We start from the raw sequence: 72,089 nt of genomic DNA, 5'->3' as shown, positions 1-72,089 counted from the left end.
TAACCAGGTGATGAAATGTACAACCTGTACTCTCCTTCATGCCACCAATCAGGTGATAAAATGTACAACCTGTACTCTAATATCATTTGGCAACTTGCCACTCATGCCACCAACCAAGTGAAGAAGGAACTCATCTTCGTGCCACCAACCAAGTGATGAAATGTGATGAAAGGTGATAAAAGAACTCACATTCGTACCACTAACCAAGTGATGAAAGCAACTCACCATTCATTACACCAACCAGAAGACGAGTGGTACAACTTGTACATGTGAACTCCTAGTATTCACAAATAATAAAAAACCCTCAAACTTTACAGCTCAACTAGGGGAGCACTTATGCCTAACAAGAGTTATAGTCACCAACAAAGTCTTATTGCAAGCCAACAACGGCTTTAATGCATGGTATACGAAGATCAAGCTCTTCAGCCCTCTTACATCTGCTTCAAACATTTCTCCTCTGTAACAATGCAAACACTACAACTCGTAGAAAGCTTCATACACTCTTGATCAAGACTGTTCGAAGCAAATTCAATTTATATGGTTCATCCAAACCTTCGACTACTACAAGGTGTGGCTTGCATCACAATCTCTTGCTCAACAGTGTGGAAGCAAAATTGGTATATGTTGTCTCTCTCACATTTTCAAATTTCTACTTTTCCCCAACAAAAAAAAAAAAAAAGAGAGAAAAGAAATTGGGAAATTCAACAACTTCAACAAATGTCAAAAGCCTCACACACTCTTGATCAAGATAGTATGAAGCAAAATCAATTTATGGTGCCAACAAAAGCTTCAACAAGTGAAGGGCAACAACAATTCTCAAAAAGCTTCACACACTCTTGATCAAGATAGTCTCTTGATCAAGATAGTGTGAAGCAAAATCAATTTATGGTGCCAACAAAAGCTTCAACAAGTAAAGGGCAACAACAATTGTCAAAAAGCTTCACACACTCTTGATCAAGATAGTGTGAAGCAAAATCAATTTATGGTGCCAACAAAAGCTTCAACAAGTGAAGGGCAACTACAATTCTCAAAAGCTTCACACACTCTTGATCAAGATAGTGTGAAGCAAAATCAATTTATGGTGCCCAACAAAGCTTCATCTACAAAGTTTCAACATCAAACAAAGCTTCATCAATGGAGAGCAACTACAATTCTCAAAAGCTTCACACACTCTTGATCAAGATAGTGTGAAGCAAAATCAATTTATGGTGCCCAACAAAGCTTCAACACAAAAGCTTCACACACTATTGATCAAGATAGTGTGAAGCAAAATCAATTTATGGTGCCCAACAAAGCTTCAACACAAAAGCTTCAATACCAAAGTTTCACCTACAAAGGTTCAACTCTCAACTACAAAGCTTCAACACCAAAGTTTCACTACAAAGGTTCAACTCTCAACTACAAAGCTTCAACACAAAGCTTCAACACAAAAGCTTCAACATAAAAGCTTCAACACCAAAACTTCACCTACAAAGCTTCAACACAAAAGCTTCATCTACAAAGCTTCAACACAAAAGCTTCAACACCAAAACTTCACCTACAAAACTTCTTCACCCATTAAAAAATAATAAATAAATAAAAATTTCGAAAATTCAAAAAAAAAAAAAAAAAAAAAAAAAAAAAAAAAAGAGCCTAGGCCTCCCCTTCTTTGGACCTAACAACTTTCATACCAAATATGTATGAATGAGGAGTTTTAGGCAACCAATTAGAAAGGAAAATGGTGAAGTTTTGTTTGGAAATTTGCCTACTAGCAAGACACCTCCCTCGTCAACTCCCTCGACCGGAGACTTGGGAGACTCCTACCATATACCACTACACCTTGGTACTCAGAAATTTCACGACTACTCAGTGCCTTGGATTTTTCAAGTCCCCAACCGAGAAGTTTTCCTCACTCAAGAAATTAAGGGAGCACTACTTCAACCTACATGGTCCACCCATGAAGTTTCAACAGGTAAACTTCAACAAAATAAAAAATTCAAAGAACTTAGTGAAGGATACCTTAGTGTATTTAACACAACACGTTGAATGAAGTAAAGCTTATTTATTGATATCTTCGATAAATTACAAATACATGCATACACTTGAATCAAAACAAACAAACAGGAGGGCACCTTCACAAAGGCTACTCAGGAGAAGTCTCAACACTCGGCAAAGTCCCAGAAATAGGAGGCATCGGAGGGTGATTATTTGGAGCCTCAGTACTGGGTGATAGGAGCATATTTAGGCGACTTACTTAGCTTGTTTTCGTGCATTTATATTGTTAATTCCTAGTTGTTTTAGTAGTTTAAGCCATTTTCGTGTGTTTTTAGGTTCATATGGCTAAGGAAGCAAAAAGATGCATTTTGGAGCATTTTGGAGCAAAATTGGACTAAGGATGGATAGCTTATGCTTGGAGCCAAAGTGTTGGACGAAATTGAAGGCCTTGTATGCACTTTAGGACATAAAACAAAGGGCCTAGCCCAATCAAACAAAGCCTTAGCCGTGCAAAACCTTTCAATTCCAGCAATTTCCCTTGTTTGCCGTGGCTCCCCCTTTGCATTTCCAGCTTCCCACTTCATCATTTCAGCGCATTATCTTCCATATTCCCTCTTTAATCCACATGCATTCATCATCATTCACCATAATCATTCCCTCACATGCTTTCCCAACAAATAATTCAGCCAACACATGCACCCATCACCTAACACAAATCCTTTGCCGTGCAAAACAGCAAGCATTTTCCAGCTTTTCTCCTTCATTGCAGCCACACTTCCACATGCATTCCCTCTTTAATCATTCCCTCCTAGCTGTCATATTCCCTCTTTTAATCATTCATCCACCTATAAATAAACATCCATTGCAGCCGCAAAGGGGGGGGGATTCATTCATACACAAATACACACCGAAAACCATCCTTGAGCCGTGCAAAACCATCCATTCCAGCAGAATTCCTTTGTGCCGTGCCTTCCTCCACCATTCCAGAAATTCATACATATTTCACACCATCACACAACCATTCCTCCATACAAATACCACCCCAAAACCTATCCTTAGACCTTGTGCCGCAACAAAGAGGAAGAGAAGAGGGCCTAAACGTTCATACAATTCAAGTTTGAGTTGTTGGAATGTTTAGGTGTTTCTTTTCCTTTGATTTCAATGTTTAATTTCAATTCTCTTTGTCTTGTACGTATGAGGAACTAAACCCCCCCTTGGCTAGGGGGGATTCGAAATACATGTTTATGCTTGCGATATGATTTGATTACTTCTAATTGCGTTTCATAAGTTGTGAATTCAATTTACTTATCTATGTGAATTACACTTATTTATGTATGTTTATTGAGAGTGCACGCTTAATTTTCATGCATGAATATGACGCTAGAATATAAGTGAGTTTCACCTAATAGTTATGAACTTATATTCACAAGTAGTAAAGGTTGATGATCTCAATCGCGTTAAGTAAATTCTTGGCATAAGTTTCATGCAATCATAGTAACAAGTGCTTCGTCAATGCTTATGGTTTTCATAGAACTTAATGATTCTTGCTTGTATCTCTATTATGCAATCATGTAGGGGACTTGTGGGGAATGTTTTGGGTTGTCATATGCAATCATCCAATTCAATAACGTTAGGAAAATCTGAGGGTTAATTAGTGCAATTCACGGTTAATCTGGGGCGTTGAGAATTCATGGTTTATTGAAAAGCAATTGGAAATCGTTTTATATGCAAGTATAACATGTATGGAGATGAACCCCTTAGCTAGCTTCCCATCCATTCATTAAATCCAAATTCATTTTAAAATCTGTTCGTTTTACAAAGTTTTAAGTTTTGTTTTCAAATTCGTCAAAATCAAAATCCCCCTTTACTTGGAGTGTCAATTTAGTTAGAAATCAATTTAGTTTGTGTTTTTAAAGTATCTTGAGTTAAGTTATAACTATTTTCGTCCAAATTCTTCTCTTTTGCTCAAAACTGCCCAGAAAGTAGTTTTAAGGTAGTTTTGAGTGTTTTCTTGCTGTTTTAAGTCTTTTGGTTTGTCTTAGTGTTTTAAAGTTTAGTTTTGCATTCTTTGAGTCTAGTATAGTGTTTTAAACTTGTTTTTACGTATTTGAGTCAGTTTTCAAATTAGATTAGCACCCCTAGTTAATCCCCGGTTAGAACGATCCCTACTTACTTCATTACTACAATTGTCACAAATAGGGTTTAATTTGTGTGCGTATAATTCTCGCGTCAAATTTTGGCGCCGTTGCCGGGGATTAGCAAAGTCGCTAATCCCTTGTCTTGAGTCTTGTTTAAATTGTTTAGTTTCTGTTTTGTTTTAATTTTTGCACCGTGTGTATGTGTTTTGTTTTTGTGCCGTGTGTGGCAACTTATTTTTTTTACTTGTGCCGAGTCTATTAAGTTGGTTACTTATCTTGTTTACTCTTGTGTGCAGGTACTAGTTTATGACCCGTAGCTCACAACCTGTTCGTGAGCATATCTCCGACTTTGATGGCGATTTCGAGAGGACTTTGAGAAGGAACAAGAAATTGCAAGCGTCTAATCTTCCTAGTCCCGAACCTGAATTAAAGGAGCAAGAAGTTGAAATTGAGGTTGAAGAGGAAGTACCAACCATGGCAGTGGACAATTGAACCATCAAAGAGCTTTCTGCCTCGGGTTTGGCCAATGCAGCCCCTCTTTGCATCCAATACCCTAGGGCAGCCCCTGAGAAGACCGATGAATTTGAGTTGAAGTCCAGCTTGCTACATCATATACCCAAGTTCCATGGGTTATCAATGGAGGACCCCAATAAGCATTTAAAGGAGTTCGAAGTCGTATGCTTAAGTATGACACCGATGAACGTGGACAACAACATATTGAAGATGAAGGCTTTTCCTTTTTCTTTGTTGGAGAAGGCCAAGGATTGGTTGTATGAGTTGGCTCCCGGAACTGTCACATCATGGGAGAGTATGAAGCGAACCTTCTTAGAGAAGTTCTTTCCGACATCACGAGTCATTCTTCTTCGCAAGAAGATTAGTGGAATTCAGCAAAGCCAAGGTGAATCTTTTCCAACTTATTATGAATGTTTTAAAACTCTTGTTGCTTCAGGTCCACAGCACCAAATGAAGGAGGAGCTACTTCTTCAATATTTTTACGAAGGTCTTTTACCACTTGAACGGCAAATGTTGGATGCATCCGCGGGAGGAGCTCTAGTGGACAAGACACCCAGGGATGACAAAACTCTCATTGCTAATCGAGCACTCAATGCACAACAATATGAAGGTGTTGGGCAGAGAGACACCCCATGGCCACATCATGTAAATGAGGTAAGTTCTATTTCTGAGTTACAATCCCAAATGGCTAACCTTACGTCTATGTTGTCGCAGTTTGTTGAAGGCCCCAAAGCGCAAGGAGCTACAATTTGTGGTGTATGCTCCATTCAAGGACATCAATCCGATCAATGTCCTCAATTGATTGAGAATGGAGGGTGGGAATCTGCCAATGCCGTGGGTTATGGGAATCAAAACCAACCAAGGGGTGATCCTTTCTCCAATACTTACAATCAGGGATGGCGTGACCACCCCAATTTCAGATGGAGAGATGCACCACAATATGCCCAACAAAATGGATTCCGACAACCCCCGGGTTTCTTTCCAAGGCCAATGGCACCACAACCACCTCCTCAAGCACAATCATCCCAAACCAACTCAGGTACGTCTATGAATGACGATAAAACATATCAGTTACTAACCACAATGGCGCAGGGAATGCAGAACCAAGCAAAGGAGGTTAATGAGCTAAAGAAGCAAATGGGACAAATGGCCGAATTTTTGGGACAATTCCGTGAAAATGGTAAGTTACCAAGCACTATGGTGGTCAATCCCAAGGGTGGTTTCGAAACCGCCAATGCAATCACCTTAAGAAGTGGCAAGGAAGTTGGAACCACCTCACAACCACCAAAATCAAGCCAAGAAGAGGATGAAAGGTTGCTGAAAGAGGAAGAGAAAAAGGGCAAAGCCACGGCAAGGGTGGAGCAACCTTTGCCGCAACCACTTCAAGCTCCTAGGCCGTCCAACAAATGTAAGGTAGGTCCAAACTCAATTGTTTCTAATGTGATTCCACCAAACGTGCCCTTTCCTAGCAGGTTTATGCAAGCCAAGATAGAGGAGGATGAAAAAGACATCCTAGAGACGTTTAGGAAGGTGCATGTCAATATCCCACTCCTTGATGCAATAAAGCAAATTCCAAAGTACGCTAAGTTTCTGAAGAAGATTTGTACAACAAGGAAACGGATTCGGGAGAAAGAGGTGGTACATGTAAGTGAGAATGTCTCTGCCATATTGCAAAGAAAGTTACCACCTAAATGCAAAGATCCAGGTAGTTTCACTATCCCTTGTGTAATTGGTAATAAAAGGTTCGAACATGCTATGCTAGATTTAGGTGCATCAATTAATGTCATGCCATACTCTGTTTATGCATCTATGAATCTAGGAGAGCTTAAAAATGATGGTGTCATTATTCAATTAGCTGATCGATCTAATGCATACCCGAGAGGAGTTTTGGAAGATGTTTTGGTGCAGGTGGATCATTTGATTTTTCCTGTAGATTTCTATGTGCTTGACATGGAGGATTCAACCCACTCTCCACCATCGCCACTCTTACTTGGACGACCTTTCATGAAAACAGCCCACACCAAGATTGACGTGGCCAAGGGAGCCTTAACTATGGAGTTTGGTGGTGATACGATTAACTTTAAAGTTTCTGAATCCATTGAGAATCCTAATGATGTTCGTTCTTGTTTTGCCATTGGTACAATTAAAAATATAGGGCAGGAACGTTCAACACCTATCAAGAAGGATGCGTCTAGAACCACCATCGAGGAAGGATTTGGAGGGAAGCACAAGAAGCACGCCATTGCCCTACAAACACCCAATCTGGCCGTACCTAAGGATAAAATTGGCAAGATGGTGGCTGCCCTAGGGGCATTGCCACAACATCCTAGTAAGTCTCCAATCCCAATTCTGATCCCCATTTCAACTAATAGGTTGTTACCTTCTTTGGTGCAGGTACCCAATCAATTTCAAGGTGGTGGGAGCATGTACATGGACGTTCGGAACCAAAACACCACCATCAGGGAGGATCGTTATCCCCGCCCATTCAGTGAGCCATATTATGAAAGTGTTCAAGGAGCATACCGTGGAGGACATACCCCTCCATGCCGTGGGTTCTAAGTAAGAAATGAAGGTTTCGTCCTGCTGCAAGACGATAAAGAAAGCGCTACTTGGGAGGCAACCCAATACACTGAATAAAATAAAGCATTGATCTCCGAGAAGTTACAAGTGCAAAAAAATAAAATAAAATAAAATAAAATAAAAGAATGTAACTTTCACAAAGGTTGTTTACGTGAAGCCCCACTACGTGGCAAAACTCTAGGAGCGGGAGGCATTGGAGCGGGAGGCATCGGAGCGGGAGGCATCGAAGATAGATCATTCGAGGCCTCAATACTTGGTGGAACGCTAGATGACGCAGGAAAAAGGTGCCTCTGGAGGTAAGCCGCAAGCCTTTGACGGTCACTTTGAATTCGACCTTCAGATTCTTGCAGCTCATCAAGCTTCCTCTTCATGCCCGTCGAATAATTATTGGCAAGCACGTGCAAACTTCTATTCTCATGCTTAAGCTGTTTGATCTCTTGCTTAAGATTTTCCACCTCTGCCATCAATGATTCAACTTGACGGGATCGAGCGAGTAGGCGTTGGCCCATGTTGGACACAGAGGCCGCACACTGAACACTGAGAGCTAGGGACTCTTGAACGGCCAACTCATCGGACCGTCCTGAAAGCAGCCTACTATCTTCAGGAGTGAGGAGGTTCCTAGCTACTATCGTAGCTGTTGTTGCATCCTTCATCACGGAGTCTTCACCTGTAAGAGGGCCATAAGAAGATAAGAAAGACGGGCACCATACATTACCTTGACGCGGCGAACCCGGATCACTGCTGAGACTCAAATCTAAGCAAATGTTAGATGGGTTAGCCATTTTCAAAGGTGTTAAAAGAGAAGGGTGTATGGAGTTAAATCTCAAAGGGCTGGAGACGATTTTCAAAAATGGGCAATCTTCAAAGTGTGCATGTTGGAGGTGATCGATACCTCTATAAAAAGGAAAGGCGACACGACCACCGATTCAAAAAGCCGGATTTTCCTGCGTAAAGTTCGGCAACACTCTTCAGACACAATCTCGGCTTTTCAGATAACGCGTGCAACTTTGTCAAAAGATCTCTGACAAAGTTGAAAACGCGTGGAAGTCATTATCCCAACTACACACTTTAGCCGACAAGCGTGGGTGACAGAGCCGCATCCGCACTACTACTTGCCATTCAGAAATCAAAGAGGCGTTTGTTCAGAAATCGAAGAGGCGCTTGCTCAGAAATCAAAGAGGCGTTTGTTCAGAAATCGAAGAGACGTTTGCTCAAAAATCGAAGAAGCGTTTGTTCAGAAATCAAAGAGGAACAGTACCACCACTTGCTATTGGGAAATCCCTATATATGTCGACCTTCATCTTTTATGGCAAGGCAGACCTACAAAAAAAAAAAATGCCCAACTCTTCCTCACCTCTAAGGGCGCACTCCCAGCAAAGCCTCTCAACATGCTCAGTTTTCTTCTTCCCTTGAGAACACCTATTCAACCATTGATGTACCCCCAAAGAAGATACCAAATGCCTGGAGAACAGATGAGGCAGGAGGAACTTCTTCAAAAGCAAAAGTATCTCATATCATCAAGGGCGAAAGCAAAGGTATCTCATATCATGCTCTTTCCCTGTCTTTAAGGTATCTCATATCATGCTCTTTCCTTGTCTTTTCCTTTGTCCTTGTTCTTACTCGCATAGCAAAGTGAAAGAAAGCAATCAGCCGGCACTTAGAGTCAGTCTTCCGATCTGGAACCGACTACCTGGAATCTATTCCCTGGTTGCTTACCTAGCGTTGCTCTCGAGTAGTCATCTTCAACGGTTGATACACTTCCAGAGAAGGGACCACTTCTGCAAGGGGAGCAAGTAAGGCAAGTGAAAATGATAAATTGAAGCATGTGGAGACAAGCAACAACTGCATATGCTGAGTTATCCTCTAACCCTCTTCAATACGAATTGGAGAGATTGAACAAAGAAACAGATAAAAGGAGTAAGCTCAGACCTTCGGGGAAGACCAAAAGAATCCTCCAGCCCAGTTCAAGATTAAGCCTGTGGAATCACCAATATCAAGCCTCAATGCAATCACCAAGGAGAAGATGGAATTTACACTCCATAACCAGATTTGCGTCCCTAAACTCTTCTCTTTGTTAGTTACATTCTACCATGTTTAGTATGTTTAGTTGCTGTTTATGTGTTTACTTATGTTTTGTGTGAATCTATGCTTAAAACATTGAGGACAATGTTTGATTTAAGTGTGGGGGGGGGGGGGGGGGTAACTAAGTATATTTGATGCAATTTCGTGGGATTTTATCACCCATAACTTCAAGTGTTGTTCCTTGCTGTTTTAAGGTGTTTTTAAGCTGTTTTAGAGTGTTTTAGTATGTTTTGTTTTATAACTCCAAAAATCACATAAAAATTTGAAAAACATGTTTTGAAAAGCCTAAAAAGAGTGTTTTGAGTCGTTTTTGTGTGTTTGTGTCTTAGGGTACCTTCCAACACAATGATGAGGATTTGGTTTTTAATTGCATGACTGTTAAGAAGAGTTATAAACATGGAGAAAAGTTTGATATACTCTTGGTATATGCTTGGTTATGGTTATAATGTATGACTTCACATGCAATCCTAAAAGAAAAATTAGTTTTTGTAACATGCTTGAAGGAAGGAACTCAAACAAACGCTACAACCTTGTGAGACTTGAGCCTAATCATTTTTTTTTTTGGAGAGTTAAAATCTGTGCATTATTGTTTCTAAAGTCGTTGCATGATCTCATTATTCTTTGCTTGGTTACTACTTAGAAGGCGTTTCATCATATAGTTCCAAATGCTAGAACTCATGCCCATTTCATTCAAAGCATGTTATTGATTTGCATAACACATATTCAAGAAGAAGTTGTGTAGTGACCACCACCAAAGCCAAATTGCCGTGTATCCTACTTCATTATTTGTTTAAGTTAACCCCGTTGAGCCTTGTTAAGCCTTTATTCCTTGTTAACCCACATTATCCTCACCTAGCCTAGTTTAGGACAGTCCACACCCTTGTTCTTAAAAGATAGTGAGCATGACTTAAATGAATTCCTTTTGAGTTACATTATGCAAGAAAATGAGTGTGGGGGAAGGAATGTTTGTTCTTAAGTTTATATGTATGTTTTGAGATTTGAAAGAAGGATAAAAAATTAAAAAAAATTAAAAAAAAAAGGCTTGAAAAGATGTAAGAATGAGTGATTAAGTGTTGAATGTTGAAGAAGGGGTCCAAAACACCAAATCTAACCCTAAATTGTCTAAATTTTCCCTTTTTGTTCAAAAAGTTGAGTTTTCATTCAAAAGTGAATTCTAAGTTGATTCGAATGCTTTGCTCACTATTTCTTTAAGAACCTTTGTTTTCCATATCCCCTCTTTGTTAGCCAAATACCCCAAGCCCCATTACAACCCTTGACTTCTATCTTGAGTGTTGTGCATTTCAATTTGTAGAGTTTGAATTTGGTATGAGCATATGGTGTCACTGGTTCTCGCGTCTAAGTAGTAGCATTCCATTCATGAGATCATATCTAAACATGCTTATTAACTCCAGAAATTGCTTTCTTTGTGATACATATATGTGAGTGTTCGTTTTCATGTTTACATCAATCTTCTCACATATGACTAGATTAGGGTGTGTAGTTAGAAAATCTGAGTGAAAATTGAGTGCATATCTTGTAAGGAATTAAGTGATTTCTCTAAGGCATGTTACTACATTCAAAACATGGTTTTAAATGCTTAATTGTGAACTAGTATGTGGTGACTATGATTAAGAATGTACTTAAGTGTGAAAATGACTAAAATCTGTGGGAATGATGATTTTTAACATGTCATGTGCATTGGAAATCTCTAAGGCAACGTTGGAAGGTTTAAGATTGTCTTTGGTTTGTTTTGTTTCGTTTCGTTTTGTTAGGTTATTTGTTTTGCTCGAGGACTAGCATAAGCTATGTGTGGGGAAATTTGATAGGAGCATATTTAGGCGACTTACTTAGCTTGTTTTCGTGCATTTATATTGTTAATTCCTAGTTGTTTTAGTAGTTTAAGCCATTTTCGTGTGTTTTTAGGTTCATATGGCTAAGGAAGCAAAAAGATGCATTTTGGAGCATTTTGGAGCAAAATTGGACTAAGGATGGATAGCTTATGCTTGGAGCCAAAGTGTTGGACGAAATTGAAGGCCTTGTATGCACTTTAGGACATAAAACAAAGGGCCTAGCCCAATCAAACAAAGCCTTAGCCATGCAAAACCTTTCAATTCCAGCAACTTCCCTTGTTTGCCATGGCTCCCCCTTTGCATTTCCAGCTTCCCACTTCATCATTTCAGCACATTATCTTCCATATTCCCTCTTTAATCCACATGCATTCATCATCATTCACCATAATCATTCCCTCACATGCTTTCCCAACAAATAATTCAGCCAACACATGCACCCATCACCTAACACAAATCCTTTGCCGTGCAAAACAGCAAGCATTTTCCAGCTTTTCTCCTTCATTGCAGCCACACTTCCACATGCATTCCCTCTTTAATCATTCCCTCCTAGCTGTCATATTCCCTCGTTTAATCATTCATCCACCTATAAATAAACATCGATTGCATCCACAAAGGGGGGGGGGATTCATTCATACACAAATACACACCGAAAACCATCCTTGAGCCATGCAAAACCATCCATTCCAGCAGAATTCCTTTGTGCCGTGCCTTCCTCCACCATTCCAGAAATTCATACATATTTCACACCATCACACAACCATTCCTCCATACAAATACCACCCCAAAACCTATCCTTAGACCTTGTGCCGCAACAAAGAGGAAGAGAAGAGGGCCTAAACGTTCATACAATTCAAGTTTGAGTTGTTGGAATGTTTAGGTGTTTCCTTTCCTTTGATTTCAATGTTTAATTTCAATTCTCTTTGTCTTGTACGTATGAGGAACTAAACCCCCCCTTGGCTAGGGGGGGATTCAAAATACATGTTTATGCTTGCGATATGATTTGATTACTTCTAATTGCGTTTTATAAGTTGTGAATTCAATTTACTTATCTATGTGAATTACACTTATTTATGTATGTTTATTGAGAGTGCACGCTTAATTTTCATGCATGAATATGACGCTAGAATATAAGTGAGTTTCACCTAATAGTTATGAACTTATATTCACAAGTAGTAAAGGTTGATGATCTCAATCGCGTTAAGTAAATTCTTGGCATAAGTTTCATGCAATCATAGTAACAAGTGCTTCGTCAATGCTTATGGTTTTCATAGAACTTAATGATTCTTGCTTGTATCTCTATTATGCAATCATGTAGGGGACTTGTGGGGAATGTTTTGGGTTGTCATATGCAATCATCCAATTCAATAACGTTAGGAAAATCTGAGGGTTAATTAGTGCAATTCACGGTTAATCTGAGGCGTTGGGAATTCATGGTTTATTGAAAAGCAATTGGAAATCGTTTTATATGCAAGTATAACATGTATGGAGATGAACCCCTTAGCTAGCTTCCCATCCATTCATTAAATCCAAATTCGTTTTAAAATCTGTTCGTTTTACAAAGTTTTAAGTTTTGTTTTCAAATTCGTCAAAATCAAAATCCCCCTTTACTTGGAGTGTCAATTTAGTTAGAAATCAATTTAGTTTGTGTTTTTAAAGTATCTTGAGTTAAGTTATAACTATTTTCGTCCAAATTCTTCTCTTTTGCTCAAAACTGCCCAGAAAGTAGTTTTAAGGTAGTTTTGAGTGTTTTCTTGCTGTTTTAAGTCTTTTGGTTTATCTTAGTGTTTTAAAGTTTAGTTTTGCATTCTTTGAGTCTAGTATAGTGTTTTAAACTTGTTTTTACGTATTTGAGTCAGTTTTCAAATTAGATTAGCACCCCTAGTTAATCCCCAGTTAGAACGATCCCTACTTACTTCATTACTACAATTGTCACAAATAGGGTTTAATTTGTGTGCGTATAATTCTCGCATCACTGGGCAGAACCACAGAAAGAGGAGGCACCAAAGCTTGATCATTTGGAGCTTTAGTATGTGGTACAGCCCCAGAGGACGAAGGCAACAAATGCCTTTCGAACAAACTCACAAACCTCTGATGATCATTTAAAATCTAACCATCTGATTTCTGTAACTGGTTAAGCTTTCTCTTCATGGTTGTAGCATAGCTATGTGTGAGCATGTGCAACTGTTTATTCTCGTGCTTAAGCCCTCTGATCTCTTGTTTGAGATTTATCACTTCAGCCGCCAACGATTCAACTTGGTGGGTTCGAGCAGATAGGCGTTGAACCATATTAGACACAGAACCTGCACATTGAACACTGAAAGCCAGAAAATCCTTAACAGCCAACTCATCGGACCGTTTGGAAAGTAGTCTGTTGTCTTTGGGAGTAAGAAGATTCTTGGCCACCACCGCAGCGGTCATATCATTCTTCATCATAAAGTCCCCAGGGGACCAGTAGGAGATAAGAAGGATGGGCGCCATATGTTATCTTGAGGAGACATGGCTACCTCTTCTACAGCATTCAAGTCCAAACGACGGTCGGAGGGGCCAGACATTCTCAGAAAAGATGAAGAAAAAAATGAAGTACAATAAGTCTCAGAAGTACGAAGATAAGGGAAAAATTCCTACAAGCAATAACTTTCAGAATGGACTCCTTGAACTTAATTGGTGCTCCTATAAAAGAAAGAGCCAGATCTTCAATAGGGCTGCTTGTTCAAAAATCGAAGAGGCACCACTCTCCAAATTTCGTGAAGCGGATTTCCTGGGTTAAAATTTATTAGCAATCTCCACACGGGACATCAGTTCCTCGGATACCAAGGACAACTTTGCCAAAGAACTCTGACAAAGTTAAGACAGGTAAATGTTGAAGGCCCAATTACCATACTATTATCCACAAGGATAAGGGAATAGCACCACTGCTTGATTATTGGAAAATCCTTATGTGTGTCAACCTCTGTGCTCCGTGGCAAAGTAGACTTGCAAAAATGCCCAACCTTTCTTCACATCTGAGAAAACACTCCCAACAAGATTGCTTGCCCAGAAATCGAAGAGGCACCGTTCTCTGAATCTTGAGAACCATATCCCCAACAAGATTGCCTGCTCAGAAATCGAAGAGGCACCGCTCCCCGAACTTCGAGAAGTCGGATTTCATTGGATAAAATTTGTCCACAATTCTCACACGCAACATCAGCTTTCTAGATACCACAGACCACTTTTTCAAAGTGCTCTGACAAAGTTAAAACACGTGAACCTTGCAGTGACCACTACATTGCTTTGACCGAGAAGGGTAAAGGAACAGCATTACCACTCGCTGTCGGGACAATTCCTATATATGTCGACCTTCATCCTCCACAGCCAGGCAGACCTGCCACACAAAAAAAAAATTGCTCAACCCTTCCTCACATCCGAAATGGCACTCCCAATCTAGCCTCTCGAAATACTCTGTTTTCCTCTCCTTCGATAATACCCATGCCAACCAACCACATCAGAGCAAGAATATCTCATATCATCAGGGTTGAAAGCAAGAGTATCCCATATCATGCTTTTTCCCTGTCTTTTCCTTTGCCCTTGCTCTTACCTGCAGGACAAGGAGAAAGAATGCAATCAGTCGGAACCTGAAATCAAACTTCCGATCTAGAACTGATTGCCCGAAACCTTTGCTTGGTCGCGTGCCTAGCATTGCTCTCGAGTACTCATCCTCAACTGTTGTCAAGGTCATGAATTCCTTCGGCAAATACCTCAGAACAGTTGGTATGATATTGGCTCTTTACACTGAAGCTCCCAAGCATGGATGAGTCACTAAGAAGTAGTGCTCTGAGGGACCATTTAAATGCAAAGGTTGCGCACTATTTCTGCTATACAAAAGATTGAAGCAGAAGTTTCAACGGCGAGCTAGAACAGATCACTACAGCACGACGCCCTTTCTTGTGGAACCGCACAATCCAGACGGAAGAGTCTAAGTCAAATCCAAGCTCGGCATCATTGCTCTAATTGAAGAGATCGAAAAGTCTCAACAGCCTTTTGCTAGCACTGTCGTCGAAGAACAAAGCTTCGCCATACCACATCTACTACTTTATCAAACAGCAAAAGTATCCCATATCATCAGGATCGAACATACTCCAGGTCTGACGGACTTGTTTTGACCATCAAATTCTAAAGTCGGCTCACTCCTTTGAAGGAAACCAGAAAACCCTCCAGCCCAGTTCAAGAATACACCTGTGGAAAGTCAAGTACAATAAAGCATGTGCCGATTCGTCCGTTTTCTCCAAAAACAAGAGTACCTCATATCATCTATTCTCCCTGTTTCTTCTCTTTGTCTTTATTGCTGAATGAGAGAAAGGGAGAATGATTACAATCAGCCGAAACCCAAGATCAGCCTACCGATCTGAGACTGATTGTTTGGAACCTTGATTGCTTACCTTGTCTGTCACCTACTTCGGCAGATCTCCTCGCTTAGAGACTTAGGGGACTCCTACTATATGGTTTGTATCGTACTTGACCAAACCCGAAACTATAAGTAAGCTTCAAATGAAAATGATACATTACCTTGCGCGTCAACGCCAACCAAAGATACCACTCCTGGATGAAGGAAAAGTACTTCCAATAGAAGATGCCACATCTATTTACAGGACAGAGAAGGCAAGTGAAGGCGACACCACACTTCGGTACTTGGAAATTTCGTGATTACTCAATGGCTTGGATCTTGCAAGTCCCCAACCGAGGAGCTTCCCTCACTCGGGAACTTAGGGGAACACTGTTTGTACCATACTTGACCAATCTCGAAACTACTAAGCACCGGTCAACAGCATACCATCAAGGACCCACAAGACTTTTCCTCCAACTAGGAGGCCAATCACAACGCAACACGTGTCGATATCAGAGGCCAATCACAACACAACACGTGTCAATGTCACAACAAAACTAGAAACTCTCTTCTATAAAAGGGGATCATTCTCCCACAATAATCCCTAATGTCATTTGTACTAAACTATTCACTAGAACTCACAAAAAGAAAGCTTGAACCTATGTATTTGTGTAAACCCTTCACAACTAATGAGAACTCCTCTACTCCGTGAACGTAGCCAATCTGGGTGAACCACGTACATCTTGTGTTATTTGCTTCCCTATCTCTATTCATTTACATACTTATCCACACTAATGACCAGAGCAACCTAGCGAAGGTCACAAACTTGACACTTTCTGTTGTACCAAAGTCCTCGCCGATTTTGTGCATCAACAGAGCTCTTCCTCTACCAGTATCGCCTTGTCTCTGGCCTCTAGGACCCCCAGAAACACTACCATCTCTTCCCTGACCAATGGCACTAAAACCTCCGTTGGAAGAACTGGAACTGGCTCCACTCCGCTTAAAACTCTGGGTTTTGCGAGGTCCTTGAGATGCTTGACCTTTGCCTTTATCGTCTTTCCTCTGATTGCCATCTTTTTCTTCTTCCTTACTCTCACTAGGCATATTCTCAGGATCCTTAATCCTTAACAAAATCTTATAGAACTCCTGATAAGAGTCACAAGGAGTAGTGGTCACTATAGAACGCCACTTCTTCTTAGTACCTAATCGAAAACGACAAAGCATCTCTACCAAATTAGTAGCAACCTCCGGATAATAATGAGATAAATCAGTGAACCTCCTATAATATTCATTCGCCGTCAACTTCCCTTGCCTCAATTTGGTAAATTCTTGCTTTTTATGATCAATGTACTCAGGAGGCAGAAACCTTTTCTAAACAACTGCTTAAACACTTCCCAGTCAGCCCTTTCCTCTGGGGTCAAATGACGAACCTCATGTCCCCACCAGGATGACAATTCCTTACCCAAGAACCATGAAGTTATCTCTACCCACCTTTCAACAGAAAGATTTCCCTGATTATGCAACACTCGAAAAGTCTTTTCAATATGCTCAAGCCACCGCTCAGCTCCCTCAAAACCCTTGTGGCCCTCAAACTTATCCAGTTTTAAATTATACATGGTCTCCAGAGGAGTCCTCTGGGGAGGGCGGAGCACAGACTGAATAGCGGTAGCAATAACTTCCCCCAATTGAGCTACATCCGGGAAACTAGGCTTAGCAGAGCGACGTGGTTCCCTATGAGGCGGCATAGTTCTGACAGAAGACACCAAAACAATTAGAACACTCACAAAATATGTAGGACTGCCAAACCTATGCTCTGATACCAAACTGACACACCCCGACCGAAATCAAGGCGTGCTGGCCATCATGTGAGGGTGACGTAGCCATGTGCACAGTGCGAAAGCAAAAGATAATAATAAAAGTACGAATAAATAAAAACCAAACTACTAAATAAACTAGTTAAAGTAACACACTAGTGCGAGACTAAGTGTGATAAACATAATCAGAGCACAGAAAGCTTAAGTGCAGTCCAGAAGAACGAATACTAATTACACAACACCCAAAGGTGATCCTACATTTGTGATGTATTGTCAGAACCACCGTCAAGTCCTCGTGAACCACCAAAGCTGCTTCTAACTAGAACCTGGAAGAGCACAAAACAGAAAGTGTGAGTGGGCAAAAACAAAGCTTTTCAAAATCATTTCATTATCAAAAGTTCTAACCCATTGCCGTAAAACCTGTATAGTTTCCCATAAAATAGAATATACACATATATTGAAAACATGTTCAGAAGTATGCCATGTCGAATGCCTCCACATAAACTGTAAGTAACCCAGGTAATGTCAAACAATGCAAGTAACATGTCAGCCGGAGTCACCTAACATGACCTGTATAGCTGAATCTAGAGCTCAATCCCCAACTCACTAACTATACCTGCACATGAGTTGGAACCACCTAAAGTGGTCTGTACGACAAGACCGGGTGTAAATAAATACTCTCAAGTGCTATGATCACATGAAGACTGGGTGAATAATCGCGGGTCACCTACGAGTCGGAACCACCTATAGTGGTCTGTACAACAAGACTGTGCACCTAACTTGGATCCAAGATGAGCGTGTGGTGCGGGAAGTGAACATCACGTGAAGGACTGTGCCCTACTCTGGGCGGGAGCACTAACACCGGGGGTGCAGGTTATGAGCTCTCTATGCATCTCACATAGCCACTAATTCACAATCATAAAACCATAAACTTACTTGGCACTTACCTGTGCGTCCGCAGCACTAAACATACATATATGCAACTACTAATGCATAAATAAATAGGCAAATGCTATGCATGGCATTTAAAACATATAAACATTACATTTCATTTTCTGGTAAAAACCACAAGTATATAGGTATATACGGAAAATCAAAAGCCTACTCATTGCTATGTGGTAAGGTCGTAACCCCCTTGTCTCGAGTGACTACACTCGTCCTCAGGATGGGTCTCACCTATATGCGAAACAACTATAAAAACGTCAATTTAAAGCACATAACCAAAACTAGGTAATAACTTCTCATACAATGCTCAAATAGGGTGTTTAGATATACCAACGTGATCTACTCAACCTCGCGAACATCCCCATATTTTAAAAATAATTTTCTAACCTCCCACACGCCGGCCATGCGGGGGCACATGCCTGGCACACGTGCGGTAACCTTAACGGCGTTAGGTAATATTACGTAAAAATGGAATATACCATTATATATACATGACGCCGTTAGTAACGCCATTAGTATATTCCGTCAAAATTGACGGAATATTCCTTGTCTTCTCTGGTGAGTCTCACCGGTCGTCGCCGTCAGCCCCGCCATCAGCAACTTGAATTCTCCTCGGAAACTGGAAAATTTTTAAAACTTCATATCTTCTTCATTTCTCAACCAAATTCCATGAAATTCGTACCAAAATGAAGCTTACAACAAGTAGAACAAAACCTTACCACTTCCAAGCCCTGAAATTCACGAAATCTCGCCGGAGAAACCTCACAAAATCCGGCCAACCTTAGAACTTGCTATCTCGACGTCCAAAATCCTTCAAACTTGTTCCCCGAGCTTTGTGAGAGTATTCTAAACCTCCCTAAGACCTTAAAATCCACTGAAACCTTCACAATGATTAGTGCATGAACAGTGCATGAAAATTGGGTTATCGGGTTCTAGGGTTTTCGAGGGTTTCAAGTTCTAAAAATGGTATGGATGAACTTAGGAGCTTGCAAGGAGTTCGAATCTTACCTTCTAGACGTCGATCCGTGCGTGAAAGGTTGGTTTTGAAGTTCGTCCGTACACTTGCAAAGGAAATGGAAGAAAATCCGAGAGAAAGAAGAGAGAGGGAGTCATGGGAGTGTATAGTATAGGTGTATGTGTGTGTTCTGTAGAGTCACCCACCAAAAACAACAAAACAACACACCAAAATGGCAAATATCCACCAAGGGCATTATCGCCATTTCACACCTATGGTACAAATAATTCGGGATGGGCTGTCACAACCACTCTTTTTATGAACTCTCCAATGTTTGGCTAGTGCTACAAAACAATGTTTAAGCTTCATTCTTCCATGATATCATTTGATAATACAAATTTTTGATGTACTAAAAAAGTTTATTTTGGTTAGAGAAACACCGTAGGAACTATGCTAATCTACACTGAGGGGATGAAGGAAAGTTTAAACCTGGGACATAGTGGATACCCTATCCACGGCTTTGCCGTCAAGCCATATTGTTTACGCTTCCAATATCGGGTTAAAGCTGCTCATTTCTAGCTCTATGCCCCAAAGATTTCAATCCGGGGAAATTTGTAACTAAAATATAGTGGTTAATCAGAAGAAACTTGTAATATATATTATTCAAATCACGTGTAAATTCATAACCTCTCTTATATCATGTTATTCGGCCGACCACACAGCAAAGTTTTATTCAAACACCAAGAGTTTATGTATGTATGTGAGGTCGACCCAAAATAAAGGGAGGGGAGGAAACAACAAACAGAGACGTTAGAACTATTTGTGATCCTAGAATGCGTTTGATGAGAGATTGTTTATGAGGCTACATTGGTTATGCACCTGCAGATCTTCAGATTTCTACACCAGGAGCTGCCTTGTACTTGAGGCCGAAGTTTCGCATCAAGAACAGCCGCTTGGAGTGAAAAGAACTTACATTATCTCAACCACTGCCCGACCAACAATGCTTCCCTTATTGAGTTCCTGGAATGCTTCGTTACTCTCCTCAAATTTGTACCTTCTAGAAACAGCATTAGCTAGATCAAATACGCCTGATTCTGCCAATCTGACCAACTTTGGCAGATCCTGCCTTGCCCTCCCTCCGTAAGATCCAATGATTTGTATCTGTTCCACAAGATTATTGCCAAAGAAGTAAAGATGTTTGCTGAAATGAAACACAGAATCCTGGACAACTTGATATTTAGTCTGCTCGTCTCAACAGATGACAAAAAATTACAAAGTCAAAACATACAACTAAATAAACATGAGATGAATCTATGAAATGGTACCTCGAGACTTGAGCTAATGTTGTGGTCATTTAGATGCAAGAGGAAGTAATTGCTCAAAACAAAAGGAAAATTTAATCATAATACCATTTGGATAATACCATTTAGCAGCCACATGATCTAGCTCTCAAATCCCCCCATGACCAACTAGCTGAAGGAAGTTGACTTTCAACCCGAAACCAATTGGTAAGGGCTGAAGTAGCCCATCTCTTTACAAGCTTATGCAACGTTCTTTAATTCCCAACAAGGGACTCGGACTCTCAATACTAGCCATCTCCTAGACACTGGTAATCATTGGCAGAGCCAGTGTTTAGCAGGAGCGGAAGTCCCAAGTTTGACAATTGATCTTACCTACCAGTCTTATAGCAATTCAAAAGATCATATTTATGCCTGTTTGTTCAGCATCAATCTGTAGCACTGATTCAGAACAGAATCAGCGTACTCAAGTGCAAGACTATAAATGGATGGAATCTGAAAGATCATTCACGCTGCTAACTAAATAACTTCTTGTACGAGAATACGAGCTTCCCCTAGACTTCTCAATTCTGTTATAATTCCAAGAATCTTATCACAACTCTACCTAATTACATTCATCTAATAAACATTGATGTGGTTCCATAAACATCATACCATATTCCAGAAATTGAAAATCAATTGTCACTTTGATACAGCATTTATCATACTCACCTTTCTACGGACAAGACGGTTTATATCTACTTCCCCAACTGCACCAGCTTGTGAAAGCCCAACCATTACAGCTTTTCCTCCATCTTTCACACTTTGCACACATTGCAAAAATGTCTGCGGCCTTCCCAGGGCTTCCACAGCGATGTCCACACCCTTTCCACCAGTTATTTCCTGTCCAGAACAAGTGAACAGCAAGTCAACAGTACAGGGATAGAACACGGAAAAGGTTTTGCTTCATCTCAATATCAATTTCAAAGGTACAGATTCAACTTAATTCTAATATTAGTTTATGCTCTTTTGCTAGCACACCCACAGGTTATTCATCATGGTACTTGAGTATTATTTGTGTCATCACTTTTACACCACACAATAGGGGCAATGGTAGTGGGGAGGACACAAACAATCACACAGATTTCCAAGAATCTTGCTTTATGTAATATGCTGTGTGTATGTGCTTATAATAATTCTCAAATGAGGTCATTCAATATGGTCTTAAAATGAGGAAATGTTTCTCTGTTGGGGTTGTGTAGCTTGATACAAGCCATGTGCAGACAGGCATAACCTCACATCGGGGAGTACCACAATAATCTACCAAGTTAAAAAATGTGATCCACCACTAACAGCACTAACTGGGCATTCAGACCTCCATATTTCATCTAATGACTGATTAACAGGTCCTTGTGTAAGTTCCTCAATAGGAAATAAATCATGACTTATGGTTGGCTCCATGGGGTAGTTTAATGTATTTTGTTGGACGTTCAATTGAGACAACACAAAGACAACCAAACTATTTTGGAAAAATGAGACTGAAACAAATTATCGACACCAGGATTAGGAAAAAATCACATTGCACAATTACTATATCAACTACTGCATCATATGTAATAAAAAATAACAGAAAAGTGCTTTAATATGTACCATTATTTTGCCAACAGCATCTTCCTTAGCTGCATTTACAGCATGCGTAGCTCCAAATATCTTGGCTTTCTGCAGTTTTTCATCTTGAACATCCACAGCGATAATATCAGAGGCACCAAATGCTCTTGCTATCTGCAAACAGCTGTCACAAGTGATATAATTGTAACATGTTTATAATAATTTCATGAACAGAAGTAAAAGGAACATTCAAGTTAAACAAAAAAACCACCAAAGCTAAAGTAGAATGCCTTCCGTGTATGGATGATATTATATCAAGTCCAAAATTAGAAGGGAAAAATAGAAAAGACAAAAGATAACGCCTTAGTATCAACCGTATAACCAAAAAGAAAATTCTGAGCGAATACAAGATCTTACAGTACCTTGACCCTACACCCCCAATTCCAATCACAGCAACTGAATCCCCAGGCTTCACCTGAGCCGCATTAGCCATAGTACCATAAGCGGTAAACACTGCACAACCTAAAACTGCAGACTCGATGTATGGCAATGACTCGGGCAAAATAGTCAATGCATTTGCCGGCACAACACAGTATTCAGCAAGGCCTCCCATACTATACATGTATACTGGTTCTCCTGCACAGTATAGAATACCTTTTGGTTATCAAACAATGAACATCTGTAATCTCCACAAGCGTAGCTGACATATCAAAACAGGAAAAAAGAAGCAGAATTTCAAGGAGGAGGAATCTTGAAACACATCACAGACATGTCAGGGACATGAAATAAGATTTTGACTAAAAGAACATTACTAATTTTTCCTTCAACTTTCCACTAATTGCACAAATGAACAGTCACGTTTTAACTTTTACACAAAAAGAAAAGGTGTCTTGCTTACCAAAAAAAATTATGGAAATAGCCAAATAAATACAATGGATCTTGTATGCTACCATATACAAAGGTAAGAACAAAAAACTACCATCACAAGTAAAGATTCTCTAAGTGGTAGGATTTAAGGAACTTTACTGCTATGTGTTGAAAGAGTTCAGTTTGTCTTGACATTCAGAGATTGACATATTCAACAATAGAGTTTCACCATGAAATGACCATGGTAATGTCTTACAGCAATCAGAAGTAAAGACCTGTTCATTTCAAATCCTTTTAGCCCCGCATTACAATTACAGATACTAGAAACAACAATTTATACTTTAGCTTGAGAGTTCATGAAATTGACAAAAACAAAACCAAAAAAACATATAGATATAGACGCAGAGAGATAAAAAAAGATAGAAAGACATACAGAGAGGAGAGAAAAGCACGCTTACCACTGCTGCGGAGGAACAGCCGAGTTTCACCATCATAAAGAGTTCCTTTTGCACGGTTATAAGCAAAGAAATCCTCGCATAGATCATCGTGGCCCTTTATTCCAGTTCAGTGATTAAAAAACACAGTCAACTATAGAATACACTGTTTCCTCCCAAAAGAAAATGGTAATTACCACATTTGTAAAGCAGTTAATAAACCATCATATGTCAATAACAAAATTTAAATGAGCAAAGTAGCATCTCCGAGAAGTATTACCTTTGAACAGTAGGAACAGTTGCCACAAGGCATGATGAAAGCTCCAACAACTCGAGATCCAATTGGTAATCTGAAAAATTTTGGAAAATGAAACTAATGATCCACTTTGGTTTCCCTCTGTTTCAAATTTCAGCAAAAGATCTGGCATGTACACATTCAGGAAAATGAGATTCACAAACATTTTAAAACGAACATAGCGGTGGTAGTTATGTTAATGGTTGTCTTAGTGGCAATGCTGATGCTTCCAGCGGTGATGCAGATAACTGTGGAGGAAGGATGGTGATGGAAACAAGGTTGTGGTGATGGCCAAGGGAAGATGGTGGTAGTGAATATGGAGGTTATGGTGGTTGTAGCCGCGTTTTCTTAAAAAAGCTGACATATCTTAGATATTGGGAACAATACCTATTCAGGTGGAATTTAAAGTTGGGATTTATGAACTCCAGATTCGAAGTTTCTTTCAATGGATAATTTAACGAGAGCATTATTTACAGAAGATGATGAAGATTGTTGAAATCTAAACAAAGTGCACCTTGCTATAGTTTTGGTGTCTGTGGCTGGTCCATGTTCGACAACCTCACCAGTTATCTCATGTCCCACAACACATGGGCTAGCAAATGGAAGCTCGCCTTTCATAACATGGAGATCAGAGTGGCAAACTCCGCATGCTATAACAAAGAAACACGAACAATATCAGCCACCATAGTAGCAACGGAATAAAGAGGTGAACAAGCCAAAACAAGCAACAAGGCAGAGGAAAAAGAAACTATCATTTGTAAGTAAACAACAAAGGTAAAATGATAAGTTACTCGAGAAGATTAAAGAATCAAAATGGCAACACCGAACGAATATAAAATACAATGGCGAAGACGACGACGACGACGACACATTGATCACAATTGAATTGAGCAATCATTTTCAACCTGGGCACGCATGAAACAATTATAACAAATTAAGATGGACAAATTAGGCTGAAATCAAATGATTCCCTTTTTAACTTCATTTCTTCGGTCAATCGGCAGCTATGCAATTAATTAACATAATTTCAGGGTGTTTGATTTAATCAAGGAGTTGGAAATGAATAAACATGAGGAACAAAGATACAATAATTACGGATCCACAGAGAGAGAGAGAGAGAGAGAGATTAAATTAGTACCCACCCTTGGTTTTGATGAGAAGTTCACCGGATTTGGGGCGAGGGATGTGAAATTCCTCGAAGGTGAGAGGTTTGTTGGGTTCCCTGAAGACAGCTGCCCTCATGGAGGAAGGCAGTCCGCCACCGCCGCCAAGCGAGGCGTTGGAGTGAAGGCATCTGGTGGTGCTGGTGGTGGTATCTCTGAATTCGGGTTCAAATGCAGCAGAGTTGTTGCGTAGGCGTTGACCCGCCAACGGCGCCAACAACGGAATAGCAGAATGGGCAGAGGATGAAGAAGAAGAGGGCCTTGAATTTGATGGCGAGAGGAGTGTTTTGGCGATGGCACTGCGACCGAGACTCCGACTGAGATTGCGGATCATCACCATCTTTCCTTTCAATCTTTCTTTGAATACTCGGGTCAGGAGCTGGATGAGTCCAACAATTCAAATGTAGACGTAGCTGAGTGAGTAGCTGACATGACATTCTCGAGTGCCAAAGTCGTTACAGATTATTTAAACTAATCGGACCCTACCGCTTGATTCGTTGATTAAACTAACAGCCATATGTTATTTGTTGTGGTCCAGCCATATGTTATTTGTTGTGGTCCAGCCATATGTTATTTGTTGTGGTCCGACGACAACAAGGATGTTTATCCTCATCGGATTGCCACACCGTCTCCCCTCTCCTTGCCCCCATTAATGGGACTCTTATTATTATTATTATTATTATTATTATTTTTTTCCATACAACTATATAGATTTATTTTCTTTTAAGGGAGTTAAATTAGAAAAAGGACCATTGCCGGATCATTTTTCTACGGATTCAAGGGATATCGTAATTGTGTTCATTTATCGTACATCGTGCGATCAGTTTTCTTTAGGTACTATTTATATTTAATTTTAATTATGAATAAATTAAAATCTAAAAGTGACTAAGTACACAAGTGCGTGGTGAGTGGGTCTGGACCCATTTCACGCATGATACAAAGCATAGGTATAGTACAGTAAGGTAAGATAATGAGTATACCATCATAAGAAGACATTTGTACTAAAAAGTGTCACGAATCCTCATCGATATGGAACTCTGCTGCTAGAACCTAGAGGGGTGCAAAAATAGAAATTTGTGAGTGAGTGAAACAAAACTTTTCAAACCAATTTCAATTACCAAAGGCAGTAGCTTCTCGCCGTAACACCTATATAATTTCCCAGAAATAACAGGCGTGGCTATAACTCAAAACCATAACCAAAATAACAGTCTCACAATTATACCGTGTCAAATATATCAACAAGAACAAGTAACCCAAGTGAAATAAATCAATATGAAATGGTATGTCAACCGGATCCACCTATTGTGCCTTGTACGACTGAACCAATAGCTCATCAACATATTAGCCGGAGTCACCTCACGTGACCTGTACAGCTGAATCAATAGCTCATCAACATGCTAGCCAGAGTCACCTCACATGACATGTACGGCTGAATCAATAGCTCATCAATCAATGCTAGCACAAAAGTCAGAGTCACCTATAATGACCTGTATGACTTATCCATATCTCATTAATCAATGCTAGCACATAAGTAGGAGTCACTTATAGTAACCTGTACGACTTATCCATCTCTCATCAATCAATGCTAGCACATAAGTCGGAGTCACCTATAGTGACTTATACGACTTATTCATATCTCATCAATCAATACTAGCACATAAGTCGGAGTCACCTATAGTGACCTGTACGACTGAATCAATAGCTCATCAAATATCCCTGCACACAAGTCGGAACCACCTTTAGTGGTCTGTACGACAGGACTGGGTGTAAATGAAGGGAAAATATGAGATTTATGTGGGATTTCTATTGACTAGCATGCATATACAATTCAAAATTTATATACGAAAACAACGGAAGCATGTCATCAATTAATATCAAAGCTCTAGTCATGAAAATCCCCTTCAAGATTCATAGGTTTATTTATGATGCATCAAAAACAATTTATTGGAGAACAAAGTTTAGGAGTAGTTTTATACCTCTTGATCTAGATCTTAGACCAAGGATGGACCACCTCCAAGCTCTTTGCTCCTTGAACTCCTTGAGCCTAGCCTCCCTCCTTGCCTCCTCCACTTTGTTGAGAATGAGTGCTCCTAGGTCCTCTTCAAGTTTCCAAAATTGAAAACCTCTAAAGATCCTCACCCACTAGTGTAGTGAGAAGGATGAAGGAATAACCAAAGGGGTGATAAAATGATTAGCTAAAATCCCCCTATGGTGGCCGGCCCTTTGAGTGTTAGAGAGAGTTATTTTCTTTTCTCTTTTGTTGTTTTGAACACACAAAAAACCCTTTTGAAACTTTCATTATAAAGTTCCTTTTATAACATAAAGAAACAAGTCAACAATTGACATTCTCTCTCCCTCTCTTTGGCCGGCCTTCTTAGTGTTGTTTGGGCCTTGGGCTTTTATTATTTCAAGTCATCCAATGCTTGAATAAAAGCCCAATGGGTTTAGGCCCAATGGGCCCAATTAAACCCGAACATTTCTTTAAGCCCAAAACGATCTTTTATCGCTTTTATGATTTCTTTAGACTTTCTAAATTAATCACAACACTTAATTAATCCAATTAATTATTTCCATCATCCATTAGTTACTCACTACAAGAGTGTATTGGTGAACAATCTTTTAGGTTCTAATTAGCAAGGCAGTGAAGTGATTGGCACCAATCCAATTGATTATATTTAATCCATCCACTTAGTGAATTAAAACTTACTTTTAATTCACCTTCTTCTTTGATGACTACATTTAATCATCTAGAAGAACTCACAAGCCATGAGTGACATCTAAACATATATCATGGCTACCCAAGCTAATGTAGAAGTTCATTCGGAGAACCTATTCAGTTGGAATTACAATGTAATTCGATCCTTCTCTAAAACAATACTCTCAATCACATCACTAGGGTATGGATATACTATGTCAAACCCCTAATGTGATTATGCTTTCTTATATGATTCAATTGAGTCGCATAGGAACGTTTTCCTTTATTACGCTCGAGACTTCGGCCGAAGATTCCCGAATCATATCTCAAAGTATTTTTCCTCTCATAACGAGGATCAGAGATTCCTTGTTGATCATTCACATGCCTACATGTTTAGATACCTTAACCCCAACAATGCCGTGGACACTCCAATGAAATGTCGTTTGACATGATCAAAGATCAAGGACCTAACCATTAGACATCTATGATGTCTCAGGTCAAAGGATTACTTACATTATTCCAACCTTCAGAGTTACTTGCTTGACATGTGAGTAGACCTCCATGCAAGTACTCTCGTTCGATTGTGTTCAGTGAACTCATTCCCTTAATGAGCACCTACATACTTGTCTTAGTGTCACTACACGAATGGGATGAGACTTTCCATCCTTCCATTTGAAGCAGACATAGTATGTACCGGTCTATGCATTGTTAGTATCCCTCCGACAATCCTATGACCAGGAACCTTTTTGGACATAATGGTTATGAGAAGAAGGTCTCTGTAGTCTAATCATCATTAGATTACTTCTTCCATCAATCCATTGTCCATGGATTCATTATTTAGGACATATTTCGTTCATTGAGATAGTCCTAATTAGTATCTTTGCCTTCCGATGTATAAGAGTCATATATACATCATTACATTGTCCTGAAAGGTTTCTTCCAAAGATTGACTTTCAGGGCATATTTCCAACAATCTCCCACTTGCACTAAAGTCAATCACTAGTGTAACTTATACATGCTAGTTGAGTGAGCTTATGCTCGTAGGTTAACTTGGTTATGTATTTAATCACCTTTTAATTTAAAAGGGATTTACTTATCAAATGTTTCTAAAACATTTTGATGATGTCTCTTTCTTGTGTTCGAATACTTTGATGAGACCTTGATTCCATGGCTTGAGCTATCGCCCCATTACGTCGTAGTATCCTACTAACGACCTTATGGTTTGGATTCAATCATTGGTTCTAAAAGAACCCCTTCCATTCAAAACACCTTTTGAAGCAGTTTCTAAAACAATATATCGACATATATTTCGTTTGTATACTTTATACAAACTTTGCTCCAATCCTTGAGACCATTGTAGTACAATACTATTAATATATTCATACGATTAGTACTTCATTCATTATGAAGTTCCATTTGTTTAAAATGGATTATTTTCACTTTGGTTCATAACCTAAGTGAATGCACGCTTCTAGAGTCCCACTCTGATGTTCCTTTCTTAAAGGCAATAATACTCTTTCAGTTGCTATGGTTCTGATCCTGGGATATAGTAATATCTTAAAGTGACAACCCATGTGGTTTTTCACCTTTTGATATTTACTCACAAGTCCATACATGTGTCCCTTTTGTGATTTTATGACACATTTATTATAAGGGTTATGAAAGTGATTTTCTATCATATAGTAAAATGCTTTCTTAAATCTTCAACATTTGAGATTTAATTTCCCCATATAACTTCCTTGAGATAGCCTTTGTTATATCAATAAGTCCAATTTCAAGTCTATACTTAAAATTAACCGTGTCATGTCTTGTCATTTTTCGAGTAACATCTAGGTTTGATCAAGTCTATCAAATAGACTTTATTCATATCTTGTTGCTCAAATTATGACATCACTCCCATTGGGCTTGTTGTAACTTAGCATTCATTCAAAAAACTTAACACTTAAATTTTCTTGATTTGAATGCATATTGCTCCCACTAACTTGTTTTGGATCTATTGACAATCATTGAGATCCATTAGCTTATTAATGATGTCTCAACAATTTTGAGACTATCAACAACGCTAGCTAACACAAGTTATTTAAATGAATCATTTAAATGGTGTCATACACCATACTTCAAGTTTTAGTCATACTAAGACTTTAATGTAGTCATATAAAAATTATCCAAGTCTTTAGTGAAAGCATGGCTTCTACTAAGGATATAGAAACTCAACCATTCCTTCTAGGTGGTTGATATAATTCTTTATCAAAACTACATAGAGCGTTATAGTTACATAAGGTGACGAATTCGGATTGTCTTGTTGTTAAACTATATGTTGTGACTCATTTTGAAACTATTCCCTTTTGTTTCATCAACTTGTCCATATGCTTTGTTATTTAGCTTGTTCTCATAAAAGAGAATGATGGACAACTCCCAACATATAACCATTTTATGCTAGGTTGACGAAACCTACATTCAAAGACTATTCTTTAGAATGTTAAACAACATAGAATATTAACGTTTTGTAGAGCTTGAGTCTTTTCACAATTAAAATTATAAACTCTCAATAATAGTCAAGTACTATTATTATTTAGACAACTATAAACCAATCATATTCAAGTTTATATCCAATTTCTCACCTCCCACTATTTCTCATGACTTTAATGAGAAATCATTTCATACATTCAAAAAATGTATAAACGTGGAGTATACGGGTTGAGGACATTGTGTAGTAGCTTTAAAACCTTTCAAGCTCATTTGTTTCACTCTTCACTAAGTTGATGTCTTGTTATTAAGTGACTAAAATCTTTAAACATTTTATTGATTTAGACACTTCATTCTTGGTTTAATCACTAACACACTTGACATTTTAAAACAATTTTAAGAATGTCCAATTAATTGTTCAAAACTACTAATTGAATCAAGAGTGATCTTGATTATTGTGGTTTAAGTGATAACCATATAAGAAACGTTTTTCTTATTTCTAATATCATTATAATCATGTATCTCATCTAGGATACAACAAGACAATATTCAATTCATAACATTACTTTAAGGAAATATTTTATTTATTAGAAGGCATTCATCACATTACATTAATATGATAACACAAACATTCACAATGTTTAACTTAAAAGGAATTAGCTCTAAACATTTAGAGACTTATTTAAGTACCTTCAAACATTTAGGCATTAATAGTGGTCTTCCATCATATGAAGCCACATAATAAGTTCTTAACACAATAAGAAAGTTTAAAGACAATCTTTAAATGCCTAAACAAACTTCCCAAGTAGTAAGCAAAAACATGGTGACCGAACCCTTCTCCACTTTTTTCTTTGCTTGTTCCTCTTCTACTTAGCTCCTCCACCTATATACAATTATACAAGTGATTAGCACTTTATATCAAATATAAATATTTAGAAGATCTAACAATTAGAATTGAAGACAAGAACATAAACCATACCTTGTGGCTTGTCCTTAAGAGTTGCAAGGTATAACCTGCAATTCCTCTTCCAATGCCCCTCCTTTCCACAGTGGTGGCAAGCCCCCTTGGGCTCCATTGCCTTCTTTTTCTTCACTCCTCCTTTCGGCTTAAGAGTGGGTGACTTCTTCTCCTTCCCTTTGCCTTTGCCTTGCGGCTTAGACTTGGAAGAGGATGGCTTGTTGTAGGCTACTGCAGAAGTCCCTACAACGTTCTCTTTCATCATAGTTTTCTCAGCAGTTGCTAACATGTTTAGTAACTCAGAGAGAGTACTATCCATTTTATTCATATTGTAGTTCATTACGAACTGTTAGAATGAATCAGAAAGAGAAGCCAATATAAAGTCCTGGGCCAATTCCCCGTCAAGTGGAGTACCTAGGTTCTCCAGTTGTTCAATGAATCCTATCATCTTCAGTGGATGTAGATGCACTGGAGCCCCCTTGACCATCTTGGTCTTCACAAGTTCACAGACAGTGCTAAAGCGACGGTTGCGCGTCCCTTCACCATATAACTCCATAAGATGGAGTATTATGGAAAATGCACTGTCCATGCCCTCGTGCTGTCTCTGTAGCTCCTCATTCATGGAAGCCAACAGATAGCACTTGGCTTGTGTGTCATCCTTAATGTGCTTGTCAAACTTAGCACGTTCATCCTCAGTGGCCGAAGGGCCAAGAGGTATGTGAGATGGAGCTTTGTCTAGTACGTAAACAATCTTCTCCAATGTTAGGAGAATCTTGACATTACGATACCATGATGGGAAATTGTGCCCCTCTAGGCAATGTTTGTCGAGTATTTTCGCGAGTGTGCTTCCAACCATATCTAAATACATAAACAATAAAATAAATTAGTTTGATTGTTGATTAAGTCACACGATTCGGGTCTTCGAACCGAATGACACCACCCACCATTTTTGGCAAATTCCATATCCCTCAATATGGAATCCGGGAGATTTCAAAGAAAGCTCCTAGCAGGTTATAGGAGGCTCACTATTACCAAGCCCACCTCACGATGATACGATGTCGGCTAGCAAAAATAATAATGAGAGGGTATACTTACCCATTCACAACAACCTCTTGTGATTACCTATCTTATTGGCCTCTAGAGAATAATGCCTCACGATGATACGATGTTGGCACCATTCTTCTTAGTTAAGTTCTTACCCACCATGCCGGTTTAGATAGGGGTCCAAGTATAACCTCACGATGATACGATGTTGGTTACACTCGTTGCCTATTTTCACCACATCAAATGTCTTTAAATAGATTCCTCCTGAGTATAAGCATGCACTTTGCACTCCCCCATGATAGGGTGAAGGCGGTGTACAAGTCATAAACGATTGGAGCCTACCATGGTGGAAGGCCACGAAAAAGTGTTCAAAGCACTCTTACGCTTTCAACTTAATATTGTATTTGATTGAGGGATTTTAAGGTCTCATCAATTTTATTTATTTAAACACATTCAAATAAATTGTGTCCTATTATAACTACTAGTCCAAAGTTTAATGAAATTAGTAGCATACAATATCCCCACTATTCATTTTCATAAAACAAATCAATATCAAAACATTTTTCAAAATATTGGAGATACATATAACTACTAATTGTATTCATTATAGTTTAGTAGCGTATGATACTCCCACTATTTGTTTTGAGAAAAAAAAACAAATCAATATCAAAAACGAATTTTTCAAACATTGGAAGTAACTACTACTACTACGGTTTTTGCATTCCCTTGAAATTGGACTTTATAGTCATCTTAGGCTCTTGGATGACCATGGACTTATTGGTTAATTCAACAACGAGCCAACATTGTTGAATAAGATCTCAGGGAGGTTGTGTCAATTTAATTACGTGCTTTCAATTCAATTAAAACATTTTTGATTGAGCCATTAGAAATGAAAGACAATGATTCATTGCTAATTAGGGCATTGGACCCATTTAATCTTTTTATCTCATGTCAAAACCCTCTTTTAAATATGTCTCCTTACCAATAGTTAAAGAAACTCTAGTCTAGTACTAGAGGGAATCAACTAACTAAAAGAGATTAAGAAGTAATAAGAATTACAAACCGATTTGTACAAATTCCTACAAATTACACATACTAAGAGGGAGAGATAGATTAATGTCAAACATGATAAGGTCCAATTGAAATAGAAATTAAAACACATTCCCAAGGTTCAAACAATTTGAGTTTAGCGCCTTATTCTCGTAGCTCAATTATCGTTTAAGGCATAAGTCCATAGTCACCCATTTTCTAATTACTTAATCACATTAAATGATTAAATGGAATGCAACATAATCAATTAGATTTAGTGCATATGGGCATAATTAAATGATGAGTTTAAACATTAAACAAAATTAAAATCAAACATTTCAATTTTTAAATAGTATGGGTCTAAATGCAAATATGAAAAAGTTAGGGGTCAAACCATAAATACTAAAAGTAAAACCAAACTTTTCATGATTACAAAAGGACCCTCAAGTGGGAAATCCATTGAGTTTGGCCGGCCATATGAAGGGGGAGGTGGGTAGGTCTCACCCACCTTGCATTATTTCAACATAAAGAAGAAAAAGAATTCAAATTATGCTTGCACTTGATTTTGCTTTAAGGAAATTAGGGAAAAAGTTTTAAAATATCCTAAAGAAGTCTAGGATTGAAAAAACCTTTTGTAATAAATATTGATGATAAGAATATCATCCAAATCCATAAAACAATTTATGAACTTAAATAAAACTATTTTCAAAAAACAAAACCATGAACACCAAGAACATAACCAAGAACTTCAAGAACACATTTTTCTAGCTACAAAGTGTGTGTGTGAGGTTCAAAACAAAACACAAACACATAGCCAAAAAATCCCCTTTTGCCGTGCCCTCCCTATGATTCAAAACCCCAAAATTTGTTCTAAACTCACTCTTCATTCATGCATCCAAAACACCTTTTGCATACATATCTTTTTCAACTATTGATTCACAATTTTTCAACATTTGAAAAACAAAAGATAGACATACTTTGAATGAAGAACTAATATGTCAAACATAAAATTAATACCCATATGCATAAAATCCAAAAGGACACATCAAATATAAACCTTTGGCTCTGATACCACTTGAAGGGAAAATATGAGATTTATGTGGGATTTCTATTGACTAGCATGCATATACAATTCAAAATTTATATACGAAAACAACGGAAGCATGTCATCAATTAATATCAAAGCTCTAGTCATGAAAATCCCCTTCAAGATTCATAGGTTTATTTATGATGCATCAAAAACAATTTATTGAAGAACAAAGTTTAGGAGTAGTTTTATACCTCTTGATCTAGATCTTAGACCAAGGATGGACCACCTCCAAGCTCTTTGCTCCTTGAACTCCTTGAGCCTAGCCTCCCTCCTTGCCTCCTCCACTTTGTTGAGAATGAGTGCTCCTAGGTCCTCTTCAAGTTTCCAAAATTGAAAACCTCTAAAGATCCTCACCCACTAGTGTAGTGAGAAGGATGAAGGAATAACCAAAGGGGTGATAAAATGATTAGCTAAAATCCCCCTATGGTGGCCGGCCCTTTGAGTGTTAGAGAGAGTTATTTTCTTTTCTCTTTTGTTGTTTTGAACACACAAAAAACCCTTTTGAAACTTTCATTATAAAGTTCCTTTTATAACATAAAGAAACAAGTCAACAATTGACCTTCTCTCTCCCTCTCTTTGGCCAGCCTTCTTAGTGTTGTTTGGGCCTTGGGCTTTTATTATTTCAAGTCATCCAATGCTTGAATAAAAGCCCAATGGGTTTAGGCCCAATGGGCCCAATTAAACCCGAACATTTCTTTAAGCCCAAAACGATCTTTTATCGCTTTTATGATTTATTTAGACTTTCTAAATTAATCACAACACTTAATTAATCCAATTAATTATTTCCATCATCCATTAGTTACTCACTACAAGAGTGTATTGGTGAACAATCTTTTAGGTTCTAATTAGCAAGGCAGTGAGGTGATTGGCACCAATCCAATTGATTATATTTAATCCATCCACTTAGTGAATTAAAACTTACTTTTAATTCACCTTCTTCTTTGATGACTACATTTAATCATCTAGAAGAACTCACAAGCCATGAGTGACATCTAAACATATATCATGGCTACCCAAGCTAATGTAGAAGTTCATTCGGAGAACCTATTCAGTTGGAATTACAATGTAATTCGATCATTCTCTAAAACAATACTCTCAATCACATCACTAGGGTATGGATATACTATGTCAAACCCCTAATGTGATTATGCTTTCTTATATGATTCAATTGAGTCGCATAGGAACGTTTTCCTTTATTACGCTTGAGACTTCGGCCGAAGATTCCCGAATCATATCTCAGAGTATTCTTCCTCTCATAACGAGGATCAGAGATTCCTTGTTGATCATTCACATGCCTACATGTTTAGATACCTTAACCCCAACAATGCCGTGGACACTCCAATGGAATGTCGTTTGACATGATCAAAGATCAAGGACCTAACCATTAGACATCTATGATGTCTCAGGTCAAAGGATTACTTACATTATTCCAACCTTTAGAGTTACTTGCTTGACATGTGAGTAGACCTCCATGCAAGTACTCTCGTTCGATTGTGTTCAGTGAACTCATTCCCTTAATGAGCACCTACATACTTGTCTTAGTGTCACTACACGAATGGGATGAGACTTTCCATCCTTCCATTTGAAGCTGACATAGTATGTACCGGTCTATGCATTGTCAGTATCCCTCCGACAATCCTATGACCAGGAACCTTTTTGGACATAATGGTTATGAGAAGAAGGTCTTTGTAGTCTAATCATCATTAGATTACTTCTTCCATCAATCCATTGTCCATGGATTCATTATTTAGGACATATTTTGTTCATTGAGATAGTCCTAGTTAGTATCTTTGCCTTCCGATGTATAAGAGTCATATATACATCATTACATTGTCCTGAAAGGTTTCTTCCAAAGATTGACTTTCAGGGCATATTTCCAACAGTAAATAAGTATGCTCAAGTGCTACGATCATGTGAAGACTGCGAATAATCGCGGGTCACCTACGAGTCGGAACCACCTATAGTGGTCTGTATGACAGACCTGTGCACCTACCTTGAATCCAAGGTGAGCATAAGGTGTGGGAGGTGAACATCACATGAAAGACTGTGCCCTGGCCACGGGCAGGAGCACTAACATCGGGGTGCATTCACAATAATTATGTGCCGGTAATATATATATGGATATGCCATGATGTAATCTAAAACTCACCCATACCATAGCATTTTCAAGTATATATAAATATATATAATATGGCTTAAAATGTACAATCTATAATGCTTTACTCCCGAACTATTTATTTTCGGGAATAATTATCAGTGATAAGCCCAACTAGACACTAATTTAATTAACCATCATTACTTACGTTTCCTTACTTCATTTCCTTGATTCCTCACATATCGATTTATGACCAACATTTAACCACCAAAATCATAAGGTTAAATCTCACATTTTCCACCAATATCCTTTGCATTGCTCAATTCCCCAAACAAGGCCATTGTCCCAATTAATTAGTCTCGTTTATTGTATGGCTGCATCTAACGTCTCGTTAGACTGCCTACGCACCCTAAACAGGGATCAAGCCATTCGTAGTTCGCACTTGTCCTCCAAAGCATTCATAGAAATTATATGAAATATTCAATTTATAAACGTTTGTGGAGATGTCAATCTTGTGTGTGTGTACACACACACACACACACACGATAGAAGGGAAAAGGTCCACTCACCTTAGGTCTGCGCTACGACTCCCTCATACGAATATCGAGACATCACGAACTATCATCGCCTGTGACCAATTATCAAATTACGTCTCAGAGTTCTTACCGATAGAATACATAATTTACATAAAACACATCCCTACGTAATACAATCCGGAAGATTTGCATCACGGATCTCCGATCCGTTACTTCAAAGATCTACATTATGTTTCTAGAATAATGTCCTAAGGTTTCATTACGATCCAACGGTCGGATCTCCGCCAATTGCTAAAACCAAGTGACGGTCAACATTTTATTTTATGAACTTACAAATTCAATTCGGAAAGATCCATATATCGCATTCCCGATCTGTAAGTTTCTATGGTTCTTAAATATTACGTATTATAACGTATTAAAGTTTGGTGACGATCCAACAGTCGGATTGTCGATTCATATAATGACCTTCTAACGTATTGTAGAGAATTTAGGTTCCAACAATCAATCTGCATCAAACGATCCTCAAGACTGAACTCCAGACATCTAATTTATCCTAAACATAGCATTGACGGTCCTCTGGCCACGCGCCGCCGTGAGTGGCGGCCGGCTACTCAGACTTGCTGGAAATTCAACTATTTCTAAAAATTCTCAAAAATTACAGAAATGAAGATCTCAATGAGAGAAACAACTTTCCTACCTGCCATGAAGTTCAAAAGTGGACGGAAGATGGTCAATTTTGCCCACGTAGCCGGTGGGTGCCTAAAGCTTCCCAATGTCGATTCGTTGCTACGGTGGTCCAACGAGATCAAGGTTGGTTGGGTTTTGCTCCTGGGGTGATGGGCTACAAAGCCCAAGTGGTGGCATCGGCCATCGCTTTGCCATTTTGGCGAAAAAATAAAAAAGGGTTGCCAGAGCATCGTGAGAACCGTTAACTTTCGTGGCCTTAAATCGCCACATATAGAGGTTAATCAATGTGGTTCTTGGTGGATTTTGTAGAGGGGAATAAGAGCTTCAAGATGGCGGTGGTGGCGTCGAGAAATTCCACAGAAGTTGGCCTGAATCGGCCTTGGAAGTTGGGTGGTCGTGGTGGTGGCATGCACGGGAAAGCTGGGAGTTTTCTACCTTTTTTTTTTTTTTTTTTCCTTCTGATTTCTGATTGGGCTACTGCCTTTTTTGTACCTTTTATCTAATTGGTCCTCCTTAACCAATTAACTAACTTTAAATAACCAACATCAGACGTTCGTAACTATACCGTTATAATCCAGACTCACTCACAAACGACTTTCGCCTATGTGTTCGTACCAACGAGTACTACTTAAATATGCTAAAAGAATAAGTCATACGCTTCTCTAAACGATGATTAACGAAAGTCAAAGTCTTTGCCTCTAGGGCATTTTCGTCAATTCCCTTGATTAAAATAAATAAAAACGTAAAATTAGGGACAGATTGTCACAAGAAGTATGCATAATGTCTTAAAAAAAACGTCAAACATGACGAAAGTAGTGAACTCAATAGAGTATGATCATCCTAGGATAGGTGCCTCATTAAACCCTCGTTAGGTAGCAAAAACTATCACATCCCAGTCTCGGCTCCGCCGTAGCACGATATTGTTCGCTTTGGGCTTACCATCCCTTCACGGTTTTGTTTCTGAGAACTCATGAGCAACTTCCCAACAGGTCACCCTTCCTCGGATTGCTCTCGCCCAAACTCACTTAACTTTGGAGTTCCGATGGAATCCAAAGCCAGTGAGTTCCCAAAAGGCCTTGTGCTATGGGGAGGGGAACATGTACATATAAGGCACATCACCCCTTCTCCGTTAGTCGATGTGGGATCTCATAATCCACCCCACTTAAGGGGAACCCGGTGTCCTCGCTGGCACATCCGTATTGAATGGCAGAGTGGCTCTGATACCAAATTGTCAGATCCCAGTCTCGGCTTCGCCGTAGCACGATATTGTTCACTTTGGGCTTCCATTCCCTCACAATTTTGTTTCTGGGAACTCACGAGCAACTTCCTAGTGGGTCACCCATCCTAGGATTGCTTTCACCTAAACTCACTTAACTTCGGAGTTTCGATGGAATCTGAAGCCAGTGAGTTCCCAAAAGGGCTCGTGCTATAGGAAGGCGAGCATGTACATATAAGGCACATCACCCCCTCTCTGTTGGTCGATGTGGGATCTCACAAAAGCCCAATGGGAAAAATGCTCCTAATCGTAGTAAAAAGAGTACATTAGACCAAGTGAGTATGCTTCTGGATACTCCCCCTGAGTTAGACATAACCTCCAAATAAGAGAACTACAAATAATTCAGCTCAGATAATTTACGCATACCGATTCCTTGGACGAACTTCTGAAAAGTAGACTTGGGCAATAACTTGGTGAAGAGATCGACAAGTTGTCCCGGGAACGGATTTTCTTGACTTCAATGTTTTGATGTTGTTGTTGCTGGTGAAGAGATGTCCCTTGATGTATCCCTTCTTTAACTGCTAGATACATGCTTTAAAGATCGTCATAGGAAGGTCACTACGGAAGAAAGACCACTAGTGCTTCGAATATGTACCATGACTTGTCTCAACTAAAAGCATTCACGCGATGCTTCATGCAGGGTGAGAATCTCAGCATGGTTCAAAGAAGTCACAACTAGCGTTTGCTTGGTAGACCTCCAAGATATATCGGTGTCTTCAATAGTAAAGATATAGCTCGTTTGAGAACGTGCCCTATGTGGGTCAGACAAATAACCAGCATCTGTGCAACCAACGAAGCGAGATTCAACTCAAGGATCGAGGGGAGTGGTGGCTCCTTTCGAGAATTCATGGGTGTGGAACAAGCCTAAATCCGTCGTACCCTTAAGGTAGCGGAAAATGTCTTTAACACCATTCAAGTGTCTGCGTGTAGACGTATTGTTGTATCTAGCCAAAAGATTAACAGGGAATGAAATGTCAGGTCTAGTGCATTAAGCACCAATTGCACTTAGGCATGGAGCTTCGGGCTCCAAAATCTATTCCTCATCCTCATTGGGACAAAAGGGATCTCATTTAGGATCTAGAGCCCAAACAACCATAAAAGGTTTCACTTTATCCTCATTACAACGTTGCAACACCTTTTGGGTGTTGTTCGATTGATGTACTAGGATTCCATCTGAATAATGCTCGATCTCCAGGCCGAGACAATATTGAGTTTTCCCAAGATCTTTCATCTCAAATTTCGATTTCAAGTGAGCGGCAATTTCCTCAAGCTCTACGGAAGTTCTAATAAGGGAGGTTCATGTCGTCGACATAAACTGCAACGATCGTAAATCCAAAATGTGACTTCTTTATGAACACACATAGGTATAATTCATTGTTCACATAACCCTGATTTGTCAAATATTCGCTCAGACGGTTATACCATATATGCCCAAATTACTTCAATTTGTAGAGTGATCTCCTCAATCTAATTAAGAAAGTGTTCTGTGGTCTAGAACTATTTGAACCAGTCATTGGAAGTCCTTCTAGAACTTTCATGTATGTATCTAGATCCCCATAGAGATACGCGGTTACCACGTGCATAAGCTGCATATTCAGTTTTTTAGAAACTACCAAACTGATAAGGTAGCTGAACGTTATGACATCCATTACGAGGGAATACATCTCCTCGCAATCAATCCTAGGGCATTGAGAGAAGCCTTGCACTACGAGGCATGCTTTGTATCGCATTATTTCATTCTTCTCATTACACTTCCTCACAAAACCAACTTGTAGCCCACAAGCTTCACATGTGGTGGAGTAGGAGCTACAAACTGATGTGTAACTTATGTTGACACACAAATTAAACCCTATTTGTGACAATTGTAGTAATGAAGTAAGTAGGGATCGTTCTAACCGGGGATTAACTAGGGGTGCTAATCTAATTTGAATTGACTCAAAAACACAAAAACTAAAATTTAATTTGGTCGAATTTGAAAGTGTTTATGACTCCAAATGCTTAAAAACACAAAATAAAACAAATACGAATGACTACGACTCAACAAAATATGGGGGGATTGTGGTTGGATGAATTTAAACTAAATGGGCAGATTGTAAAGAAAATAGATTCTAAGACAAAATTTGGATGAATCAATGGATGATGGGATAGCTAAGGGGTTCTTCTCCACACATGAAATATATGCAACGTAAATCAATTTCCAATTATCAATCCAATAAGTTATGAACCTCGATACTCCAAGTTAATTAGGTCCGCTTAAATTAACCTTCAGATTTCCCTAGAATCATTGAATTGGATGAATATGCATCGCAAACAAATTATTCCTAACAAATTCTCTATATGAACAGCATGATAAAGATATAAGTTAGAATCATTACGTTCTTTGGAAATCATAAGCATCGACAAGGCATTTGTAACTATGAAAAGCATGATACGCTTGCCAGGAATCTACTTAACATGATCGTGACTAGCAACCTTCACTACTTGTGAATATAAATTCATAACGATTAGGTGAAACAAACTTATATCCTAGCATCAAATTCAAGCATGCAAATTAAGCGTGCACTCTCAATCAACATACAAGAATAAGTTCTAAATCAAACGGTTAAGCAAATTGTATTCAAAACTTATGCAACGATAATTGGAAGTAATCACCTTATTTCACATATATAATCATGGTTTCGAATCACCCCCTAGCTAACTAGGGGGTTTAGCCTCTCATGTTCACAGAAAGAGAAATACAATTGAATTTAAACATAAAGCACAAAGGATTGATTACACCTAGAACACCCAACGAATCCACTTGAATTTCTGTGCGTCGAAGCTCCTCTTTCCTCTTCTCCTTGCTGCGGCAGAGAGTGTTTAGGGAATTTTTGGATGGTTTGGGGTGAGTTGCTGGTTTATAGATGGGTTTAGGATGGTTTGGGGGTTCGGCAAGGTTATGGGGTGGTGTAGGAAGGAATGGAAGGTGGCTGGGAAGGTGGAGATGGTTGCGGCAAGACTGGGAATTGGCTGGAGTTTGATGGGAAAAGGCACGGCTGGAAGAATCTGGGATATGGTGGCTGCGGCAGTTTTTTTTAGAGAATGGAGATGTGTTGGTGGCTACGGCACAAAAAGGATTAGGGTCATGGGATGCACGGTTTAGAGGGAATTAGGGTAGAATGGTGAAGAGTGCGGCTGCATGAATTTGGGGTGTAAAGGTGGCTGCAAGGATGTGGATGAGTGAATTAGGGTTGGATGGTGGGATCCACGGCCTATGGTGGAAAAATGGGAGGTGGCGGCTTATGTCAAAATTAGGTTGAAATCCTCATGGAATCACGGCAAAGGTGAATAAATAAATGGGATGGTGGCCACGGGTTGAAAACTTTTTGGTATCTTATGTTTTATTAATAATGGGATGCACGGCTTTAGGTTTTGGTGATAGGATGCACGGCCAAGGTGGGTAATTTTGGATGCAATGGCTGTTTTGTTTTATTATAAAAATGAAAATAAAATGGAAGGCTACGGATTAAAGGGGAGGATATGGAAAGGTGCGGCTAAGTATGTAAAACCTAGGGTTTTAAATATGTTTGGTTCCTAGCTTATTTTTATTAACGAAAATAAATTCAAAGGCTTCTAGAATTAGGAAATAAAATCAGAAATTAAAGAGGGAAAGATTAAAGGGTGCGGCTAGGGTTAGGTTAGGAGAGAAATGGGTTAAAATTCAGAAATAAAAGGGAGAGTGGCTGCAAGGAACAAGGGTTAGGGTTTAAGTGCATATAAGGGGACAAAATTGCCCTCCCTTGCACGGCAAGGGAAGGGAAGAAAGGGAAAGGCACGGCAAGAGTGTTTAAGGAGCCTAGGGCCTTCGTTTTGTGTCCTAAAGTACCTACAAGGTCTTCAAAGTGGCTAGAAAATACGGACGTTTAGATTAGGAAAGGTTAGCAAAACGGGAAACTTAGGGTTAACTTTCCTAAAATAGGAAACCTTGTTTGAGTAGGATTCCTCGTTTTGGTAAGAATTCATTGTTGGAGTATGAATTCGTCGTTTCTTCGAGTCTTCAATTCATTCATTCCTCTTCCACTCCAAAAGACTCCAATTTGCATCTTCTTGCACACTTTGGCCTTATAATCTGAAAATACACAAAAGTGGCCTTAAACACTAAAACAACTAAGTAAACACAACATAAATGTATGAGAACAAGCTAATTAAGTCGCATGAATATGCTCCTATCACAAACCCAAACACCTTGCATTTCGCGAGCTAATTGAGTTCGACCTAGATTGCTTGTTTCTAGCTTGACCAATCCGTTCTACGTTGACAGTCATTAATGGAATATGGTTCAATGTCATCTCTAAACATAATGTCATAAGCAAAGGTATATGCGAATGTATCATCAACAATCATCTCATTCCGATTCCAAACCTCATCCAATACTTCTTAATGGATCGAAATCTCGTGATTCTTGAGAGGCCGGTATGTCTCATCTAAGAAATCACCATAATCTAGAATGACCTCATGCGTTGGAACAGATGAGTAAGCAATGATTGGATTCAGACTAGGGTCACTAGTTTATGTCATTTTCCTATTCCGGGGTTGTGAATCCTTTGAACCAGGGGGCCTGCCATGCTTCAGGGTAGGAGCAGGTGATAGGCTAGCTGCCAATGTACTAGGCCGCATGGGAGGTGCAACCGCCCCACCCTCGAGGATAGTCTGGCCTTCCAAGGTGGTATTACAATGTACATTAAATATGTCCATCCTTGCAGGTATATGTGATCTCGTCACCTTTGCTAAATCAGTAAAAGCATCCAACATGCTTTGAGCGATGCTTTGAAGATCTAGAATACGTTGCATTTCAGTTTCAAACTGAGGGGTACATGGATCTAAATGAGACATACTGGGAGTAATCCATGACAATTCGCGGTGTTCTATAGGAATGTTAGTGATCTTATCTCCCCATAACGACAGGAAGATTGTCTCATCAAAGTGACAATCCGTAAAACGTGCAGTAAAGAGATCTCCTATCAAGGGCTCTAAGTAGCAAATAATTGTAGGTGAATCATAACTGGCATAGATTCCCATTTTTCTCTAAGGACCTATTTTGGTACGTAGTGGCGGCGCTATTAGCACATAGACTGCGCACCTAAACACATGTAAATGCGAGATGTCAAGCTCGTATCTAGTAACCAATTGTAACGGTGAATGAGGTTAGGTGGCGGTGGGCCTCAAGCGGACCAACATAGCTGTGTGTAATATTGCATAGCCCTAGGCAGATACCGGCAAATTGGTTTGCATAACCAAAGTCTGAGCTATCATTTGAAGGCATTTTATGAAAGCTTCTGCCAGGCCGTTTTGGGTGAAAACATGGGGTACAAGATGTTCAACTTCAATCCTAACAGACAGGCAATAATCATCAAAGGTCTGTGATGTAAACTCTCCAGCATTATCCAGTTGAATCGACTTGATCGGATAATCAGGGTGGTAAGCCCTAAGCTTAATAATTTGTGCTAGGAGTTTAGCAAATGCAACATTGCGTGTGGACAATAAGCTGACATGTGACCATCGTGTCGATGCATCAACCAACACCATGAAGTATCTAAATGGTCCACATGTTGGTTGGATAGGTCCACAAATATCCCCTTGAATCCTCTGAAGAAACTTAGAAGGGTTGTGAATAATCTTTGTAAATGAGGGTTGAATGTTCAGCATCCCCAGGGAGAATGCTTTGTAAAGCGGATGGCTGGGATAAGATTTCAAATGATTCCCATGTGATGCTTTGAGGATACAGGGCATCATATCTCGTTCGGGGTGTCCCATTCGATCATGCCAAAGTAGGAGAGTGCTTTAGAACTTAGCCATAGGGCCGGCCATGTGATGGGTCTCAATGGTGTGAATGGTTGTTATATACAACCCACTCGAGAGACGTTCCCACTTTTTGTGAATACGCTTTTGGCCATATTCGTAAGAAGTGATACAAAGAAATTCAGAACCATTCTCTTCAATGATTTCAACATGATATTGATTATCTTAAATATCTCTAAAACTCAGCAACATAATCGTTAATTCAGTACCATTGGACAACATAATACGGGCTTTTCCGTATCTTTCTATCAGGTTGCATAGGTCTGAGAGGATTGTCAGAGGTGCATTTTTATGTACAATGTTAGTAAAATAGTGTTTCTCATGCAATATGGTGTGCATGGTAGCACTATCAGCCAGACAACTAACTTCCTCACTAGTCATCCCTAGAAATAAATTAATTGAATCGGTCACATGCATAAATATAATTCCATTCATACAATTAATCAATTCGAGAAATAATATCCATAAAATAATTATACATCATTCAAAACAAACCAAAACCAAACAAATCATTCCAAAGAACTTTGAAAAATTGTCCAAAATTAAACCATAGTCCTAAAATTTTTGGTGGGGGCGGGGGAGGATTTCGGCCACTAGGGGTGTAAAATGTCCTAACATGTCTTAGAAAAATAAAACTTTAATCTTCCATAGGAGCAGATGCCTCCTAAAAATATGAAACCTTTGGAGTTGTAGTAGTATCTTCGGGATGTTTTACAAGCACAAAGTTAGACTCATGACGGGAATGATACTTGGCCATAGCCTCGGGGGTAGCTCAGCATATGCGTGACCAATGATCCTTTGATCCACATCAATATCAGATGTTGAGTTCAGTGGAAGCTGATTGAACGTTAGCTTTTCTCGTGTTCTTAAAGTTTGGGACCTTAGGGGCAAGGGGTTGGCGCTTCTGCGTCAAATTTCTTCCCTTGGGTGGGCCTCTGTTTTATTGACCTTGGGCTCGTGGTGGGGCTTACCACCCATTTCCACGGCCACGATGGGATTTTCATCAGTTGTGGTTATTAGAATTGGTTGCATGCGCTTCAGGCACGGCGTTCGAGCCAGTTGGTCGAGCTTAATGATTCTTCATCAAATATCAATTCCAAATATTTGGTGAACTTCTGTGCCCTATATTGTTGCTGCAAGACAATATTGGTAACATTTAAGGTCAAATAGGTCTTCTTTAAGAGATCCTGTTTGGTCAAGTCCTCTTTACAGAACTTAAGGCAGTGATTGGATTCACAGACTTAAAGTTTTGGAAGTGTAAATGCTGTTAGTCATGTCTTGCTTCATGCAAGTAAATGTCTTTTTGGTGATTGAAGCGATCGGCCAGACCGAGCCAGAAAGTACGTAGATCCTCCTCTGTGAGGTACTTGGTTTGCAGTGCATCATGGATATGTCTACAAATGAAGATCGTAGCTTTTTTAGCTTCGTTGATGCATTCATCATTGGTAGGTTCCTCGATAGTAGCTTTAAGACTCTTTGCAGTAAGATGGAGCTTCACGTCTTAAACCCACTTCAGGTAATTTCTTCCAGAGACTTCCAGAGCGGTGAAATCGAGCTTGTTCAAGTTCGACATGTCCCTAAAACGGAGGGTACAACAGAATGTGGTTAGTCGTATTGAAAGCCATAGACATATATCATAGAACATGTGGGTTCTATAGACATGTATTGGTTTAATTTAAGCATCAAAGCTATAGGTTTCATGTGGTAAGTTTTGAATGAAAACTTTGGGTTTCAAAGGCACTAAATTTGAAACTATAAATTCGATTTACTTATGACCGTTCAGTTTATATATAGGGGTACCTACAAGAACACAGAATACAATATACAATAAAGTGTAGTGGATTGCTTCAGGAACCCAAGTGTGAGTGCTTTGGGAATACAAATGATAGTCAATGGTTCAAAGGAATGAAATAATTTATTGAATCGTTAATTGCCAATAAGTGAGATTCAGGCCAATAATTTTGGATTAATTGTCTAATTAATAGACTACTGGCCACTTTAATTAATTCAATAGATCGGACCATACAGGGTCAATTGTAGAAGCAAAAATAATTATAACATTTGGGTTAAAATTATAGAGAATGCCAAAAATAGCTTTGGATTCGAAAACCCATAGCCCAATATTGGTGGGCTTAGGTGCCGTGTGCAGGGCAAGGCCCTAAAACGACTTAGTGGGCCTCAGGTTGGCTGTGGAGTAGCTTAATCATGGTTGTAGGCCACAGGCCGGGGTCTGGGATAAGCCCAGCTCAGAAGCTGGACATTGGTGTTCGCAAAGCCCAGCCGCGGGCTGGCTTTGATTTTGGGCTTGGGTGCGAGAAGCCCAAAATACTGGCTTTGAATCGCAAGCCGAGGCTAGGACAAGGCCTAGCAAGTACAAAGGCATGCTGGCAGGTTAGGCCAGGCTGTAGGGGATAACTTAGCAAGGCTGCAAGCTTGCAGGTAAGCTCGGGGCTTCAGGCCCTTGGGAAACCTAACCGAGGCCGAAGCCTAGTTGTCTGTGCAGGAGTAGCAAGCCCACAGGGCTGCTGTTTAGTGGTCCTTGGCATGGAAATGATGTCGTCCCAAGGTGCTCCACACGGCTGTTGCAGGCTAGCGACGGGGCACGACAGTGGTGCGGTGGTGAGCCGCAGTTTATGCCACAAAATCCTAGAATTTTTTTTTTTTGTTTTTTTGAATTCTAGGGTTAAAAACCCTAATTGCTTCTAAATTAATTTTGATGCTTTTCCTCATAAGTTCCACATAGCATAATTGCGTATTGAAAGAACAAGTATATATATTGACAAAATATATGAACACATATGCAGTATATATAATTGGAAGGAAAATATAAATATAGGGGGTTCATGCATCATGGGGAATGTTTTCATGCTTTAAGGTGTTTTCAAATATCTTCACTTCTTTTAGAAGAACTTGATTGGTAGAAAATAATTGAAAGCCTTTGATGTTGTAGAAGAAAGCCTCCTCCACGATCCTTTAGTTCCTTAGCTTCTGGAAAGAGCATGCTGATAATGTGTCGTTTGGAAAGAGCATGCTGATAATGTGTTATAGGCCTATTTGATTGAGCTGTATTTAGGACAGATAGGGTGAGGGGCCAACAGAGAGAGAAGAGAAAGATGTAATTCTAAGATGTTGTGCCTTTATTTATAGTAGTGGGGAAGGTTTAATCCTTACCCTATTAGGATTACAACTCTAATAGGAATTTAACTACTAAATGGAATATACAAAGATACTCCTAGATACACTAGTATTTACACAATCATATTCCTAATCCAATAGGGCAGCAACAAGGGGTACATTATTTTCTTGCTATAATTTTGTGAAGAACAATATTATTCTAATATAAATGTTTTTAAGTACTTATTATATTTTTTAAATATTATTTGAATTTGTTGGACATTAAATGAATAAATACATGAGTTAAATCTCTTAAATGATGTTAAGGACCTCAATCAAAATATTTAAACAAATAAGGTTTCAGTTGTTGATTAGGGATCAGAATCAAAATGACCCTAGTTTAAATAAGGATAATTCTTGGATATCTCTCTTATCCCAATTAATTTTCCTATGGATTCTCAATTGTAATAAAGGGAAATGTGCATTTGATTAAGAGCTTACATGAACAAGTCGACGTAGTCAAGAGTAAGGGCTTCAACAACACCAATTACCTTGACAAATTTAGTTGCCCACAATTTTGTGGAACGGAAGTAATAGAATTCATAGGAGAATGACCAACGTAGAAGTTCTTGTCCACATAATTCTCCTGTACCTCGTCTTGAATCATCAGAACATCACTCTTGAATGGACACAAATCTGTCTACGACGTAGAACATCTTCTCAAGTCGTTTACGCTTTTGAATAATAAAGTTGTTTTCAGCATATCTCATGGGCTCAAGTTTCTCATAGATTATTGGGAAATACCTAAAAATGGGACAATTTCTTAATCATGGGACATAAATAGGAGATTTAAAATATGCACACGCCATGCGCACGTGCAATGCACAACAATTGGATAGAAATAGAAATTTTCCCACACCTTAAAATGACCTAATTCCCCTTGTATTTAAATGGGTTAATTTATCAAATCAAGTCAACATTTCTTCCTCATTGTTCTAAAATATGTGGTGCTGAACCCTTAGCTCTAATAACCTTAACCCTAAACGGTGCGACCCTCTTCCACCCCATTTCCAACTGACACAACCTTTTCCACCCTATTCCTGGCCAACGCAACCCTTTTCCACCCTAGTTTCCGAGCGACTCAACCGTTTCCATCCACTTTATATATTTAGGAGGTGTTGTGCTGTGCATCTGCACATCCTTTCGAAATATTTGAAAAAGTTGTTTCCAACCCAGCATTTGCACATCATTTCCAAAAGATTTCAATGGCAAAATCCAAAAAGAGGTACGCATTGAAATGAAATTTAATTATTTGAACCTAGGTTTTGTAAAATTGGGAAGTTTGGGTTTTGGGTGCGAATTAGTGTCTTGTACAATTAAGTTATTTGATGTTAAATTTCTATTGTGCATGTTTAGAGGTTGGTGGAAATTAATTGATTGAAACATGTCATCAATTCATGCATAATCCGTGCATGTCTATATATTGGGCATGATTGAACTTGGTTCATGAATTCGTTGAATTTGTGAATACTATATGTATATTTTGTGCATATCCTTTTGATATTGCTGGAAATATTTGATTGAATTTTTTTCATGAATTGGTAGATGCTATGTGCATATATTTTGCATAGTCTGTGCATATATCGTGCATATCCTATGCACTCGTTGATGTTGACCATACTTGGTTGTATTTGGTTGATGAACTGGTGTAATTTGGGTAGACAATATGCATATGTTGTGCATATCTTGTGTGCATGCTCATCTTATTTAATTGATTTGCTTATGTTCTAAATATTGCAGGTTCAAAATCAAATCTGCGTCTTCGACAGAACTCGTGTGTCCACTGGGTGAGGTGTTTCTTGCAACCATCTATTGTTTGTCATATGCCTCGAGGTGTCTTGGTAATATTTGAGGCCGATTTACAAAGGATCTACTAAACAAATTTGAGGCTTCTTGTTTCAGGCATTTGGTTGATGTGGACAACATTTACTGGTTTAAGCAGCTCACCCACTACGCTATCCTTAGGGCTATTAAGGATAGAGTGAGTGATGATTCCATCTCTTTCCTTTTTGGGGAACATGTTGTGACTTTCGGGAGCCACAAATTCTATTTGATGACGAGACTCAGCTTCTGAGAATTCCCCCCCAAAGAGAAGGATGATGAATGTTGTCTTAGAGACATCTATTTTAGGAGGAAGAAGAAGATAACCCTGAAATAATTGGAGGAGCAATTCAACATGTGCCAACATCTAGAAGATAGGTACAAGCTGGGTCTACTATACTTTATCCAAAATAGTCTTTGAGATTATCATAACTTCTCACTTTGGTTCCTACGATTTGAAATCGATAAAACTGATCCTTGAGTTTATTTACTATCAATTATTTTGATCATTCCGTGAAATATAAATGTGAAATAAACTTAAAATGACAAAAATACACTCAATTTAATAAATGATAGGCTAAAATGATGTGACAAAAATTGAGGGTATTTTTATTATTTTATCCTTATTTAATAGATAATTTTCATTTACTACCACCTACTTTAGTCGATAAAAGATGAAGAAAATGGGAGACATATCCCTGGGGAACTGCATCATTCCAAGTGTTGATGTGTAGCATATCCATTGACCCGCCACAAGGTTGTAAAAGAAAAAGCCGTAGAGAAACCGTGGGGTATGATCCGGGACTCCTATAATTTGAGGGGGTTTGCTTATGCTTTTCAGGTAATTTCCCTTTTATTTTGTTGTTATAAGTTGAACACACTTTTGCATTTGTTTTCGCTGCAACTTATTGACATTTTCACTTTAAATTTTGTAGATCTAGTTGTTTGAAACTTTGTCGTACTTGAGGTCGAAAAACTATGCGAAGGTGTGCATAGAGAACCCTCAGTTATTGCCCTGGATTTTCCATTCGGACACCTACCTAAATTCATCCCATCACAAGCTGAAAAGCAGTCTTTTTGGTCAAAAAGGGTGCGTGTTTGTTCGAGTTTTGATAAACTTAGTGAATTTTGTATTGTGAATTGGTTGTACTTACGTATGCAACACCGATTTTGTCTAATGTAGGTTGTTGTCCACCTAATTACTCTGATCGAGGAAGAAAAGATGGCGCCTTATTAGAACATCATGTTCGATGATGTTAACGCTAGTAGGGATGCAACACCAGAGGACTAAAGTAAAGGTGTTGTGGATGTTGATCAAGACTCCGAGGCCATGCCTTCATCTGAATCGAAAGGGAAGGAGAAGAAGGGATACCACACACGTGTGGGAGCATTGCCATCGTCATCTCAGTCAGCGGTGAGTACATAAATCCCCATAAATTGTAGTTTGAATTTCCACGCATGTACTTTTTGTACTGGATATGATTTCGGTGGACTTATGATATGAAATCACAGTTTTTTTATACGCAGAAGTTTGAGTTTGTTTCTAACGACAGTTTGAAGAATTTTCAGTGACAATGGAAGTCCAGTTGAGGATAGTTGTAGAGGCATTGGAGGAGGAGGGACGTGCCTGCATGGAGTTGACTGTCGAGCTTGAGTGTCTTTGAAGTGACGCACCTGGAAAATCGTTTAACAAGCCCCTGACCCATGAAAACCAGGTAGGGTCAGGGCGTAACACAAATAATGTCCCCGAGGATGAGAAGGTCGACAGTTGCCTAGTGTTGGAGATATGCCCTGAAAGTCAATATTTGGAAGAAACCTTTCAGGACAATGTCTGAATGTATGGTTAAGTCTAATACATCAAAAAAAAGGCAAAGTCACTTATTAAGACTATCTCAATGAATGATATATGTCCAAAATTAGTGAGTCCATGGACAATGGATTGATGGAAGAAGTAATCTAAAGATGTTAGACGATAGAGACCTTCTTCACATAACCATAATGTCCAAAAGGTTCCTAGTCATAAGATTGTTAGAGGGACGTTGACAATTCGGATAGACTAGTACATACTATGTCTGCTTCAATTGGAAGGATGGCAAGTCACAAGCCATTTGCGTAGAGACACTAAGACAAGTATGTTGGTGCTCGTTGAGGGAATGCGCTCACTGAACACAATCAAATGAGAGTACTTGCATGGTGGTCTACTCACATGCCAAGCAAGTAACTCTACTAGTTGGAATAATGTAAGTAATCCTGTGACCTGAGACATCATAGAGTTCTTGGGGTTGCATCGCTGACCATTTGATAATGAGACGTGACCACATCTCATCTTGGATGTGTTCTATGCATTGTTGTGGTCTGTGACTTATTCTCAGAGGCATGTGAATGATTAACAAGGGATCTCTAATCCTTGTTACGAGAGGAAAAATACTCCAAGATATGATTTAGGAATGTTCGACCGAAGTATTGAGTGTAATGATGGAAGGCATTCCTATACGACTCAATTAAATCATATGACATAGTTTAATCACATTAGGGGAGTTTAATCACATTAGGGGTTTGACATAAAGTATCCATACCCTAGTAATGTGATTGAGAGTATTGATTTAGAGAAGGATCGAATTACATTGTAATTCCAACTGAATAGGTTCTCCGACCAAATTCTACATTAGCTTGGGTAGCCATGATATATGGTTAGATGTCACTCATGGCTTGTGGGTCCTTCTTGATGATTGAATAAGTAGTCATCAAAGAAGAAGGATAATTAAAAGTAAGTTTTAATTCACTAAGTGATTGGATAAATACTAATCAATTGGATTAGTACCAATCACCTCACTGCCTCGCTAATTAGAACCTAAAATGATTGTACACCAATACACTCTTGTGGTGAGACAAATAAAGGATGATGGAATTAATTAATTGGATTAATTAAGTGCTATAATTAATTAGAAAGTCTAAAGAAATCATAGAAGCGATGAAAGATCATTTCGGCCTTAAAGAAAAGTTCGGATTCATTCGAGCCCATTGGGCCCAAACCCATTGGGTCTTTTTATTCAAGCATAGATGACTTGAAATGATAAAAACCCAAAGTCCAAACCAACACTAAGGGTCAGGCCAAGGATGAGGAAAGAAGAGAGAGAAAGAGTCAATTAGTTGACTTACTTTTTTTACCTTTATAAAGGGAGTTTAATGAAAAAGTTTCATTGGTGCTTTTGTGTGTTCTCTTCAACAAGAATAAAACAAGTCTCCCTCTCTCTGTACACAAACATAGCCGGCCACCAAGGGGAGAAAACTACTAATCACCTTTTCTCCTTTTGGTCATCCACATCTCACTACACTAGTGGGTGTGGATCTTTTGAGGTCTTCTACCTTGGAGACTAGAAGAGAATCAAAGGAGTTCCAAATCTATCAAGGTGAAGGAAGCAAGGAAGGAGGCTAGACTCAAGGAGTTCAAAGAACAAAGAGCTTGGAGGTGGTCCATCCTTTGTCTAAAGTCTAGAACAAGAGATATAAAACTCAACCTTCACTTTGTTCTTCAATATTTTGTTTGATGCATCATATATGAACCTATGCTTCTTGAAGGGGATTTGCATGACTATAGCTTTGATAATATGTGATAATATGCTTCTGTTGCTTATGTATATAAATTTAGAATTGTATATGCATGCTAGTCACTACACATCCCATAGAAATCTCAATATTTCCCTTCAAGTGGTATCAGAGCCAAAAGTTTATATTTGATGTGTCCTTTTGGATTTTATGCATATGGGTTTTGATTTTATGTTTGACATATTATTTCTTCATTCTAGATATGTTTATCTTTTGTTTGTAGAGGGCAAAATTTTTTAATTTTTTAATTTTGTTTGTAGGTTAAACTCATCATACAATTATGCCCATATGTACTAAATCAAATTGATTGTGTTGCATTCAAATTTAATTATTTAATGTGATTAAGTAGTTAGAGAAATGGTTGACTATGGACTTGTGCCTTAAACGATAATTGAGCTATTCAAATTGTTTTGAACCTTGGGAATGTGTTTTAATTATCAATTCAATTGGACCACAACACGTTAGACATTAATCTTTCTCTCCCTCTTAGTATATGTAATTTGTAAGAATTTGTACAAATCGGTTTGTAATTCTTATTATTTCTTTATCTCTTTCAACTAGTTGATTCCCTCTAGTACTAGACTAGAGTTTCTTTAACTATTGGTAAGGAGACATATTAAAAGGGGTTTTCATGAGATTAAAGATTTGTTGGGTCCAAAGCCCTAATTAGCAATGAATGATTGTCTTTCATTTCTAATGGCTCAATGAAAAATGTTTTAATTGGAATTAAAGTGAGTAATTAAAACGATACAATCTTCCCTAGATCTTATTCAATAATGTTGGCTCATTGTTGAATCAACCTAGTAAGTCCATAGTCATCCAAAGAGCCTAAGATAACTATAAAGTTCAAATTCAAAAGGAATGCAAACTTCTCTTAGTAGTAGTATATACTTCCAATATTTTGAAAAATTGTTTTGATATTGATTTGTTTTGAGAAACGAATAGTGGGAGTATTATACGCTACTAAACTAAATGAACTTAATCATTAGTTTTATATATCTCCAATATTTTGAGAAATTGTTTTGATATTGATTTGTTTTGCGAAAATGAATAGTGGGCATATCATATACTACTAATCTCATTTGCTTTGGAATAGTAGTTGTTATAGGACAATTTATTTCAAAATGGTTAAATAAATAAAATGATGAGACCTTAAAATCCCTCAGTCAACATCCGATATTAAGTTGAAAGCGGAGAGGTGCTTTGAATACTTCTTTGTGGTCTTCCACCATGGTAGGCTCGAATCGTTTATGACTTATACACTGCCTTCACCCTATCATGGGGGAGTTCAAAGTAAGTGCTTATACTCAGGAAGAGTCTATTTCAACATTTGATGTGGTGAAGGTAGGCAATGAGTATGGCCAACATCTTATCATCGTGAGGTCATACTTGGACCCCTATTTGAACCGGCATGGTGGGTCAAAACTTAACTAAGAGAAATGGTGCCAACATCATATCATTGTGAGGCATTGTTCTCTAGAGGCCAACTAGATGGGTAATCACAAGAGGTTGTTGTGAATGGGTAACTCTACCCCCTCATTATTATTTTTGCTAGCCAACATCATATCATTGTGAGGTGGGCTTGATAATAGTAAGCCTCCCATAACCCGCTAGGAGCTTTCTTTGAAATCTCCTGGATTCCATCTTGAGGGATGTGGGATTTGCCAAAAGTAGTGGGTGATGTCATTTGGTTTTAAGACCCAAATCATTTGACTTAATCAACAGTCAAACTAATTTATTTTATTGTTATGTATTTAGATATGGTTGGAAACGCACTATCAAACATACTCAACAAGCATTGCCTTGAGGGGCACAATTTCCCATCCTGGTTCCGTAATGTCAAGATTCTCCTTACCTTGGAAAAGATTGCTTACGTGCTAGAGAAAGCTCCACCTTACATACCTCCTGGCCTTGAGGCCACTGAGGATGAGCGTGCTAAGTATGACAAGCACGTTGAGACACAAGCCAAGTGCTATTTGTTGGCTTCCATGAATGAGGAACTGTAGAAACAACACGAGGGTATGAACAGTGCATCTTCCATAATACTCCATCTTACGAAGTTATATGGTGAAGGGATGCGCAACCATCGCTTCAGCACTGTCAGTGACCTTACCTTGTGAAGACCAAAATGGTCAAAGGAGCTCCAGTGCATCAACATGTACTGAAGATGATTGGATTCATTTAATAATTGGAGAACTTAGGTACTTCACTTGACGGGGAATTGGCCCAAGACTTCATCTTGGCTTCTCTTTCTGATTCGTTCTCGCAGTTCGTGATGAACTACAATATGAACACGATGGATAACATTCTTTCTAAGTTACTAAATATGTTAGTAACCGCTAAGAGGACTATAAAGAAAAAGATCGTTGTAGGGGCTATAGTTGTGGTCCACAACAAGCCATCCACTTCCAAGGCCAAGCCGAAAGGCAAAGGGAAGGGGAAGGAGAAGAAGTCATCCACTCCTAAGGCCCAAGGAGGAGTGAAGAAGAAGAAGGCAAATGAGCCCAAGGGACCTTGTTTCCACTGTGGAAATGACGGGCATTAGAAGAGGAATTGCAGGTCTTACCTCACATCTCTTAAGGACAAACCACAAGGTATGAGTTCGTTCTTACGTTCAATTCTAATTGTTAGATCTTCTAATTTTATATGAGATATATATGGCTAATCACTTATGCAATTGTATGCAGGTGAAGCAACCAAGTAGAAGATGGACGAGCAAGGAAGAAGGATGGAGAAGAAGAGTTCGATCTATTATTTTTTGCTACTACTAAGGAAGACATTAGGCATTTAAAGACAGTTTTTAACTTGTTCTTAAATTTGTTAAGAGCTTATTATGTGGCTTCATGTGATGGAAGATCCATTTTGGTGCCTATATGAAGGCATATAAGTGGTCTCTAATGTTAGATCTAATTCTTTTGTATTAAACTTTATACATGTTTAACTTATCATATTAATGTAATATGGTGAATGCCTTCTACTATAATTGTTCCTTAAAGTAGTGTTAAGAATTGAATATTGCTTGTTGTATTCTAGTTGAAATAAAAATAATCTATCACTTACATAATGTGATAACCAAACTTTAGATCTATCAATTAAAGATAGGTCTCACATTTTGGCCTTAGATGGATACAATGAATCTTTAGATTTGGTTCCAATTGCCTTCATATGAGCTCTATATGTATTGACAAAGTCTAGAGATTCCTTTCTAGTAGAAAAGGAAGATCACATTATAATGAAGTGAATAGTACATAAGGAAACGTTTCTTATGTGGTTATAACTTACTTGAGCACAATCACCAAGATCACTCTTGGTTAAACTAGTAGTTTTGAACAACTAATTGGACATTCTTAAATTATCTTAAGAAATGCCAAATGTGTTAGTAGTAACCAAACTAAGAGTAAGTGTCTAAAATCTATAAAAGGTTTAAAGACCTTAGTCACTTAATAACAAGACATCAACTTAATAGAGTTAAAATGATAAGCTTAAAAGGTTTGAAGCTTCTCCACTATGTCCTCTACCCATGTATTCATAATTGTACACTTTGAATGTATAATGCAATTTCTCATTAAGGTCATGAGAAACAGTGGGAGGTGAAAAGGGTTATAAACTTAAATGTGATTAGTTTATGGTTGTCTATAATTAATGGTCTAATACCATTCCTATTTGAGCTTGGAATTTTAATTGTTAAGGATGTCAAGCTCTACAAGTGTTAAAGATTCTACATTGTGTAACATCCTAAGGGTGACCTATGGATGTTGGTTTTCCCAACCTAGCATATAATGGTTATGTTGGGAGTTCCAGCATTCTCTTTTATGAGAACAAGCTAAGATCAAAGCAAATGGACAAGTTGATGAAACAAAAAGGAATAGTTTCAAATTAAGTCACAACATAGTGTTCAACAACAAGACAACCCGGTTTTGGCACCTCATGTAATGCTCTATGTAGTTTTGATGAAGAATTAAATCAGCCACCTAGAAGGTTTGGTTGAATTCCTATATTCTTAGTAGGAGCCATGCTTCCACTAATGATTTGGATCATTCTTATATGACTACTTTAAAGGTCTTAGTATGACTAAAACTTGAAGTATGGTGTTTGACACCATATAATTAAGTGAATGGACTTGATAAAACAAGTTACACATATTAAATGGGATTATTTGAGAAGGAATTATGTTTATGTATGTTCGTTTAAATAACTTATGTTAGCTAGAGTTGTTGATTGTCCCAAAACTATTGAGACGTCATCAATAAGCTAATGGATATTGTCCCAAAACTATTGAGACGTCATCAATAAGCTAATGGATATTAAAGATTGTCAATAGATCCAAGACAAGTTAGTGGGAGCTATATGCATTCGAATCAAGAAATTCTAAACGTTAAGTTTTCCTTGAACTTCTGAATGAATGCTTAGTTACAAGAAGGCCAGTGGGAGAAATGTCAATTTTTGAGAAACATAGTTTTAAAATTAAGTCTATTGGATAGACTGAAAAATCAATGTTACTCAAAATGACAAATGGTGACATGGTCAATTTGAAGTGTAGACTTAAAATTGGACTTGACATAAATGAAGTCAATTAAGAATAGACTTATTGATATAGTTGGGCTATCTCAAGTTTGTTGTATAAGGTAATGAAATCTCAAATGTTGAAGATTGGTGAAAGCATTTCTTCATATGATAAAAAAAAAAAAAAACTTTCTTGATCCTTATAAAGAATATGTCACAAAATCACAAAAGTACACATGTACGGACTTGTGATGTGATATCCAAATGTGAATAACCATCATGGTAAGCACTTTGGGATATTACTAAAGCCCAGGATTAGAACAATAGCAATTGATAGAGTATTATTAGCTTGGAGAAAGGAATATCAGAGTGAGAGTCTAGAAGCGTGCATTCACTTAGGTTGTAAACCAAAGTGACAATAACCCATTTTAACAAATGGAACTTCATGTTGGATGAAGTACTAATCATATGAATGTATGGTTAGCATGGTACTACAATGGTCTCAAGGTTAGAGCAAAGTTTGTATAAAGTATACAAAAGAAATATATGTCGATATATATATATATATATATATATATATATATATATATATATATATATATATTAAAGTTTTAAAAACTGCTTCAAAAGGTGTTTCAAATAAACGGGGTTCATCTTGAACCAATGATTGAGTCCAAACCATAAGGTCATTAATAGGATACTGCGACGTAATGAGGGGATAGCTCAAGCCATGGAATCAAGGTCTCGTGAAAGTATTTAAACAAAAGAAAGAGACAATGTTAAATGTTTTGGAAACATTTAATAAGTAAATCCTTTTAAGTTAAAAGGATTAATACATAACCTGGTTAACCTACGATCTCAAGCTTAGTTGATTAGCATCTATAAGATGCACAAGCGATTGACTTTAGTGCAAGTGGGAGATTGTTGGAGATATGCCTTGAAAGTCAATCTTTGGAAGAAACCTTTTAGGACAATGTTTGAATGTATGGTTAAGTCTAATACATCAAAAAAGGGGCAAAGTTACTTATTAGGACTATCTCAACGAACGATATACGTCCAAAATTAGTGAGTCCATGGACAATGGATCAATGGAAGAAGTAATTTAAAGATGTTAGACTACAGAGACCTTCTTCATATAACCATAATGTCCAAAAGGTTCCTAGTCATAGGATTATTAGAGGGACGCTGACAATTCGAATAAACTAATACATGCTATGTCTGCTTCAATTGGAAGAATGGCAAGTCTCAAGCCATTCATGTAAGGACACTAAGACAAGCATGTTGGTGCTCGTTAAGGGAATGAGTTCACTAAACATAATCAAACGAGAGTACTTGCATGGAGGTCTACTCACATGTCAAGCAAGTAACTCTACTGGTTGGAGTAATGTAAGTAATCCTTTGACCTAAGACATCTTAGTTGTCTTGGGGATACGTTGCTAATCATTTGATAATGAGACATAACCACATCTCATCTTGGATGTGTTCTATGCATTGTTGGAGTTAGTGATTTATTCTCAGAGGCATGTGAATGATCAACAAGGGATCTCTAATCCTCGTTACGAGAGGAAGAATACTCTAAGATATGATTTAGGAATCTTCAATAGAAGTATTGAGCGTAATGATGGAAGGCATTCCTATACGGCTCAGTTAAATCATATGACATAGTTTAATCACATTAGGGGTTTGACATAAAGTATCCATACCCTAGTAAAGTGATTGAGAGTATTTATTTAGAGAATGATCGAATTACATTGTAATTCCAATTGAATAGTTCTTCGACCAAATTCTACATTAGCTTGGGTGGCCATGATATATGGTTAGATGTCACTCATGACTTGTGGGTCCTTCTTGATGATTGAATAAGTAGTCATCAAAGAAGGAGAATTAAAAGTAGTGATGATATATGGTTAGATGTCACTCATGGCTTGTAGGTCCTTCTTGATGATTGGATAAATACCAATCAATTGGATTGGTACCAATCACCTCACTGCCTCGCTAATTAGAACCTAAAATGATTGTACACAGATACACTCTTGTGGTGAGACAACTAAACGATGATGGAATTAATTAATCGGATTAATTAAGTGCTATGATTAATTAGAAAGTCTAAAGAAATCATAGAAGTGATGAAAGGTCGTTTTGGGCTTAAAAAAAGTTAAGGTTCATTCGGGCCCATTGGGCCCAAACCCATTGAGTCTTTTTATTCAAGCATAGAATGACTTGACATGATAAAAACCCAAAGTCCAAACCAATACTAAGGGGCCAGACAAAGATGAGGAAAGAAGAGAGAGAAATAGTCAATTAGTTGACTTACTTCTTTTATCCTTATAAAGGGAGTTTAATGAAAAAGTTTCAATGGGGCTTTTGTGTGTTCTTTTCAACAAGAGAAAAACAAGTCTCTCTCTCTACACATGCACAGCTAGCCACCAAGGGGAGAAAACTACTAATCACCTTTTTCTCTTTTTGGTCATCCACATCTCACTACACTAGTGGGTGTGGATCTTTAGAGGTCTTCTACCTTGGGGACTAGAGGAGAATCAAAGGAGTTTGAAATCTATCAAGATGGAGGAAGCAAGGAGGGAGGCTACACTCAAGGAGTTCAAAGAAAAAAGAGCTAGGAGCTAGATCAAAAGGTATAAAACTCAACCTTCACTTTATTCTTCAATATTTTGTTTGATGCATCATATATGAACCTATGCTTCTCGAAGGGGATTTGTATGACTATAGCTTTGATAATATGTCAAAATATGTGATAATATGCTTCTGTTGCTTATGTATATATATTTAGAATTGTATATGCATGCTAGTCACTAGAAATCCCATAGAAATCTCAATATTTCCCTTCACTTGGAACTCTACCGGGTTATGAATATCTCACCGGTTGTTCCCCTCAACCTGAAACCTCTACTGGTGAAAGGAAGTCAGATCGATGAAAAGACATAGCCCCTACTATGAATTTGCCTACTTTTGATGTTGACTTGTTAGAGATAATTAAGGCCGAGAACGCAAATGATGTCGCCCAATCCTTCCTGCATATATTGTAGTTTAGAGTGCAAGATGAGTAGGGAGAAGGACAAGTTTTCTATCTTCGAGAGGAAGACAATGACATAGAGGTCAGTGAGCATAGTACCCACACTGACGAAGGCGCCAGCGTGAACGAGGCCATCGCTATCTGGTTCGTAGCCCCTTCTTAGTAAGGGAATGTAGTAGAAACGTAAAGGAATACAGCTGGTGCACCCTTTCACCCCTCTCGAATCCTACAAAAAAAGGAAAGTTGGCGATGGTCGTTCCATCAAGGATTTTGTTGTTCTCCAGGAGCCCATGCAGATCATCCCAAAGCCAAATGTGGACGTTTTTGTCGACATCTTGACGTGTTAGATGGGTTCACTGAGGTAAGTTCACTTTCGGTCGTCATTCAAACAATTGAATATGAACTCGGTGTCCACATAGCCCTAACAACCTGTCCTTTTTTTTGTGTGTACAACAATAAACTGGACTTATTTGGATTAGCTACTGTGGGTTGGGATTTTTTTACCACACTCCTCCAGTCCAAGGGTACTTTGAACAACAATGTAAGTAATTGTCCTTCATTTTTAACTAAGTTTGTACAACAGTTTAATTTTGGCTTTTACAATGCATTTGACCTTGGATTCAGCACATCAACGTTGACATTTACCTTCTGAGGAAGCGATCAATGCAGCATCCTAGAGAATTCGAGGCGCAGTGGACAACTGTTGACTTCCATTTTTGGGTAAGTGTTATGTTATTATTGGTACCCTTTCTTCCATCTACTTATGTTAGTAATACGATTTTGCACCCCACTTACAAATAAGAAGACATGTCCTCAGTTTTTGTTTTGTGGGAAAATCTGAAATCATGTTGCAACACATAAGTGCAGGAAAAAATGAAATAGGAAAATGCACAATTTGAGACCCTTATTGCAGGAAATGGTAAGGGCAAGTCTAAGGCAAAGGCAAAAGAAGCTCCTGTTTTTACACCTTCGAAGCACTTGATGAAGGTTGTGTGAGTCGATGGAAGTGCGATGCCACACACGCGTGCATGGAATGATGTTGACCAATTATTCATCCCATGTCATATGAATGGCGACCATTGGATGTTGGCTGATATCCATCTTGTACTCCTTAAGATCACGATCTACGATTCTCATTCATGAAGGTCGAGGTGGGCAAAAATGAAGAAATAACTTGCTCATATGTGTTTTGTAATACCCCAACTTCTGCGACGAGATTCCAGGCTGCGGAAGCAATTTCAATATGTATTATGCTGTAACCTAGAGTTATTTTCTGGTAGGTCAAACTGTGGAGTTTTCTCACTCAAATTTGCTAACTACCTATCATTGGGCTTGGACATTGACCGCGTACAACCTCAGAACATGCCTTTAGACTAAAGCTTGCCATCGAGTTAATCAAAGGTCGTGCATTTGTGTGAATCATTATGTGGACACCATTTATTTCAGTAGTTTTATTGTTATAACCAAACAATTGGGTTACCATTCCAATTGTAATTTGAGTAATTAGTATGTAATTGTAATTTTAGATGAATTTGGCATTACATTGTTTCAATATTCATTATGTGTTCTTAATTTTATTACTTCGCATTGAAGGGTCTTTTGTTGCCATTGGTTGTAATTAACGTGTTAGTTTAATTTTAGTACACTTTGCAATCACATGATTGTTGTATTGAGCATGTAATCCTTATTTTATTACTTAGCATTCAAGGGCCTTGTGTTGGCATTTCTACTTCTAAGGCTTCCTTATGTAGCAATGTATGTGAATGTCTTGTGCATTTCATGTGCATGACGTGTACATGTGATGTTCATGATGAACCTTCATGCGATGTGCATCACATGAACATATAATGTCCGGTACCGATTATTGTATTGTATGTAAAAAACCAACATCGAAAACGATAGCGGAATTCCATTAATATATGTAGATAACATTGAGCTCATTAAACATTAAGGTCCTTCTTATTTATGACAAACTACATGTGGAATGTCAACATATAACAAAATATGAATGACCCACAGAAGACTCCGAATTAACATCAAATTAAATTATAACTGGTGAGTGGCCCCAACAGCAAGTGCCTTGTAGTAGTCAATGGTTGCCCACTTCCCGTTGACAACCACTTTCATTGCTTAGCGGCAAAATATCTCAAACCCCTCACTAAGTCCTATCCGAAAGCCTTGTTTGTATTGCTCGCCCAAGGCGGGATTGTACACTTCGGATGACATGAACTTCTCGATCTCTTTTGCCACTAACATTTCCATGGGTCGATGAGCCCTTTTCAATTTTTGCTTCAAGGATGTGATGCTCTTCGCGTGATCTTCCTCGTACTTAGTAATCCTCCCTTTCAAGCTCATACGGATCAAATGAGCCTATGTATTCCGTCTGGGGGAAGGAGGGAGGTGAGCATGAGTGGGAGCGAGAAGAAGAAGATTTCTGGGGAGAGGTGCAAAGGGAGCAAGGGTGGAAACAGGAAGAAGAAGGTTTCATTGCTTGACTGTGTTATGGATTTCTTCATTAGAGGGATGAGAGAATTGGGTTTTTTGTGTTTCCATAAATACACCCAAAATCACCAAAATCAAAGGACAACTTTCAAAAAATGAGAAGGGATTGACAATGAAGAGACTTTCTCTCCTGTAGCCATGATTAAGCCCATTCGGATTTTGCTTCCTATAGCTGTATACCATGATTATGAGATATGGCAAATGGACGTGAAGACGGCCTTTCTGAATGGCCACCTAGAGGAAGAGCTCTATATGACTCAACCCAAAGGTGTCGTGTCCAAGTCTGAAAAGACTAAGGTATGCAAGCTTTAGATGAGCTGGAACATTCGTTTTGACACTGAAATCAAATCGATTGGTTTTACTCAAAATGAAGATGACAATTGTTTTTATCAAAAGGTCATTTGGGATGTAGTTGTATTCCTAGTGTTATATGTAGATGAGAAATTACTATTCGGGAATGACACTGCAATACTTTCTTCTGTAAAAGTGTGGTTGTCCAAAACCTTCCACATGAAAGATTTGGGAGATGCATCTTATGTGCTTGGGATAAAGCTTTATCGTGATAGACCTAGAAAATTAATTGGAATATCCCAATCTATGTACATAGATAAGGGGCTAAGTAGGTTCCAGATGGAACAATCTAAGAAAGGTTCATAGATAAGGTGCTAAGTAAGTTCCAGATGGAACAATCTAAGAAAGGTTTTCTTCCTGTGAGACATGGAATTCACCTTTCTAAATCCATGGAACCGAATTCACCTTTCTAAATCCATGGAACCTAAGACTTCTAAAGAAATATGGAAGATGAGTGTTATTCCTTATGCTTCCGCCATAGAAAGTCTCATGTAAGCCATGATATGCACAACGCCTGATATCACATATGTTGTGAGCATTACTAGTTGATATCAATCTAACCTAAGATCAAAACACTGGGCAGAGTGGAAGCCTATACAGACGCAGATTTCCAATCTGACGTCGAGGATAGAAGTTCCAACTCCGGATATGTGTTCACTCAGAATGGTGGGGCTGTCAGCTGGGAAAGCAAGAAACAAGATGTAATTGTTGATTCCACAATGGAGGTTGAATATGTCGCTACAGCTGATGCCGACAAAGAAGCATTTAGGATGAAGAAATTCATTATTGAACTTGGAGTGGTTCCAACATTACATCACCAATAACTTTGTACTATGATAATAGTGGGGCGATAGCTCAAGCTAAGGAACCCAGGGCTCATCAAAAGAATAAGCATTTTGACAAATGCTTTAATATCATTAGAAGATATGTTGCCGAGGGGAAAGTCAACATCTTCAAGGTTACCTCAACTTATAACTTAGCAGATCCACTGACGAAGCTAATGCCTCAAATCCAACTTGACCACCATATGGAAATGATGGGAATTAGATACATGGGAAGGTGGCTTTAAGTGCAAGTGGGAGATTGTTGGAAGTATGCCCACAAAGCCACTCATTTGATGTTATAGCTTTTGGAATACTTATTTTGTTAAACTATTATATGTTTAATGAAGGGAAAAGCTTATTGTTAATCACTATTTATTGTATTATGTGTTTAAGCAATAAGGGAATCCAAGGAATCTATTTAATCTAAGAGAGAAGTGGTTTAAGTAAGTTTGATTAACGAGACCTTTCTTTTATGTTCATTCCTAAAATGTTCCTAGCCATAGGATTGCCGATTGGGCATTGACAATCTGCTAAGGTTAGTATGTATTATGTTAACTCAAGCGTGAGTATGACTAGTTTCAAGTCATTTAGTGTTGGACACTGAGACAAACACATAGGTGCTCAAAAAGTAATTAAGTACACTGAGCAACGACAAAAAAGGAGTTCGAACATATAAGTCATGTAAGAAATCATAGGTTGCAATATGCAAAATAGTCCTTCGACCTGAGGCATCATAGATGTCTAATGGTTAGGTCCTTGATCTTTGATCATGTCAAAGGCATTCCATCGAGAGTGTCCACAGCATTGTTAGGGTCAAGCTATCTAGTCATGTAGGCATATGAATGCACAACAGGGGATTTCTAACCTTCCATGGTGGAGGGAGAATACTCTGAGATATGATTTGGAAATCTTTGGCCAAAGCATACGAATATGACTTAGGAAGTTTGTTCTAAATCATATTCAATTGAATCATATAGAGAAGTATCAAATTGGATAGTAACAATGTGATTAAGAGTATTGTATTAGAGAATGACCGTATTGCATTATAATTGTAACTGGATAGGTTCTCCAACCACTTCTACTTAGCTTGGGTAGTCATGACATACTGCTAGGTGTGACTCATGGTTTGTGGAAGCCCTAAAGATTAGCAAACACTAATCTTCATCAAAGGGAGAATTGAAATGTAGTTTCAATTCACAATCAATCATTAAGAGTAACAATCACCCACTGCCTCACTAATTGGAACCTAATGGATCGTACACTGAGTAAGGATGAAAGTGAAGAAATATAAATGAGATGGATAAGCAATTAAATGGTTTAATTGAGAATGGTCAAGATTAATTAATTAGTTAATTAATTATACGAAAGGTTCGTATTGGGGTTTTAAGTTAGTTTCGGGTTTCGGGGCCCAAAAGGGTTTTTGGTCCATAAGGCCCATTGAGTTTATGTTGTGTGACAACTAAAACTAAATGGAAAAATAGCCCAAAAAAAAAAGCTAAAGCCCACCACTTAGGGATAGTAAGTTGATTGACTTATTACAAGTTTGCCACTCACTTGTGAGGTGGTATAAAGACAACTTTATAGCCACTGCCTCATTAGGGTTTTCTTGAGGCAAAGAAGAGAAACCTTTTTCTCTAAAGAGGCTGGCCACTTAGGGGAAAAATAGCTAGCAATCTTTTCTTCCTCTAAGTCATCCATTTCATCTTCATACCTCATCCTTGGTGTGGAGACTTAGAGACAATAAACCTTTGGTATTCTTGGAGATCCTTTCCTCACATCCTCAAGGAGCAAAGGCATATCAAAAGGAAGAAAATCACAAGGAAGATCTAAGGAGCTAGGAGGTAACTTGAAGGCCCTCCACTTGGGTGAATCCCTTGTGTAAACAAGGATGAGCTTTAAGGGTAATGAATCTCAAAATCATTTCTTCTCTTTAATGTTGTTAAAGAGTCTTGTGGTTCACCATTCACTACGCTTTGAAAGTCATGGGTTTTAGAATTGTTTTTGAATGCATGCCTACTTTAAAGTGTTATTAGTTTGCATGTGTTCAAATGTTCTCACATGCTCTTAGCTAGGACAAAAAAAATTTCCTTAAGTCTTGGTGTCAGTCACACCAATGAATTGAGGCTAGTCACTCTCTTTAAGAGAAAACATAACACGTACTGATCTTAACGGATTGTCAATGCCCATTTGGCAATTCTATGATCTGGAACATTTAGGGTATGTATACAAAAAAGAATGGTCTCATGAATTTAACTTCTTTAGATCACATTCTCCTAATTACATATTCCTTGGACTTATCATTTAAGCATATAACATTTATATTATACAGCTTTAAACAATAATCTTTGCCCTTTATATTAAACTAGATTAGTTTAACATGTGAAATGTCTGTAAAGTATCATCAAACGATTGGCTTTAGGGTTTAGGAGTTCTATGTGTCGTCCTATATGCCCAAAGTGCTTCACTTATTCTTTCATGCCAGTTTCTCTTTGTTTGGCTGATTACCTTCTTCAGGAGGTTGCACAGCGTTTTGTTGAATGCTTCCTCAAGATCGTTTGCTGGAGCATGATACATGGAAGACTTGTGCTGCTTAAGCTTGTATTTCTCGCAGAGCTCATCCATTAGTCAGTTGGAGAACTGTTTTCTGTTGTCATTGATGATGTAGCAAGGCACACCATATCGTTGGATGATATGTTCCTTGATGAAATGGACGACAGTTTCCTTTTTGAATTACCTTAGGGGTACGGCTTCAGCACACTTGGAGAATAATCCGTTGCGGCTAGGATGTAAGCTTCTCTTGCAGATGACTATGGTGTAATTGGTCCTACAACATCTAATCCTCATGCATCAAACGACCATGAAATAATTGTAAGGTGTAATGGCTCAGGTGGTTAATGTATGAAGTTGGCATGGAATTGGCAGGCTTAGCACTTCTTGGTATATTCTAGGTAGTCTTTCATCATGCTCGACTAGTAGTAACCCATTCTTTTGAGTGGAACTGTAGCTTTGGTCCAGACTGTTATGCTCTACATACGCCTAAGTGTGCTTCTTCCATGGCTTGATTGGCTTCTTCCTCACCTAGGCATCTTAGAAGTACTCCTTCAAAAGAGCATTGGTAGAGTGTTTTTTTGTAATAGAGGAAGCGAGGTGCTCGTTGACGTATTTCAGAGCCATGCCTAGGATTATCTAGAAGCTTTCCATGCTCCAAGTAGTCAATTAGCGGCTGTCTCCACTCTTCAGTGTCAACTGAAAGTACTGAGATGACTTTGTATCATCCAGTAGCATTTTAGTGACATGCGGGATTACCCATCCTTGCCAAACTGGCACGTCTGCAGCTTCATCTTCTCCTAGCGCCATAGTTGAGGCTAAGTTAGTGGGAGCGTCCGCCATTTGATTTTCTTTTCTTGGCACTTGTTCTAACGTGACGGCCTCGAACTTTTGTAGCATTTGAGTTGCTACTCAGAAGTATGGGACGAGATCATCTTTCCTCATTTCATATTCAATCAAAAGTTGATTAATTATGAGCTTAGAGTCACCATACACACTTCTAGTGATGTGATTCCATGTCGATTGCCATTTGGAGTCCAATAATCACTGCTTGGTACACAGCGACGTTGTTGGAGCACAACTCGTTTAGTCGGAAGGAATAGGGTAATACTTGTTTTTGTGGTGACATAAATACTACTTCTGCCCCCATTCCGTCCATTCGTGCAAATCCATCGAAAAACATTGGCTATGTTGGGAAGATGTCAATGTAGAACACCTCATCATCAGGCAAGTCATCCGAGATTTTCCAATCGGCTGGGATTGGATGATTGGCAAGGAAATCTGCTAGGGCTTGTCCCTTGACAACTTTAGTTGAGATGTAGAAGATCTCATGTTGATTAAGAAGCAACGCATATTTAGCTAGTCACCCTGTCAAAACCAGCTTGCACATAATGTACTTGACCAGGTCGACTTTAGCAACCAAGTGGAAGGTGTAATCATGCATGTAGTGTTTTAGCTTTTGCACAGCAAAGACTAAGGCAAGGCACATTTTCTCTATCAGTGAGTAGTTGAGCTCGACACCAGTGAGAGTTCTACTTAGGTAGTAGAGTGCTCTTTCCTTTTGGTCTTCATTTTCTTGTGCCAAGAGTGCTCCAATGGAACCCTCATGTACGACAATGTCTAGGATGAGCGGCTTTCTAGGCACGGACGCTCCTAAGACAGGTGGGCTTACCAGGTACCTTTTTATGCTTTCGAAGGCATTGCGACATGCGTTATCCCATATGAATTGAGTGTTCTTCTTCATAAGTCGACTGAAGGATTGACAGCGTCTAGCAAGGTTGGAGATGAAGCGTCTGATAAAGGCTAGCCGTCCTTGTAGACTTTTCAGCTCGTGTAGATTCCTTGGCTCGGGCATGCTTTGAATGGCCTTAATCTTCGATTGGTCCACATCAATGCCACAGTGCTTGACAATGAAGCCAAGGAACTTCCCAGAGATGACGCCAAATGCACACTTCAATGGGTTCATCTTGAGGTTATAGTGTTGTAGTTTATCGAACACCATTTGTAAATCCTTCAAGTGATCAGATCTCTTCTTGATCTTGATAACTACGTTGTCTACGTAACATTCTACATTTTCGTGTAGCATGTCATTGAAGATCTTCTGCATTACACGTGGATATGTAGCCCCAGCGTTCTTCAAGCCAAAGAGCATTACCTTGTAGCAATAGATACCTTTTAGAGGGCAAAAGGATGTTAGTTCCTCGTCTTCAGGATCTATGCGGATTTGATTGTATCTAGAGGAGTCGTCCATGAATGACAGTGCCCCGTGGCTAGTGGTTGTGTCCACCATGATTTCGATGATTGGCAAAGGAAAGTCATCCTTCAGGCAGACATCATTGAGGTTGCGAAAATATAAGCAAACATGTATTTGTCTAGATTTCTTAAGGACAATGATGATGTTGGAGATCCATTTAGGGTATTTCACATTTCCAATGAAGCCTGCTTTGATTAGCTTGTCAATATTGGCCTCAATTTATGGGATAAGTTCGGATCGATAGCGTCTTTGAGTTTGCTTTATCAGTCACGTCTTCGGCTTGACTACAAGACGATGCACGGTGATGGTAGGGTCAAAGGCGATCATCTCCTTGTAGATCGAAGCAAAGACGACTTTGTCCTCCTATAGCAATTAGTAGTACTCCTTGATATCATCCGCACTTAGCAGTGCACTTACGAAGATAAGCTTTGGCTCCTCGTTTATGCCTAAGTTGAGCTCCTTAAGCTCATCAACCGTGGCTTGCCCCTCATCCTCGAGTTGTGGTGGTGCAGCAGTGATGTCTTCCTTGGGGTTTTCGTCCTCTTTGTCTTCTTGGATTGTGGTAAGGAAGATGTCTTGGATCTCCTCTTCAATGTTGTCCTCTTGGGCTTGTTGGCGTGAAAATTGGCCAGTGTGGATGATGGTGCACCTCTTTACCTTCAGGTTTACTTTTGTGTTAACTTCAAAGGTCTCTTGGCGCTTCATCCATGAAGGAATTGAGCTTCGAACGTCGTCTTTTTCTATTAAACTGTCGGGCTTTTCTTTCTTGGGCTTTGTCTTACTTTTCCTAGAAGGCTTCTTGATTTAATCAACCGTATCGGTCAATGATATGCTCCTTGAGATCGTCAACCGTGCCTTGCCCCTCATCCTCAAGATGTAGTGGCGCAACAATGACATCTTCCTCAGGGATTTTGTCTTCTTTGTCTTCTTGGATTGTAATGTGGAAGAATCTTGGACCTCATCTTCAATGTCGTCTTTTTGGACTTGTTGACATGAAAATTGGCTAGTGTGGATGATGGTGCACCTCTTTACCTTTAGTTGTCCTTTTATGTCAACTTCCAAGGTTGCTTGGCGCTTCATCTTTGAAAGAATCGAGCTTCGAATGTCATCCTTTGTTGTTGGACCATTGAGTTTTTCTTCTTTTGGCTTTGTCTTCCTCTTTCCAGAAGACTGCTTGGTTTCTCCAAGTCTTTCCAAGGCCGACCGTTGTGGAGGAGAGCTAGCCATGGTGCTTTGTTTCTTAGGTTTTGACAACCTTTTGAAAACAGAGCTTTGGGGTGTTGGCGTGTTAAGCCACTTGAAGACGGAAATTCGATCTTGACACTAATGCGATCAAGTGCCAAAATTCTAGGTTTTGAATGATTCAGCCTATCAAAGACTGATATTCGAAGGGCAGGTTTAGACTCCTCTTGATTTTTTCAACACTCACGCTGATGTGTTGAGCGCTAACATTTTTCGCTTTGCTTGAAATCTTCACGAGTGTATTTAGTGTAAAGCCAAGTCCAACTTTGTTGTCAACTCCATAACCATGCTCCTTCAACTTCTTTTGAGTCTCGGTGAGGTTACATTCTTTGTCATTGACGATGTTTGTATTATCCTTTCCAAGATTTGAAGAGGAGGTGAAATCGTAGCCACCCTTTGACATGAGTTTGTAGGCGTTTGGGTCGAAACCTTCTTCAATCCTCTTGGTTAGAAAAGTGCTCGGTTCCAACCCCTGTGGCAGGGGTTTTACGAAACCTTGCAGTGGTTTTGAAACTTTAGCGTCACCTAGTTGTGTCAAAGACAAAACTGTGTTTGTCTTGAGCAGCTTTACATTGTCCTTGTGCAACTGTGTGTCGGCTTTGCTTGTTCCAATTTCAAATGGGGATTGCCCATTCTTTCTTCTCAACATTGGGATGTATCGGAAGATGGATGTGTTTAGTCCTTTTAAGGGCGTCGCACTCCCTTTTCTTGTTGTGGGCTTAGCAGGCTCATCATCATTTTTGCTTGAAGATGGCACTGCTTCCCCTTCTTGTTTCTTGGGCACGACTTGCCACACTTGTTTTTTAGGTGTGCTTTGCCTGTGGATTTGATCTCCTTTGGAAGAGCTTCGGACACCATGTCCACATCCATATAGAACTTGGCATCCACAAAGTGTCATCTAGCTTCAGTGAATAGCCTGGTGTCACCTTGTATCACCTTTAGTCCTTCTCCGTAGAACTTTAAGCATTGATGAAGGGTGAATGACACTAATTCATTCTCGTGGATCCAAGGCCTTCCTAAGAGCAAGTTGTAGGAAGTTCTTGCATCAATCATGTGGAATAGCATGCTTGATTTGAGTTTGCCAATGGTCATCTCCACTTAGATCATACCCATCGCTATTTGTCCTCCTTGGTTAAAACCTTGGATTAAGAGGCAGCTTCGAGATAGTTCATCCACCTTGATGCCGATTCTAGACATTGTTGACTTTGGCATGATGTTTATGGCCGACCCACCATCCATAAGCAAGAAGTTGATTTTGGTCTCTCTCACGTACCCAGAGACGAAGAGATGACGGTTGTGAAGCTTTGACCTTAGCAACAAGTATTCATCAGTAAAGTTGATTGCGTCATGCGCAGCACAGCATATGACATATTCATGTGGCCGAACCTTTAAGCCTTCATCCTTGATTTCTTGCAGCTCGTGGTCGTCAGGACTCGCCAAGACCGCTACTAGTACTTTTCGCATCTCCTTGGTAAATCATAGTGTTTCCTCGATGCTAAATTGTGTTGGTAGGCTTTCTTTTGGCATAAGGGTCTTCTCTTCCTCGATGGTGATAGTTGTGCCTTTTGAGGGCTCATCTATCTCCACTTTAACCATGTGACAAGCAGCGGTAGTGCACTGTTGGAAGAAGTCATTTGGGAAGTACTCGTGTAAGTTGGCTTGGCA

The 72,089-nt window shown here is 38.8% G+C and overlaps 2 protein-coding genes and 2 pseudogenes across 2 annotated transcripts; 1 reads left to right on the top strand and 3 right to left on the bottom strand.

Annotated features, from left to right (window-relative positions):
* The first annotated feature begins 4,418 nt into the window (after positions 1-4,418).
* Positions 4,419-7,184, top strand: LOC148699401 (uncharacterized; annotated as a pseudogene).
* Positions 7,185-19,843: 12,659 nt separating this feature from the next.
* On the bottom strand, positions 19,844-25,529 carry LOC148699400 (GroES-like zinc-binding alcohol dehydrogenase family protein). The gene is made up of 9 exons (XM_088699895.1): positions 25,425-25,529; positions 24,835-25,374; positions 24,207-24,342; positions 23,678-23,747; positions 23,422-23,515; positions 22,519-22,732; positions 22,139-22,280; positions 21,221-21,391; positions 19,844-20,372 (listed from the first exon to the last, which is right to left on the bottom strand). The coding sequence occupies exons 2-9, from the start codon at positions 25,193-25,195 to the stop codon at positions 20,181-20,183; spliced, it is 1,380 nt and encodes a 459-aa protein (XP_088556021.1). The 5' UTR covers positions 25,196-25,374; positions 25,425-25,529; the 3' UTR covers positions 19,844-20,180.
* A 5,405-nt stretch (positions 25,530-30,934) lies between these two features.
* Positions 30,935-31,596, bottom strand: LOC137719937 (uncharacterized; annotated as a pseudogene).
* Positions 31,597-43,279: 11,683 nt separating this feature from the next.
* On the bottom strand, positions 43,280-43,789 carry LOC148699399 (uncharacterized). Its single transcript, XM_088699274.1, has one exon. The coding sequence runs from the start codon at positions 43,787-43,789 to the stop codon at positions 43,280-43,282; it is 510 nt and encodes a 169-aa protein (XP_088555400.1).
* Between the last annotated feature and the right edge of the window lie 28,300 nt (positions 43,790-72,089).

Source organism: Pyrus communis, chromosome 1 (assembly GCF_041283825.1).
Source record: "Pyrus communis isolate YQ-2024b chromosome 1, ASM4128382v1, whole genome shotgun sequence".
NCBI classification, from domain to species: domain Eukaryota; kingdom Viridiplantae; phylum Streptophyta; class Magnoliopsida; order Rosales; family Rosaceae; genus Pyrus; species Pyrus communis.
This window is presented reverse-complemented; position numbering and strand designations above follow the sequence as displayed.

Coding starts and splice junctions, on each gene's coding strand:
- LOC148699400 (XM_088699895.1), bottom strand. CDS start 25,195: ATGGTGATGATCCGCAATCTCAGTCGGAGTCTCGGTCGCAGTGCCATC. Junction 23,516..23,677: donor ACTGTTCCTACTGTTCAAAG/GTAATACTTCTC, acceptor ACTGGAATAAAG/GGCCACGATGATCTATGCGA. Junction 21,392..22,138: donor ATGCTGTTGGCAAAATAATG/GTACATATTAAA, acceptor TGTTCTGGACAG/GAAATAACTGGTGGAAAGGG.
- LOC148699399 (XM_088699274.1), bottom strand. CDS start 43,789: ATGGGAATCTATGCCAGTTATGATTCACCTACAATTATTTGCTACTTA.